The 72,089-nt window shown below is 35.4% G+C and overlaps 1 protein-coding gene across 1 annotated transcript; it reads right to left on the bottom strand.

Moving 5' to 3' along the window:
• Nucleotides 1-13,204: 13,204 nt before the first annotated feature.
• On the bottom strand, nucleotides 13,205-51,176 carry LOC149545448 (uncharacterized). The gene is made up of 5 exons (XM_089790656.1): nucleotides 50,404-51,176; nucleotides 16,831-17,905; nucleotides 16,386-16,706; nucleotides 14,063-16,285; nucleotides 13,205-13,981 (listed from the first exon to the last, which is right to left on the bottom strand). The coding sequence occupies exons 1-5, from the start codon at nucleotides 50,913-50,915 to the stop codon at nucleotides 13,472-13,474; spliced, it is 4,641 nt and encodes a 1,546-aa protein (XP_089646782.1). The 5' UTR covers nucleotides 50,916-51,176; the 3' UTR covers nucleotides 13,205-13,471.
• Between the last annotated feature and the right edge of the window lie 20,913 nt (nucleotides 51,177-72,089).

The raw sequence follows: 72,089 nt of genomic DNA, 5'->3' as shown, positions 1-72,089 counted from the left end.
AGGTAAAACACGATTGGAAGAAAAATACTTTATCACTTGAAAGCAAAGGCCGGAAGTATGTCATTGATCTACACACTCAGATGGTTGGAGAAGAAGCTCTATCGTCGAATTTCGAAGGAGAAGATGATGAGAGGAGGCAGAATATAGAACCCGATCAGGAGGGAGTCCTACGATTGGAAGGAGATGATGATCTGGATTCAGTAAATGGTCTTTACCACTGGCAGATAGAGGATTATGAGCTCTTTCCAAGTTGTAATATGCTAAGGATCGACGAAGGTAAGAAAGAAGGAAATTAATGTCTGAAGGAACATAGAGAAGTCGAAGGAGGAAATGAATATCTGCAGGAACACAGAGAAGCCGAAGGAGGAAATGAATATCTGCAGGAACACAGAGAAGTCGAAGGAAGAAATGAATGTTCGAAGCAACATAGAGAAGCCGAAGAAAGAAACGCGGGTATGACTGAAGCTGAAGAATAGAACATACAGTACGAACCCAAGAGAAGGAAAGATTCTATTGTACGACTGCGTCGGAAGAAAGTATTACGTCGAACCACAAATATAGCAGAAAGGTACCGGCAGCCAGGAAGACACACGATACCATCTGCACAGGCAACAAAGAGGAAGGGCTCAATAAAAGTTGTAGCAGTACAGAGTGAAAGTGTTATTGACGGACAGAAAGGGTAGTTGACGGAGTCCATGGTACGGGGCTTCGGGAACAAACTGGGCGATATGGAGATGACACAGAACAGGCGTAGCAGGTTTCCACTCGGACAGTGGGTGTTGTACGACGATCAGAATAAGATCAAACCAGGCAAGTTCAAAATTAAATGGGTCGGGCCATACCAGATGCGGGAAGTAAGCAATAACAGAGCAATAAAACAGTGGATGCTAGACCGAAAGGAAGTATTCGATGTAGTGAAGAGATCGAAGTTGAATGTCTGCAATGAAAGAAGTAACGCACCCCCGTGGATGAATAATTGAGAGAAGACTGTAAGTACTGTATATATGTAAATATTGTAGATAATTGTTCCAGAAGTGAGATTTTAAAAAAAATAAAAAATAAAATAAAGGAAGCACCGTACGGTTTTTGGGAAGCACCGTACGGTTTCGGGGAAGTACCGTACAGATTTTGGAAAGTACCATACGGCACCGTACAGTTCCATATTTGCAAGAGACAGCATCGTACGGATTTAACTTATTCACTGTACGGTTTTGGAGGAAGTGTATGGATTTTCCAGCTCGATGTACGGATTTTAAAATGATGATGCAGTGTACAAAATTTATTGGTTCGCCGTACGGATTTTTATAAGAAAGCAATGCACGGTTTTTAAGTTGCAGATACCGTACGATTTTTAGCAGCAAAGTTACTGTACGGATTTTAAAGCCAGTTCTTGTACGATTATTTTCACGGTTGCCGTACAGATTGTGGAGACAGCGTACGAATTTTTGTGATCGAGCAACGTACGGATTTCATGCTTGTTGTACGGTTTTTAAAGACAACGTACGAATTTTAAAGACAATGTACGGGTTCCATCATCAAGTTGGTGTACAGTTTTGCCGTGGCACGGATTTTTCTTGCATTGTACAGTTTTAAAAGTTACATTGAAATCACTGTACGAATTTTGACAGCCTCAGAAGGGTAACGTACGGAATTTGATAGCCTCAGAAGATTAACGTACGGTTTCTAGAGCCAAAATTTGTTTATTTTCATTGTACGAATTTTTTCAAGACGGTGGGATATTGTAGAACGGTTTTTTTTAAGCAGATTGGAATCTAGATTGTGTCAAGTTGGAAGCCGTACGGATTTCATCACAGAAGGATGACAGGAGGTTTTCTAAAAAAAAAAAAAAAACGACGACAGAATCAAGTTGTTCAGAATGAGTGACAGATGATGCCAAAGGGAAGGGGACGCATCTGTGGTTGCCAGAAAGAGTGCAGAATCAGCAGATAATGACAGAAATGGTGTGTTCCATGGATATCAGTCGTGGGAGTCTGACCAATTGAGAAGAATTGAAGTTGCTGCAGGCATGGACTTTCTGCGTATCAGAGGCAGTGGGAGCAGGTGTTGGCTGGATGCGTAGAGAGCTCGAGAGGAGTTGATCATCCAGTTGGAGGCAGTGCAGCGACACTTGGCTCAGTGTACCGAGGAGTTGGAAGCAGAGAAAGTAGCACAGGTGGCTATCAAGGTCAGCTTGAAGAATCAGTATTGTGTTAGCAAAGGCTATAGATGCAACGGGATGAATGTGAAAGTAATATGGCAGATCAATATTGTTGTATTAGTTGTTTGAGTTTTGTTTTGTAGTCGTCAAGAGACGACTTTTCTTTTTTGGGGGGAATGATGTCGTCGGTAGAAATTGTGTATCGGCCGATGGGTCCCTTCGGAAAGGAAATTGTGTATCGGCCGACGGGTCCCTTCGGGAAAGTTCTTGTTATGTAGCCGACAGTGAATAGTTTGTAGCGGACATGATGTATCTGGCCGACGGATACCTTCGAGAAGGTTCGTCGGAAAGTATTTATAACCCCTTCGAGAAGCATTGTAATCATATCTTATTATTATCATATCATATGAGAAAAGCATAATGTACTGTTGGCATATGCGAATAATAATAATAGTTCTACTATTACTGTTCGGTGTTCGTATCGAATTCTTGTGTGCGTTGCTTAAATTAATCCATATGGTAAACAGTACTCATTTGAGCAACAACATGAGACTTGCAATCTTATTCAAGCTCCTTACGAACAACCACACTAGAAACAACATTTGGAAGACCAAGTGTCACAACTTAGAATCCACCTTTTACAATGAGACAAATACAATCAAAGGAAGACCAAGAGTCACAACTTATAATTCCACAAAGATGTCCCTCTTCAAATTTGAACTAGGGTCTCCACAATGAGAATTCATTGCTTCAACCAACTAAGATAAACCCCTTGGACATTATTTATTAATTTTTAATGATAACCATATACATTATACATAAAATTACTTGTTGCCACATCATCTATGATGATTTGCACCACATTCTCTACTTCCACCTCTAAGGCAACATTCTCCAAAATTAATGTCAATGTTTGTGTATTTTTCACATTGTTGGAGGCATCAACCAATTTTCAAAACACTGCATTATCCTTGCAAGCAAGCAAAAACTTAATAATGGTTTAGTTTTTAGCATATGTCCACCCAACAAAGAGAATGGTGCAGCCATATTTACTCCACTCTCTTATTTAGTCCACCACTTGTCTTGCCATGTCAGTTGCATTTACGAACAACCTACAAAATCAAAGTGAAATCAAGTTTTACTAAACAATTTTGATTTAATAAACAAGAAAAAACAATCAATTTAAAATTGAACTCAAGTGGACTTTGAGTATTTACTAACTTCCCACTCAAATCCTTGCAAGAAGGGACTTTGTACCTTTTTTCCTGAAACTGTCATTGTAGTCACTAGATTTAGCTAATATGGACTCTAAACCACCTATGATGGGACATTGTTGAAATACCAAAAATCAACACATGCAGTATTAGTTTTATATGTGCCTCCTTATTCCATCTAGTAACCTCTAATGGTGGTTGTGCTACAAGGGTCTTCCTGGACACAAAATAATTGCATATCCCTAATGTCAATGGTGGTGAATAACCAAACACTCTACTAGAGGAAGCAGGGGTAGTAAAAGAGGAGATACTCTGTTTATAGATGCATAGGCCATGAAGAGAGCCCACACTTCTCTCAAGTGTTGCTTCTTCTTCATTGTCAATAGGAGCACCTTGAGTTTCACATATGGTTGTCCTCGCAACTAATCTTCCCCTCTCCCTTTGCAATTTTTTGTCTTCCCCAACAGCAAATAGGGCATTGAGAAATCTTTATTATCTCTTCTATATTTTTGTTGAATGGATTTGTATCATGCTTCCTAATGTCTAAAAGGTAGCATTTGAGGCAGTTTATGCACCTTGAAATTACTCTCACATCTTATCCAAATCACCTTCTAAGACTTACCTAGTGCTTCATAGGCATACCTCCATGCCTTATCTCTAGTATTTTTAGGTCGGATGCCTATACATTCAGCAAGGCATGGTGTTAGTGACCACACTTCTTCTAAATTTGCCATGAATTTGACATGTTGATTTAATGGTTAACTATTGCCCTAGACGTAGAATTTAGAAACAAAAAATAAATATTTTGATTAAACAATTAAACAAATTTAGAAGCTATCTAAATTAGTTTTGATATTTTTAGACATGATTTGAAGTTTTTTTTTTTTTTAACTAAATGAACTACTAGGGTGTGATATTTTTAGAAAAATTAGATATTCTTAAAAAAATAGTGATAGATATAACGTGTGTCAAAAATATTGTTGAATCTTGGTCTAATGATTCAAAATCATTTTTAACTACATAGATATGATTTTGTGTTCATTTGGATACAATTGAAAAATAATACAATATTTTTTGAAACATAGAAACAAACTCAACAAACCTACTTGGGAATTCAAATTTTCAAGAAAAATCGGTTGAAATTTGCCTTAAACCCCACTAGAATTCGCCTTAATACTTTGCAATCAGATAGCCAAGGCTTGGAAGCCTCTTCTCCTCCTCTACTCAAAGACTAAATCACTGTTGCAAATGTAAAACTATCATAAACAATTTTTTTCTACATTTTAACACTAGGAGAAAGACACGGGAAAGTTTTAAATAAAATTAAAAAACTCAACGACCTATGTGTGCAATTTTTTCTTGGAAAACTCAATGATCAAAAAATCTGGCGATTAATTGACAAGTATTCCATCTATGCCTGTAGCACAGCTAGCTACAAGAGGAAGATCGCTTAGAGGAAAATTGTCATGCGTTCAACTCCCAAGGTGTTTGTCAATTTCATTCAACATTAAGAAAAATGGAATGCAACTGCCATGATATTCATGGATGCAAATTTGGGGAGCATACACAACCCATGTTCCAAAAATATCACCTATCATTTAACAATTGTAAATTTGTAAGACACAACCACTATCTAAAACATTAGAAACCATTAAAAAAATTCTTCTATTCATTTTAAATTGGTTTCAAGTAGAATTTGAAAATGAAAAAATAATAACCCACCAATGAAAATATGCACCACCCATCAAAAAGTATGAAAACACATTTTAATAGAGAAATTATTAGAATAATATCTTTATTATTTCTATTTTAATTGTCAATATTGTAACTTATGTAAATATTAGATATTTTCTATTTTATGATTGTTTTGTTTTAGAAACATCATCTTTTTTACCTGCATAAGTGATCATTTGACCATTCATTTAATTCATTCATTACTTTACCAACATGGTTTCAAAGCAATATTTTAAAAAATCCAAAAAATTGTAAATTGTTTTTTATTTGATTTTTCTGTAATTTTTTTGAAATATTTTGGTGCCTGAGTTTTTAGAAATTCATTTTGCCAAGTCTATTTGTGTGTTGTGATTTTATATTGGATGCATCTTTCTAAAGATCTTATTGAGAGTTTGTCTTTGCTCCCAATGCAATTTTCCTCTTTTGCTTTTATTGTATGGCACGATTTTATTGTGTTCAACGAATTTATTTTTAATTTGCATGAATTTTTCTCTACAAATCTCACATATTTAAAAATGCATGGGTTTCTTTTGCAAACAATGACACTTCTTTTATAAGTGATAATTCTTCTCAGTTGCTTGGCTTTCGTGAATATCGTCTCGGTGGTTTTTGTTGCGAATGATAATTTCTTTGCATACCTTCTTTAGATTTGTTTTTTATCCAAAAGCATGAATTAATAACTATTTTGTGAGCCATTTTTGGCTAGGGTCTTCACACTTACTTTTCAACTTGTTTTGGTTTTCTTCTATGATCTTCTTTCATTTCCACCATTTTCTTCATGTTTATAGACCTTTTCTTTAGCCAACTAGGGTTTTTTTTAAATCCTTTGATATTTTGGTCAGATTAATATTTAACCTACATATTCATTATGGATTCTAAATGAAGATTTTTGGGTATTTCTTAGAATGTTTGGGATAAGCACCTCGAGATTTGTGTAAGTCATACTTTATCTTTCTTTAGTTTTATACCTAAATCTACCTCTATTCAAGCATTAGGATTTGCGCCTTGAGTTTTGTAATCTTTTTAATCACCTCTTCAAAATTTACCATTTCACGTGTCTTAGAAAACTTATAGATGGTGTCTTTGACCAACATAATGTTGGAAGGCAATTAACAATTTAACAACAAAAATTACAACACATGGAAGTAGTGGATGATGATTATCTTCGAGTATCATTGACTTGGTGAGGTTGTTTTGGGTAAAGAGTCTCATCCTACTAACCCTAGACCGGAGTAAGATAAGTTTGATAAGCGTAACTAACAAGTGATCATGCTTATCAAGCTTTCAAGTATTGACAGTTAGCTACCCCAAGAACCATCCAACAAGACAGCTATAGAGATCTTGACTATTTTGACAGATCATGTGATATCAAATAAGAGCCATGCATTTTTCTTGAAGAACCAATTACTTTCTATCATGATGGATGAGTGTTCACCTTTAAAGGAGCACCTTACAGAGATTAAAGACATTCGAGATCAAGTAAAGACAATCGAACGAAAAATGAAGAGGATATGACAGTCATAGCCCTAAAGATTCTACTGCAATCCTATAAGCACTTCCTAGAAATGCTCAAGATTATTGCAACTAATGTTGACTTAAAGTTTCCAGGCTTGTGCACTAAAATTTCTCAATAGGATTGTAGGAAACAATAATATGGTAGCAGTGCCACTTCATCCTCCTCAAAACAAGTTTTCACAACCCAATCCTTTCACAAGATTAAAGACAAAGCTCAACGAGCTCAACAAGAAAAGCTTTGGTCAGCCTTAGAATTGCTCAAAGAAGATAATCCAATGTAAGCCTTTGTAGCCAAATCCTTTAACAAGGATATAGGCAAAGCTCAATCAACTCAGAAAAAGAGCTCCACTCAACATAGGATAGCTCGAAGAAGAAGAAAATTTAGTATAACTACTATCTCAAATTTGGTGAGTTGACAAAGGATTCTTGGAATCAAATAGCTTCTGAAAAATGAAAGCAGGGAGGCTCTCAGCCTAAGGCCAATGCCGCATAGCACGAAGAGAAAAATATTATGCATTTTATGCTTTCATGGGAAAATGTCCTATAGATAATGTGAAGTATTTTGGTTGATACATAAGCTTTGGTGCTTCTCGACATTTTACTCATTGACGTGATCAGTTTACATGCTTCTCACCTTTCGCCGATTCAGTAATGTTTGGAGGAGAAGATTACACAATTGTTGACGAAGACAACTTGTAATTATAGTCTAGTGGGAGGAATCTCATATTGCTTAATGCATACTTTGTTCCTGGTATGGAACTGATTCTTCTCTTTGTAAGTGAGATTATGTGAAATTCTCCTCAACTTGATGTGGTATTCAGTCCACGCAACTGTTTGATTGTTGATCATGTAACTCACACTATTGTGGTTGTTGGCATTCAGGATTATGGTTTGTATAGACTTTGGTTTCAAGTGATTCTCTTGCGCTTGCGTTTGCATCTAAATCATCTTTCCCATCAACAGTCTTTGGCATCAATAGTACAAACCCCTGGACATTCACTATCTTGCTTAGCCTATTTGGGAGGATCTAGTCCTTGACTTACTTGAGTTTCAAACTTAGAATCATTGAGTTTGTGGACTTGTCGAGATGGGAAGTAGCATAGACGCCATTTAAGAATGGTGACTCATGGCAGACCTCAAAGGTATTGTAGCTGGTTCACATTGACATATGTGACCTCATGAATACATCTTTTTGTTATTGGTGCCAAGTATTTCTTTCTTTTTGTTGAAGACTTTAGTTGTAAAATGTGGGTCAACTTTCTTAAACAAAAATCAGATGTGTTTAATGTATTTCAGAATTTAAAGCATTGGCAGAAAAAGAATTTTGGAGCCCTATAGTCACTCGTAGGTTAGATAATGGAAGGGTGAGGGGGAATTTTGTTCTATGGATTTCTCAACCTTGTCTGATACACATGATACCAAATACCAATCAAGAACACCTTACACTACATAGTAGAATGATGTTGTTGAACATCAAAACCTCACTATAACTCAAATGGTAGGTCAATGTTGGAACACAAGAGTGTTCCTAAGAAAATTTGGGTAGAAGCATTATTTACTACAGTATATCTCCTTAATCAATCTCCCACATAGGTTGTTAAAGGGAAGAGTCCTAAGAAATCTTGGATTGGTCATAAATCTTAGATTAGTTATCTGAAAGTTTTTGGCTCTTTAGCATATGCTTGGATTCCAATAACCAACACTCCATGTTGGATTCCAAAAGTCAAAAAGTTATTTTTACAAGGTACAATGACAACCACAAGACTTATGGGCTAATTGATGTATATATTGATCATCTTATCTTTAGTCATGATGTTTTTGACAAAGAATTAAGACCTTTCAGCATTCCTCATCTATACAAAATTTTGAAGATTAGCCTTTAAAGGCTATTGATTTGGGCGTTTATCTTCCATTTGGTTCACCTGATGAGAGGGATGATGCAAATTATGAATATGATCATTGACTACTTGATTTTTCTTTGGCTGATGTTCCTCATGTTAAATGTGTTCTAGTTATTCATCTTGCATGTGATGTTGGCTCTTCCACTCTTCTGCCTAAATGGTGGGCTAAAACCATTAGTGATATTTGTTCTTATGGACTCATGAAGAGTAGATCTTCTAGAAACAAGAGCAAGAAGGAAAAAATAGTCAACTTTGCTCTCATGGCCAACATTTATAGTATTTTTTAGCCTCAAACATATACTAGGGCTAAAGGGATTCAAGAGTGGGAAAAGGCTACGGAGGTTTAACCTCATATTCTTTTGAAGAATAACACTTGGATTTCTTTTGAGCTTCCTCCCAGGAAGAAGTCCATTAGTTTCAAACAGGTCTAAAAAGTCAAGTAAAAAGCTGATGGAACCCTTTTAAAGTACAAATCTCACCTCATTGCTAGAGAGTGCTCACCAAAAAAAGACGTTGCCTATGAGGAGACTTTTTCTCTTACAACTAAAATGAGTACTATGTGGTTTGTTCTCACCTCAATAGCTCAATCTAGTTGGAAAGTCCATTAGATGGATGTTAAGAGTGTCTTGCTCAATGATGAGTTGCAGGAAGAAGTCTACATGACACAACCTCTCGATTTCAAGCTTACACAAAAGAACATCAGGCATGCAGACTAGTGAAAACAATCCATGGCCTGAAACAAGCTCCTTGGGCTTGGTACATCAAAATTGAGAAGTACCTTATAGACAATTACTTTCAGAGGAGCCCATCAAATTCTAATTTGTATGTCAAAAAACTGGTGATGATATTCTTGTTGTTTATGTTGAGTTGATTATCACTAGCAATTCAACACTTTTGATCGATTAGATCAAACAAAGTTTATGTTAATCCATGGGCATGATAGAGTTGGGACTTATGCATTGTCGTTTAAGCGTATAAGTTTGGAAAACTACAAGAATATCTTCTTATCTTAATATAAGTATGCTCACAATCTAGTGGAGAAGTTTCAGATGCAAGATGGTAAACTTGCATCCACACCTATGGAGAAAGGGTTCAAGCTGACAACTAAGTTAGATTCACATGTGGTGAATGTATTGTTGGCCCATCTCCTCTTGATTTGCCGCCCCTGAATGGCTTCCCGCTCCCAAATTGTTTCAAACTTCCATGCGCGCACTGTAGAGTCTCTTGCTTCTACCTCTGTGTTTGTCAATGCAGACTTCCCTCTATTGCCTTTGGGGCCTATTACGATGGTTGATGTTGTTTGGGGGGGTAGGGTTTCCCTCGCACCCTCTCCTGGCAACGTCTATTCTCCCTCTGTCCATGTTGTTGTTGTGGGAGCCTATTTTGCACCTGATGGCGCTCGTTCATTCGCTGATGTGGCCACTTTTGAGGTCGGGTTGCACGATCCTCCTGCGGGTCTCCATTTCAGGCCTTCTCGTTCCCACGAGGCCTCTCCGGTGAGTGTATCCAACCCTACTAGGGTTGTTTTAGACCAAAATATTGATAATGAAATCTTTTCTAGGGCAAAGGAGTTCTCTGCCCTTGCTACTATCTTTCATTTTTGAGGTTTTTGGCCCTCTCTTCCTGTTCTTCATGCATGGATCTCCGAGCAATGGGAACCTCTATTAGACAATGGCCTTCAGATCTTCCCGGTTGCTAAGGGATTCTTCATTGTCAAGTTTGCATCTGCTGAGAACCAAAAGTCTATTCTGTCTGGTTCTTTCTCTTAGCAAGGTCGTTTCCCTCTCTTGGCCAAACCGTGGCATATGGACTTTGACCCATGGACAGAGTCCTTCAACAAGGTTCCTATCTGGGTTAGGCTTCTCAATCTTCCTATGCATCTCTAGCTTGACTCTGTCTTGGAATCTGTGGGGAAGGCTATTGGAAATTTTCTATTTGTGGACTCGGATACTTCTGATATTCATCAGTCGACATGTGCTCGCATTCTTGTTGAGCTGGATGTCTCAAAGGGCCTCCATGAACATATCTGCCTAGCCTCTCCGTGAGGCTTCTGGACTCTAAGACTGGATAACAAAGGTATCCCCTTTCGCTGCAAGAAGTATCATTTAGCTGCTCGTTGCTTTTCTATGAAGAACAAGTTGAGGCACCCTCCTTCCTAGTGGCAAGGGGTCTCCTCCAAGCACTATACGGTGCACAAGTCCGATCCTGAAGATGGCTCTTCCCCTAACTCTATTTCTGAGGATGGCTCTTCCCCTGTGGCTGTTTCTCCGACTACTAATTCTTCGGGGACTTTGGATGTTGTGGATGTCCGACCTTCGAGTCTGGATCCTGTCCTTTCTCCTATCCCTGACATGGTTGCTTCCCCTAGTCCTGGTGGGGGCCTGTCTTCTTCGATTTCTCCCAAGGAGATTGATCTATTGGGTGCTTCTACTTCCCCTGGCCTCCTCTCTACTTCTTCTAGGGATTGGCTTGTTGAGGCAGCATGAGTGGAGGAGGTATGGATCGTAGTAAAAAGAAAGAAATCTAAGCCTTCCTTTCTTCCACTAGATATGATTCTTAGGTCAGGCAAGGGAGTCTCTAAATCAAAGGGCAAATCATGAAATCTCTTGTTGTGTCTGGTTTTAGGTGTTGGAGCCCATGGTTGGATTCTTTGGCTCCTTTTTGTTGGTGATAGGTATTGTCACCTTGGTTAACTTCTTTCCTGGAGGGTAACCAGTTCCTTCTTTGGTTTTGTGCTTATTGAATATCCTAAGATTTGTACAGGGTTTCAAGGTCCCTTCAAAACCTATTTTCCTTAATTAAAAACATTCAAGCAATTGGTGGGTCAATTCATCTACCTTGCTACTACTATGCCTAGTCCAATCTTTGTTGTAAGCTACATTTCACGCTTCATGACAGCTCCCAAGGTTTGATCATTGGGTAGTAACGAAGCATGTGTTGCGTTATGTGAAGCGCACTTTTGATTTTAGTGTTTAAGTTTGATAAACTACAAAAGTACCTTCTTATCTTAATCTATGTATGTTCACAATTTTTTTGACAAGTTTTGGATGCAAGACTATAAACTTGCATCCACACCTTTGGAGAAAGGATTAACACTGACAACCAAATTAGGTTCACCTATGGTGAATGAATAAACATTCAAACAACTGGTTGGTTGTCTCATCTATCGTGCTACTAATTGGCCAGGTCCCATCTTTGCAATGAGCTACATCTCACACTTCATGATAGCCCCCAAGATTGATCATTAGGTAGTAACGAAGCATGTGATGCATTATGTGAAGCGCACGATCCTAGACTTACTAGATTTACATACTCAAACAGGGGAAATTCCATTGATTATAGAAAATCCATATACTTTGGTATATTTTCATTTTGGGATCTAGCGCAATCACACAGACTAGCAAGAAGGTGAAGGAGGTGGCTCTTTCCTTGACAAAATCAGAGTATAGAGGAACAATTAAGGCAGCTTGTATGACAATTTAATGTTTAAGAATGCTTCCAAACATGCAAATCTCTCAAGCAGATCCTACTCCCTTTTATTGTGACAATCAACGGGTGCTCAAACTGGCCAACAATCTGGTCTTCCATGAGAGAATCAAACATGTTAACCTTCATTGTCATTTCATTCAATGGATGGCTGAAGACAGATCCATTTAGTTGTTGTTTGTTCCCATTGCATAATAGGCAACAGATATTCTCACCAAGTCTTTGGACCTAGACAAGTTTGTAAAATTTAGCAGGCGACTTGGTGTAGTTGCTAGATTGACCATTAAAGGGGATTATTAGAATAACATACATTATTTCTTATTTAGTGCTGGTCTAATATTGTAACTAATGTAATTATTAAATACTTCCTATTTTAAGGTTGTTTCTTTATAGAAACATCATTTTGTAACTCTAAATAATCATTTGATCATTCATTTATTGTTTTACCAACAGAAATAACTACAGAGAATGTGAATTATTTTTTCTTGGTTGATAAATTGTCAAGAAACAGACTTAAGTGCAATTGGTGAGACTGAAAACTTCAAAGTCTCCACCTTATCAGACTGGGACCAAAAAGTCACCAACAAGTCAAATCTCAATCGAAAAGTTAAGAACTAATTAAAACCCTAGTGAAACAAGGAATTGGTGAACTCAAGATTTTGCTGTAACGTCAGTATGTTTAAAAGCAGGAAAACAATGACTGAATGAAAAAAGAAAAATCAAAGTGGCTTCTAGTTCTCAATTACCTCATTGCATTCTTTATTTTATTCCCTTAAAGTTTGCCCAATAATATGAATGATGATTTGTCAGTCTTCCATTCATACTATAAATTTTATCTGATGAGTGCAGCCATGTGTTATTTAAAAAAATTAATTTGTTTTCAGAAGCTTTTTTTACTTGTATTATGGAGGAACACGAGTAAAAATGCAGGAAGAAATCATGATTATTATATGATGTTCTCAAATGCCTTAAATCCTAAACAATCTTTAATGATGCATATAACTATTCCTCTAGGTGTTGTCTTCAAACTATTATCTGCCACAATTGGTCCACTTTTCTCTATACTTGTGACTACATTTATAGAGAGCTTGGCAGTGATCTACAACAATATTCATAAAAACATTTTTTTGCAGTCCGATATTTTATCTAGTAAATGTATTCAGTGACTACAGAAATTGCATTTATAGCAAAAGGGAAAAAGAAAACAAATATTTTATTGCAACTATCAAATTAATGCCAGATTTCATCTCAAGATAGTGACGAAGGAATTCAGAGGACATTTGAGAAGACACTTTATATGATGAGTCATCTCCAGTAATTGCACCAATCTATTCACAACAAAATGAAATTAGATCTAAAAATATTAGGGTTTTGGAGCTCCTAGAACATCACTAACATTCCCCTCACTTTACAAAGTGAACTCAACTTGTGGGAACTCCATTTTCTTAAGCTTTATTCTCCATTCACTTCACATCCTCAAAATATAGCAGTAATTTGTGAAAAGCCTCCTCAACACTCTGTTTCTCACCCATCACTAACATTCCCCTCACTTTGTCATCAATCAAGCTCATTTCAGCTCGAACACCCCGACACTCTTTGCTCAGTTGGTAATCCTCTGCTATAAGCCAGTTGGAAGGATGAGTGAAAACACCTAAGAAAACCCACATCCCCTCTTTCAATTGGCCGAAGTCCATTTTCATGTGAGAGCGATCATTTATACAATGTCTATTTTTACTCTCTAAGGTTAGAGAGGTATTTACTGAAGTAGAATTTATGGCAAAACAAACCATCACTGCCATGCTAGAAGAACGCCTTTGCCTGCATCTTAACTTCAATGTACTTCTGTATTTATTGCTTCCAATCTCCTCAACACATGAATCAACCAAAGTGAGACCAGGAAAGGCAAAGGAATTCACAACTGATTCCATACCTTGCTCTGTCCTAGCACATATGATACATTCGTATGGCCACTTCTGCAAACAATAAAAAATTTAAGATCAGCCAAGTAAGACATAAGAGAATAATAAGTCAATGAATCTAAAAAATCTCATTACCTTCATAGTTTGAAGGCAAGGCCCAAGTGCTGATATGTTGCATGCTGCTGAGAGCTCTAGCCTCTGCAGTCTCTCCATATGCTCCAAATTTTTAATGACTAGCACGTTGCAGCAAGTGAGTGCTCTCAACCTCTCCAATGATCTGCAATTTTCCAAGCCTTCAATTTGCTTAAGCTGAACAGCAGTTTCTATGATTTCAAATTCTTTTAGCAAGAATAGATCTGCAAAACTCGGAAGCTCCTCTAACTTATCCCCACAGTTCTGTATAGACAGTGTCTCAAGGTTTACCATGTCACAAATGACACATATGCGCTTCAGCATTTTACATTTGCTCAATGTTATGGCCTTGACTGAAACTGGCAAGGTTTCAATTTCTACTAACTGGTTATTACTGCAAAGGTTCACAGTTTCCAGGCTGGGGCAACATTGCTGAGAGATTGAAATCCTCGACAAAAGAGTGTAACTTAAATGTATTGATTTGAGGTTGCAGAATGAGGAAGAAAAAGACCCTGACAGGAAAGACAATTCTGTGATCTGGCAGCTCTCGATAACAAGAATTTGAAGCTTGCCCAGCCGCTCACTTGTTTTTGGAAAAGACCCAATGCTCAGTTCTCCTGATTGATCAAGACTTCCCACAGGCTCAGGTAAAGATCCCAACTTCTTACACAAGGAAATACAAAGACTACTTAGGGAGGGCAAATGCCATATGGACTTGGGTAAAGATTCCAATTTCTCACATAAATCAATTTTTAAATCAGTTAAGGAGGACAAATGACTCAGAGACTCAGGTAAATATTTTAATCTTTTGCAGAACAAAATTTGAAGATGAATCAAAGATGACAAATCTCCAATAGATTCAGGTAACATTTCTAAATTTTCACATTTGGAAATGTAAAGACTAGTTAAGGAAGGCAAATGACCTATAGACTCAGGTAAAAATCTTAATTTTTTCAACATCGCAATCTTCAGATTAGTTAAACAGACCAAACCTCCAATAGACTCAGGTAGGGTTTCCAATTCCTCACATTTCAAAATGTCAAGGTTGATTACGAGGGACAACTTACCCATAGATTCAGGTAAAACTCTTAACTTTTTGCACTCATTAATTTGGAGATTAGTCAAAGAAGACAAATTTCCAATAGATTCAGGTAAAGCTTCTAACTCATTGAATTGAGAAATTTTAAGACTAGTCAATGAAGGCAGAGATCCTATTGATTCAGGTAAATATTTTACTTTATTACACTCTGAAATCTGAATATTAGTCAAATGGGACAAATCTCCAATAGATTTAGCTAAAGTTTCTAACTTCCCACAATTACAAATACAAAGACTAGTCAAAGAAGATAACTGGCCTATAGACTTTGGTAAAAAATTTAAATTTTTAGAATAATAGATCTCAAATTTAGTTAAAGAAGACAAATTTCCAATAGACTCCGGTAAATTTTCTAATTCCTCACATTGATAAATGATAAGACTAATCAAAGAGGACAACAAACCCAGAGACTTGGGTAAGAACTTTAACTTCTTACAGAAAAATATTTTAATCTGAGTTAAAGAAGCTAAATTTCCAATTGACTCAGGTAAAGCTTCCATCTCCCCACACTCTAAAATGCTAAGATTAGATAAGGAGGACAAATTCCCAATAGAAGGTGGCAAGCTTGTCAGCAACTCACTTCCTATTTTCAGCACTTCCAATTTTCTCAGCTGTCCAATGTTACTTGGTATCTCCCTCAACCTGGTTCCTTCCACATACAGATGTCTGAGTGACATCTGATTTGTGATATGCAAAGGTAACTCCTGTAATTTTGTACATTGTGAAAAGATCACAGTATCCAGCATTGTCATATTTTCCAGAATGAAATTGTTCTCTGACGTTAAGGTGAGCTGCTTGCAACCATAGAAATTGATATACTGTAGATGTATGAGCTGCTTAAAAGATTCAGGCAACATCCTTAGCTCCCTGCAATAACTCAAATCAAGATGTTGCAGGTTTCTTAAGAGACCAAAGTTGCCGGGTAGCAATGTTAGTTTAACGCATCCCCTTAGCTGAATGTGCTCCAGTGATTGCAGAAGACAAAACCCTTCAGGAAGATGGTTGATAGAGTCATATATGTTCCCGGTTAAGGATATCTTTTTCAAATGTTTTAGACATCTTATTGACCTTGGAAATCTCTGAAAACTTGAAGTATCTACAAGACTCAGCTCTCTTAATTCCAAAGGAAGCTGCAGCCCCGTTACATTTCAATTCAGAATATTATACAAACACTTGAAACCTATGATTCTATAAATAATAAATATTGATAATACAAAGGAAAATACTTACATCAGCATTGTCACTCCACAGTTCTTCTATGTGTTCAGCATCTGAAAGCTCTAAAACTCTTAAATTTTTCAATGAAAGCCATGATGGAAGAACTCTCTGTCTAAACATGATCCACCGCAGCCAGACAAGGCCTGATGATACTGTTGCTAATTCTTCTGTAAAATAGTTCTCCTTAACAACAAGGATAGAAGGTGCAAGGTGCCTAGACCTTCCAGTACAGTCCCTTACAAGCTCCATGCACTCTTCAAAAGGTGTACCATAATGGGATTCTTCGTAGAAATCATTGGTTGCCGCTTTAATTCCCCGAATCAACACTCTTCCCTGAATTGGAAAACAAAAGCAAAAAATCCTTATAAAATTGGCCAACTAAGCTTGTATAGCTTTGAATGAACAAAGTTTACATAAGAGGTAATAGGCAGCATATAAAAGGAAATATTAAGCTCACCGTGTCCTGTTTCTGAATGTTGGTGATTTGCTGTGTTGACCAAACACGAAAGGGTGATCTCCCCTTTGCAATGTCTTTTCCAAGATCCCTAAGTTGATCATGCATTTTGATCCGGTTACTCTTATCGACTTCAACCAGGCACTTATTCTCAAGCGCTTCCCAACTATGTTTCCCGTTCCATCTAGATCCATCCCACACTGCAATCGCCACACTTTTTTCTTCTATGAAAAAACAAGCTACATCCAAGAATATCTCCTGTTCCTCCTCATCTAATGCATCAAAGCTTATTTTGAGGCTCTCCTTAATGTCATTGGGCAATATTCTTGAAGCCTTGTTTAATTGAGAATCCCAGTAGTCCTTAGGCTTTCCATAAAGCAGTCCTCCAAATACCTTGAGTGACAAGGGTAATCTATTGCAAATTTTTACGAACTGTTCCACAAGACTTTGAAATTCATATGGCGGAGAAGATTGTAGAAATGCATGCCAGCATAAAAGCTCTCTAGCATGTTTAACATTTAATCCTTTCATCTGATAAATGGAGGAGACCCCCCATGATTTAAGGACACCTAATTCTCGACTTGTGACAATAATTAAACTACCTGGCTCAAAGTTGTCAATTCCAGGCAACAGAGCATCTAACTGTTCTGCATGATCCACATCATCCAAAATAATAAGAACCTGAAAAGATCTCAAACGATTTCTAAGGATTGCCTTCCCTTCTTGTACATTATCAAATTGTAATGCACTGAAACCAATGTCTTGCATAAGCTTTTTTTGCTTGTTATGTAAATCGCTATTGTATGCTGCATCTCGAACATCAAAAATAAAACTGCATTTATCTATGGAGGGACTTTTCCTATTATATATTTCTGTTGCAAGTGTTGTTTTCCCAGAGCCTCCCATGCCAACAATCCCCACAATCTGTATTTTTCGAGAAAAATCAAGTGCACTTCTTTCAAAGTCGTGTATTGCCACATCAAGACCCACTGGATGTTTCGCGACCTCCAATTGCACTGACTTTTTCATGTGCTTCATTGCAGAATTTACAATGCTTTTCAACAACCTACTTTCATCACTGACAAAAGAAAACCATTTCATTAAAAACAAATTTAAACTAATATAAATATTTTAACAGATCTTAGCTATGGACAGTATAATCAATTGTTCATAAAAGAGAAGATAAATGGAGGATAAATAAATGAATATTGACATGCCTTAGGTATTTGGAGATAACTTTATATTGCATAAAAAACCAAAAGTAAAGAGACAACACAACGGCATAGAAGTCTGATAGAAATGGAACTAATCTTACAAATCAATATCACTTTTAAAAATATTTTATTCCAAATGATAGAACTGTGATCATTATATATAATATTTATGTAGGCAAGCATGTATATCTTTACCATAAAATGTCATAATCAATTAAAGCCTAGAGGCAACACACATTGTTATTTTGAGCAATATTCAAATAAATTATGTATAGATATTATTAAATGTGCTTCAATAATCATAAAAATATAATCTTTGAGGAATTTAGACTAATTAAGTAATTTCATGTCAATTGGAGGTTTAGTATACAATGAAGGGGTGTTATTGATGATTATTTTGTATGTATTTTATGATCATTTAATTTATCTGTAACTAATAACTCAGAACTTTTAAAAAATAACTACAGATGATGTAAAATAGGAAGTGACAATTTACTACAATAGAGCCCTTATTTGAGGTGTGTTGATGTCAATTATTCAATTATTGAATCAATGAGTAAAGCTAATTAGGCTAATTTTAGAATCTCTACCTTTTATTTTCAAAACTATATTTTGTCTTGAGTGTAAAGGAATTCAGAGTTTATCTTATGCAAAGTTCGATTGATTCCCTTAGCCTTAACATATCCATAGAAACATACATTCCCACACATGCATCATCCTCGTTGCTTAAACATGCTAGCATCTTGGTACATCTTCCCTTTATTACACCTATTTATCCATTCATCATAACAAACCACATAAATCTAACCACTTTCATGTCTTGTTTCATTTCCATGAATGCAATATTTTAACCCCACCCATTGATTTGACTTGGACACTTTCAAAATCAAATTTCAAATTGGTCAGACCCTTGAATTCCACTATGTTATAATATTGTAAAGCATCCTCACTTATCCCAAGAAGTGGGTTTTTGTACAATAAAGTTTTTCAAGGCTGAATGAGCGTACATATCCTTTAGCAACATAACATTAATGACTTTTAAGGCATTTTGCAACAGCACTATCTTCATAGCAGAGTAGAGATAAAAGATGTATATAAACTAGGCAAGCTATTGGATCAAGGTACACACTAAGCAAGATTTTTTCTATACATGGAGGAGAGATCTCACAACATAAAATAATCCTAAAGCGACACAAACTCAACCGAATAATAGAGCTCATTTGTAACATATAGAATCTAAGGCAATACATTTAAAATAGATGTAATATATCTAGGTAAATCCTAATTTAAACTTCAATGCCATTTCAAAACAATTCCTTTTTTCTTGTAGAGTTAAACCTAATTCCTTTTGAATTTAGTTTTCCTGCTACTTCATCAAATCCATAAACACATTAGACTACTTTTCTTACTCATTAGTCTAGGTTATTTGGTCTTGAGATGTATCTTATTAGATTAGCATAAAGTAAAGCTTTGCAAAAGTTCATTTTCCTTTTATATTTTAAATACAACTCAAGCATGATCTAATATTCCTTCCTACACTTCACCATCATCATTACGCTTCTTAGCTCCATTGTCTAGTTTACAACCTATTCTCTAATCTAGTCTTCATATTTTATTTAATGAATAGGCATTTCCATTAACTAATTGTAAAAGTGCATTATTCACACAAAAAAAGGACACAAGATCACTGCTTGAGAGTCACTCGAGCAGAGCTCGATTATTTATTATTATAAGGAGTATGGTAGAGCGTGGAAGCAAAAGGAAAGACAACCAGCCACTAAGTGGCTAACGTATCAGAGGATTTGTCATCTTTTAGAACCCATACATCAACGGTGTTGAGAATGTCCTCCAGAATGAACCATCCCTCCCCAACAAGAATATTTTCTTCTCTTAGTCTCCTTCATGGCCAGAGAAAGGACCAAAGATCGTAGAAGCCATTAGAAGATCACTGCTTGAGTGTCACTCGAGCAGAGCTCGATTATTTATTATTATAAGGAGTATGGTAGAGCATGGAAGCAAAAGGAAAGACAACCAGCCACTAAGTGGCTAACGTAGTGGTTGATGGAGGCGTCGGAGGATTTGTCATCTTTTAGACCCCATACATCAACAATGTTGAGAACAGCCTCCAGAGTGAACCATCCCTCCTCAACAAGAATATTTTCTTCTCTTAGTCTCCTTCTTGGCCAAAGAAAGGACCAAAGATCGCAAAAGCCATTCAAAAGAGCTCGGCCAAAAGGAATCTTTATTGGTGTCTGGCCAGCCAGCTCCACTACCAGTGGAAGGACCAGTGCCTTGATGGTTTTGACTAGAAACAAAGCCACTGCATAGTAGAGAAGTGGAACATTAATGTTATAAATTTCTTTTGTTTGCAGATTGGTGGCCATGAGCCTAGCAACACAATTTGCAGGCGACATAGAGAGAGGTTGCGTTTGCACCACCTGTAACAAGGCAAAGACGAATAACCAAAATTAGAGAGGTTTCTTCAATGATGCATAAACTCCTACAAGTGGGCCACTCCAAGCATGATTTTGTTGGTTTGCACTTGAGTCAAAAGCACTACATTGTCACAAATATTTGCTTTGACATATATGGATACATGAATATCACGAGTTGTGAGCAAAAATAACAACATTTCTATCTTTTGACAAAGTGAAGAAGATTTTCACCTTGAAAGCATGTCAAACTTGTGTGAAGGGAAGCCCCCCTAGCAAATTCACATGCCAAGAAAAAGGCTCAGACAGAAAAGGCCAGAAGAAATCACATGTCCATGCCCACAGCTGCTAGGCTCTTCTACAATGCCAAACTAAGTGCATGAAAAATCTTATGTTGCCCACAAAATGGGTAGTGGGGTATGGCACACCAATATGCTACAAGCGAGCGCGGAGCAGCAAGCCTTGGAAAATAATACACCAACCAAAAGGAGACTTAGGATCAATAACGGTGGTACAAATAGTGTGAAATCTGCAATGCCATGCAGATTGAGAGGATTGCAAATGCCACGTGAGCCTCACTGTAGTACCATGGGAAAATGCAAAACAAGCCAATGATAGCCCAATGTGAGCTTGTACTTGCATAAGGAGGTGTTAAGAAACCAACACCGAATCTTCCACCATGGTCAAACCAAGTGGATGCCTAGCTTTTGAAGAATATTTAGAGGCAGTTGCAAAACAATGAGGTCAAAAGTCTGATGATTTAGTTGGTTGAGTCAAAACTAGGCCTTCAAATCTCCAAAGGACATAGTTCCATAGTAGCTCTACAAAAAAGATCATGTGCCAACTCCAAGTATACGTGCTAACGAGAGGCCTTGAACGTAGATGAGAAGTGACCAGCATAGAATACGTTGATTAAAAGAAAGGTCGTCTCTGAAACCAACCACACCTAGCAAAGCCAAGGCTTAACATCTTCCGAGGGTCACCAAATGCTTTGATCGACAAAAGTATCTTGAATATGCACAACATCCTTCATTAAAAAGAAGGGTGTGAAAGTCAATCCCCTTCCAAGCTGGCTTGTGTATTGAATAACCTTAAAAAATGTAATGCTTGGGAAAAAAATTCTAGGCCTCACTGCTGAAGGTACCACAAATCAGCCATTCAGCACACAAATCAAGACCTTGTCTTTCAAAGACCTCTATAGTGAGAGAGGATGCAACTCATTGGATCAACAAAAAACTTATGTGTTAAAAATCAAAATGTGCTTCTTGTTGCAATTCTCTCTTTTCTGTAGCTGTTTGTGTTTATTTGGTTGTGTTTCAAAAACTACTCGTTGAAAAACAAATTTCATCATTTACTTGAAATTCATTTCAAGAACTTGCATCTATTATACTTCGGATGCTAGGGTTTTAGTTGAGTTATTTCATCAAAAGTTCAAAGACTCAAGTTTACATGATTATTCAGAAAAGGGCATAATAATATATTATTGCCTTGATCAAATTCGAGCATTTTTAAGAACTCCTTTCTTTCCTCTTTAGCTCTTTAATTTTGAATATTAATCTTCAACATTCATCTAGGTTATCCCAATATAGATTCTTATACCCTGTAATGGAAACAGTATAATGCTTAAAGGCACCCATCACTAAACGTGGTTATGCAATATTCAAGGAATCAGGGGTGAAAGAAATCCACTAGTTCCAACAAAAAATAATTTACAGATCAATATTTTTCCTAGAAGAATAATAAAAAAAGCCAAAGATTAAAGCAGTGGGTCCTTGTATTCCTAGCAAGCTCGTCTCTAATGCTGTTGTGTTTAATAAGATTAAGTGGAAAGAAGGACCTTCCTTTAGGGACATTTCGAGGATATTATTCTTAAAGCTTTGGACAAGAACTGTTGTCTTGATTGGCCGAACTCTTCTCATTTTTTATTCTATGTGGCTTTAACCTAGTGAGCCTAAAAAGATTTGCTTTAGGTGGGCTCTTGTTAAAAAAACTTAGTGGCTTTAACCTAGTGAGCCTAAAAAGATTTGCTTTAGGTGGGCTCTTGTTAAAAAAACTTAGTGGCTTTAACCTAGTGAGCCTAAAAAAACTTTAACCTAGTGAGCCTAAAAAAACTTTAACCTAGTGAGCCTAAAAAGATTTGCTTTAGGTGGACTCTTGTTAAAAAAACTTACTGTTGGTAGCACCTTGAGTCAGCTTGGCATCTTAACCCTTGGATTCTCTATCTGTCATGTTCCCGAAACCATTGAGCACATTTTTTTTAAGTAAATTTGTTTTGTTGATTTGGTCCTCTTTCTTTGGTAGAACTGTTTCTTGGAATAAGCCCTTTGATTTTTCCTGGACTGAAATTCTTGCTGGCTTTGTGGATGTTTTTTATGCTAGACTCAACAGATTTTGGTCTGTCTTCTCTAATTAACTCCTTTGGTGAATTTGGAAGATAAGAAATGAAGAGGTTTTCCAAGGATCCAAAAGAGACCAACTGGGTTTTACATATAACTCACATACCACTCTACTATGTCACAGGTTTCTTCTGTCTTGGAGATTCCTAGAATTAGATTTGTGATACTACTTTAGGAGGGAGCAATGTTGGTGTATAAAGCAGACATCAAATCAGCACACTATTTTTATACATGCAGTGAGATGCTGAATGAAAAAGAAAGGGAGGCTCTGAAACAGTTTGTGGTCAAGAAGAACATTAACATTAAAGAACACAAAGAGATCCATAAAACTCATGTTCCTGATGCTCCAAATTGGGAAGCCTTTGCTGAGATACCTCCACTTGAAGTTAATACAGATGATGCTGAATGTAGTAACAATGTTATTGGTGCTTGGGATTAGTCCATTTCTGTTCTGCTCAAAAGTTCTGTTTTATGTTATTGAAACTAGAGCTTTTTGTATATAGGATATTCATACGTAATCCTTATAGTGACAATGTCATAGATGGATTTTTGGTTGCTGATAACTGTTAATCAGCTTTTGATACATGGCATGGCAGTGCTGTAGGAGGGACTTTGAATTTTGCTTCCATCCTGTAGTAACTTTTCCGATAATTAACATAAAAAAAAGAAGCCAAAGATTGATGTTACGGAAGGAGCTCTAGAAAGTATCACCGTAAACATTTAACCTCTTAGTTTAAAAACAAAAAAGGTAAACAACAATCAACAATTTCTCTGCAAATCTGATTGGAAGATTTCTATATAAGCTCTACTTTGAATCTTCCATAGTACTCCAAACTATGAATTGGCTCTAGAATAACAGCCAAGAAAAGCACACCAGAACAACTTATTACTTTTGATACCTACATTTGAAATAGAATATATCAGCAGCCATTCTGATGTCCAATTTGTTCATTTGGGTTTGACGAGAGTGTGTGATATCTTTGGTCCCTGACAACATTTAAACCTGAACCCTGCATATTTCATCTGTGACAAAGATAAAGTTGTTTCAAGCTGGTTTATTAGTTAATATCTCTTCTCATGGCTAAATAGGGGCCCCATTTGTGATATGGCTCTGAGGATTTATCTGTGTAATTTTGAGTCAGTTAAATCTTTATAGCAATATCACAGTTTGACTTACTGTGGAAAATATCTCCCCCTTATCAGTGGCCCAATTAGTTAGAAATATCCTAATCTTTCAGATTGTACTACAGATAAGGTACATATGTGTTTGGTCCTTTAAAGAATGCTAATATCTTTTATAACGCATACAAATCACCCTAAAATCCAGGAACCCATATGCAAAAAGGCTTCATGGTACTATACAACTGCAAAACAGACTAGTTGAATCCCGAAAAATTCTACTAGATAATTTAAGATAAGATAATAATATTAATGTCCAACAAAAAATCAGAAAGGTTTATGGGACTGAGCATACAAACAAAAGAGCCGACCACACTAGAAACACCAAAACGTTGTCACAAAAGAAACCAAAACAAGACAGAAGACCAAGAAACACAAGGTAAGGACTATGAGTCCTTCCTTGGTACAAAGTAGTCAGAAACATAAGGATATAATTGTCACAGGATATTGCTCCCAAGAAAAAAACAAATAGATGATATTCTATAAAGGTCTTCATCCCTTTGAACTTCTAATGTTTTTCATACTTTACATATCCCTTCCAGCCATCAAATTTTTAAAAAAAGGAGGCCTCTTTAAAATAAATGCATTGAAATTATATAGAAATATAATTCTCATTGTCTAGAAATTCTTTTATAACTTATATAAATGTGCAGTTTTCAAATAGCAATTTATGTTGGGTTTTCTAAACCGTATCATTAAAAAACAAAGAGATTTGTGGCATGTACATACGTACACAAGTATAGGCAGGTGGTGAATGGCACTATTGTACTAAGGTATTGAGCATGAATTAATATTCCTTGGCAATAAGTTTATCTTTCACCTCGAGCAGCTATACTTCTATAATCTTCTCATCAGCCTTATCTTATTTTGTTTGTGGGTGGCCACATGAATATCATTTTAATTGCCACATTGGACCGATGGCCATGTATCTTGTCACTCTTGCCACCCTTGCAAATCTTGGTTGTAACTGAGCCTGCAACCAAGAAGGCTAAGTCTTTTGTGTGGTAGCTCTTAAGCACATATAATATTTTCTCATCTTGGCAAAGAATACCATGGATAACAGAGTCACTACCTCCTTTTGATCTCTTTTTTGTCCTCATTATTCCTGCAACTAGATACACATTCTACAAGCGTTGCATTCAAATGCATCCTTATTTCAGTGCATCGTCAATCAATTGCAGCTATAGCCTTTCTAGTTAAGGCATTCCGTGCATTATCAAGTGCTTCTCATATGATGCAAGCCGACCAACAATCAGGTCATGTTATTACCTTTGTTTTTCATCTGAATATATGTTTCAAATAAATCGTGAGATATAACACAAGCCGTTGGGAAGTTCTCATAATGCTATTGTGTTGAATATGAATGAATCGACATCCACTTCTTGTGTACACACTGTATGAATGTACCGAACTGTAACATTTCTCATCTAAGGAAAGCTTCTTCCTGAAACATAACCAGCGAGTGTTCAACTTATACAGGGGTATATGAAATATACTCCCTGCAATAAGAGATCTGCATCATGTAGATTAAGATTTGCAAATATTCAAACTTCAATACCAAAATGTAATGGCTGATTTGCTGAGGTATTTTAAAAGGAAACTATGTTTATGTTGCTGGTGCTAAAATGGTAGAAATAGTGGCCAAGTATATGGATGCTTAAACATTTCAGATATCTTTTGTTATGCCAACACCAGAATGGCAAATGGGTTGGCTACACATATGATGCTTTTAAAATTCAAAATTTCTTTATAATGCCAAAGAAAGTTAGACAGACTTATTGGTTGTGATTACAATTATTCAGACATTCACCTGATGAATCATCCAAGAAGACCAGCATGGTCAAGATGAAGGGTGTGAGAAAGAAATCATTGTTTATGGTTACTCCAACATGATAAAAAGAAAGAACCATTAGTAACTAAAACAACCAATATGTTTTGAATAAAAACCAGTGTCAACTCATGATAGTCCCTAGTGTAGCCTTGTTGTCAAGTCAAGTGATGGTTGATTGGGTACATAGCGACCTTAAAAATCCTTGGCCTAGGTAGGTTAGTGGCATACTTCTTGTTGTGATCACTAGAGGTCAGAGTGCTAATAGCTAGTAGAAAGGTGGAGGTATCCTAAGCCTAGCTCGTTGTATAGTCGATGCTCTAACACCAGGATGCTTAGTGGTTGGACAGTGGTGCTCCAAGCCTAATCCCCAGGGTAGGGAGGGCCTTTCTGTTGGAAACAATTCTTCAAATGGTATGTTGCCATTGATGGTACACAAATGTTAGTATTAACCGAGCAATGGAGGACTTGCAGTATTAACCAAGAATATTCAGTATTGACCGAGCAGTTGGGTAATGAAGAACATTCACTATTAACCAAGCAGTCGATTAATGAAGGATATCCTGCTTGCAATGTTAACCGAGTGATTGGGCATCAAAGGACTTCCAGTGTTAACCGAGCGTTCAATCCCAGTATTGACCAAGTGGCAGCAAAATACACTTGTCAAATAATTAACTAGATTGAGGCCGACTATTTGGATGTTTAATGATGATTTGAAAGGGTATTCAAGCTGACTAATCAAAGCTTATGATATATAAGAAAGGTCAATTAGTGATGATAGTGTGCAAGTGATCAGTTCTTGGGGAATAAGATGGGTATGTGAGCAAAGGCAGAGCAAGAAAGTGTGAAAGATAAACTACAAATAATATTCTAATTAGCAAGGATCCAGAGGTCAAGCTAGAACAAAGAACTAAATCTGCAAAGGAAGTTGCTTCTAAAATCAGGTCAAATTGTTGTTACCTTCTAATCATTATAGCAATGAAGACATCTTTTAACAAAGTTGACTTAACAGTCATTTTGTAAATCCTTTAACAAGGTGGCATTTCAAGATTGAAGTGTTTGAAGACCTCTAACCAGGCCACTCCTATCAGGACGATCTAAATCCTCTAACAAGGTCATACTTAACAGTGTGTATTGTAACCAAAGGTGGCAATTGCCGCCATAGAGGGAATGCAGATGGATACTGACCCACAGGCCAAGCACGATGCCAATGCTAAGGATGAAGATGGACAAGACTATGGCTCGGATGAGGAGAGGACCATGGCTTACATTAGGGCCATGGTGATTGTTTTGGAGAGAGGTCGAATTATTGGACAACATGCTTTGACCCATAGAATGGAGTTGCAGTTGATTCGAGCCTATATCCAGAGGGGCTGTCCGAAGCATTTCCGCTCTTGCTTTGAGGCCAGAGGATGGCTAATCATGGAAACGTCAGAGATGATGGTTGATTGGACTACAGAACCTGAGTTGGAACCGTGTGACACTGCTATGGAAAAGTTGGCATGAGGTAGTAAAGACGTATAAAGGCGTCTACTATGCCCATCAGCGTGCAGAGGTAGGTAGAGAAGTAGAGAGGGTTATTGTTGCGAGGTCTGGGGCAATCAAGGCAAAGGCTCGAGAGGAGCTAACTGCTGAATTGGCTAGTCAGCAAACAACATGGGCGGTAGAGTGAGCAACACTCTTGCAAGACAAGGAAAAGGCTGAAAAAAGATTGCAAGCGGCCTAGACTCAAGCTATGGATGCAACACTTCTACTGAAGGAGGTTGTGGAGGTCAATGCACGAACACAAAAGGACTTACATATATGCACCAATTAGGTTTACAAGTTGCGCCACTTGTTAAACACTTCAGGAACACAACCTCCTCCCTAGTCTATGTTTGTTTCTATATTTGTATGTTGTCTCCTAATTTTGTCAGTTTTGAGTAGCCAGAAGACGACTTCTCTTTTTCTTTTTCTTTTTTTTTTTGGGGGGGGGGGGGGATGATGTTGTTCGGCAAACTAGGTAGTTGGACAGTTCTGGGTATGGGCACGGTTGTGTCATTTCATTGGCACCATGTCAAATATTATAAATATGGCATACACTTATGTAATTGACATCATGTTGGTATTGAATATTATTACTTGTACGGAAGCATTTGATGAATGAATAATAATTTTACTTTGTTAAGTTATATGTTTATTTCTTGTTCAACTACGAGTTTTGTTACATCTCAAATTTTGACCTAATTTGAAATATAGTTATTGAGGTTCACATGAAGTCAGTTGACAATTAAATTTGTTATAATCCTATGAACTAGTAAGATGGTTAGTCGTTATAATTTCAAGTGAAGATAACAAGCTAGTTGATCATTTATCACGAATTCATAGAATTGAGAAGAAGGTCAACCGTTATGATAATTTATGATTTAAATAATTTATAATTTAATTACGGAGAATTTCCTTGCAAGAAACAAGTCGAAGGGGGGGAATTAGGCAGGAGCATCACCATCACTGGGTGAATGGGTTGAGGACCTAGCCACTTGAAACAAGCTACATATGTGGGACTTGCATGAGCTATTTAAATAGACAAATTGAGAAAATAATTGGGTTAAAATATTAAATGTAACTCAAAGGATTTAACATGATCTTTCACTTTATTATTATAAAGATATATCTATATACGTACATATATAGATATAAAAAAAAGAAATAGCGCCATTTTATTATAATAATTTAATAAAGCGATGTCACCCTATTAATATAATAAATTATAATAATATTCAAATATAATTCGAATTTTAATAATAATCGAATTATAACTTTCCAACTCTTCTTCCATCCTTTTTATTTCTTTTTCTTTTTTAAACTGATTGAACACTTGGCGCTTTCCATTTGACAAATATTCTTACATTAGGGAAGCCAAGAGTCTTCTTTAAACCTTTTTATATTATTGAGATGAGAGGGAAGCGGGGATATATATTATTTTTCGACTTCTTCAATTCACAGGAGATATATCTTTATGCATACCCAACTTCCTTTAATAGTCAAGGAAATATTCTCTCAACCGACAAAAGCCAAGAAGGCAACCATGTTTCAACAGTAACCTTGCCTTATGAATTCGGCTTTTGAAGCCTTTGCATATATACGTCTGCAATGCCTCTCCCATATCTTGAAAAACCAAAAAAAAACTCTCTGTATTTACTACCATATATCATTTTCTCAAAGAAGAAATTTATGTTTGAGCATTGTTCAGTTTCATTCATAAATTTACATTTTAAGTGGCTGCGTAATACACAATTTGTTTCATGCTCGTATTTTCATGGCAGCAAGGAAGCTCTGTTAAGAGGTGCGATGGGATGCAATGTCCGAAAGAATTGAGCTTAGACCTTGATAACCGCTTCCAACAATAGAATGGAATTAGTGAATATGCCTTACATATGACAGATTGCTCATCTTCCTGAGGCAGTCTATAGCACTTTGCGTTCCAAGTTTGACAGATTTTGCACATATTGTAGAGGGATTAATATCTAACAGCATTGATGCTGGTTTGACAAGGGTATTCGTTCTAGAAGAATCATAGACTTCATCAAATTTAGTACAAGCCAAAGATACTTGTTGGGTAACATTTGAATATTAACAAGCTCTTACATAACATGGTATATGTTGACCCAGCCTTTTCAAATGTTCACAATATGTTTGTATGTTTATCGCTTACGTTTGATATTTTGTTGATATTACAGATTTGATCCTCTTTTAATTTTGCTTGTCATGGCAAGTGAATGCCAAGAAAAACTTATTATGGATCCATAATCATTATGCCAATGAATATTAGATTTAAACAATCAATTCTGAAATCTTAAAAGAACATAATCATGTAATCACAAATTGTGAAATGCTGGATGCATGTAATCTTCTTATATAATTGACAGAACCAGTTCCTTGAGAATTCCGAACACCTGGGACTCACCTAGCTGTGTAGCCAAGGAAAAAGGTGAAGAGGTGAGAGTAAGGAATCTGAAATAACCTAGAACAGAATTAGATATGACATAACGATGTTTATCATTTCTAGTTTAAATTATTTAATAGCTCATGCATGATCCTGTTTGTTGTATCTTCTTATTGTCAAGTCAAATGGAGTGTTTAAATACCAGGACGCTCAGTAGATGGTAAGATGATTCTTGCCAATTCCGGGTAGGGATGGTCTTTCTCATTAGAGATTGTGTGGGGATATTGTTATGGTCCAAGGTTGGGTGGTTAAGCCCCTGACAATGTTTCACCTCTCCCTAAGTTGTCAAACATACATTAGACAAAGATAAACTATACATTCAATTATTTGTCAGAAACAGGTATTATCACTTTTATGATGTATATGCAAGAAGGTAAGATTAATTGAGTTAATTCATTGTTACAGTTATTTTACACCTGGATGCGAGAGATAGATTTATGAATTGTTTTTCACTTATATGAATATCGAATATGAGCATATTTTCTAATCTTGAGTTATTGCCACAGTTAAGTAATCGGAAGGAAAGGAATGATACAGAGGTATCTGAAGCACTAATTGATTCAGTGGAAACTGGAACCCTAAATGATACGGTGGTATCAGAAGCCCTAATTGAATTAGTGCTATGGGAAGCCCTAAGTGATGCAATGGTATCAAAAGTCCTAAATGATCCAATGGTAATTGATGCCCTAATTGATACAATGGTTTGTGATGCCCTAATTTCATAGTGGTTTTTAATAGTAATCATCATTTGATTTTGATATAGCGGCATTGGATGGTAGTTGTTATATGATTTTGTTATAGTGGTATTTGTGGACTAATCTGGGTGATTGTAGAAGCCTTCTTACAATCATTTATCGCTTCAAATTCCCTGGCATATGGATTTAAATTTCTATAGTAAATTCCTTGATGGTGTTTTAAGTTCTAGTTAAGAAAATTTTGTCTAACTGATTTTAACAGTAAATCCCATTCACATGGAAAATGACTGATATAACTATCTTCCTATGAAATTGAAGTAATAGTTGTATTTCTTTGAGTATGTTAATTGTTAATAGACAAACAGGCAAGGCTCCAATTTGGAAACACACAATTCTACCAATTCTGGTATGAATAGGCTTAGGTGTATTAAAGAAAAAGATGAAGGACTTATCTTCATCAATTATCTGCCAAGAAGATGATGTATAAATGTCCAAGAACCTTCTACAGTGCTTTGTCAAACTCTAGCAAGACACATTACAGCAATGTCATCAACAAACTATTTATAAGAGAAAGAAAATTCTCTCTCTCAAACTCTATCCCTGATAAATCTACCCAAGCCTTCAAACATCAAAATAAATATATAACGTGGGAGAGGATCCCCTTGCCAAACACCTTGTAAAGTCCCAAAAAGATCAGAAGGTTCAATATTAATGAGAACAGAAAAAATAATAAGAGGTAACACAACTCATAACCCATTCAATCCACAGTATACTGAACCCAAATGCTTTTAAAATCTTTACACCTTAGCCATGTCAAGCTTGACAAACATAACTCTTTCTTTAGACAAATACATAGAGTGAATGGCTTCAATAACAACTATAGTCCCATCCAAAAATTTCCTATGAACAACAAAGCCCCCTTGCTCATCAAAAATTAAATATTTGAGCCAAGGCTTGTCTTTCTACAATTAACTTGGTAATGAGTTGTAGACAACGTTATAAAGTGTTATTAGTCTAAAAGGATTTAAAGAATCACCTCCACCACTTTTTGGAAAAAAGGCCAGGAATATAATTTTCATAGCTTTCAACATTTGTTGTTTTATCTGACACTACACAAGCACTTCCAAGAGATCCATCTTGACAATGTTCCAAAATTCTTGACAAAAGCCTGCAGGAAAGCCATCAAGTTCAAGAGCTTTTTCTTTCTTCACTTGGAAGACAATCCCCTATAACTCCTCTACAATAGTATGTTTCATGATAAATTTATTTCATTAGTGACCAAGGAAGGACTATAGTCTAAGGTTACATCCCCCTCTGCTCAAGCCATAGGATTATCCTCAATAAACAAACTCGAATACAATTGCACAATCTCCTTAGAAATCAAAATAACTAGATAATTTATGTCCTTCAAGAATTTAAGTGAGGTAATGAAGTTACCTTGTCTCCAATTTTTAACCACATTATGGAAAAAAGAAGCGATCCTATTGTTGCCCCACTTTTCACCCTGTATCCATTCTTGCAAAATTGGAGATTTTTGTGTTTTAGTTTGGTCTAGGTATGTTTGGGTCCAGATTTTCCCCTTAGGTGAAAAGAATTTCCATTGGATTTTCCATCTTTCCTTTGTCCCACATTTTATGGCCAGGTGGGTTTTCCTTGATGTCGTGAGTCTATGGGTAACTTAGTACCTAATTCGATGGAGACTCTTGCAATTCGTAAAGCTATTCACAAAGCTGAACTTGTTCATGGCTTATCATGCTTTTCCTGTGAAAGAATGAAGTTTGCGAGAAATTGAGCGTCGCCTTCTCCTCGGCGGGTTTCCAACCCATGAAGGCAATTCCCCGCAAAGATTAATAAATGAGGCTTACGCATTGAGGTAAGAAAATAATGAGTTGCTTTATGGAAAATTCACACGTTCATTATAGTTTTTTGCCTTGGGAAACATCTGAGATTCATCATGATGATTAGAATCATCCTTAGCAGAAAACCCAAATACGAATTCTCCTCGGCGAGCTTTCGACCCATAAAGTCCGTTTTTCGCCAAGAGCAATTGTGAAGGAAAAAGGCAAAGAAGTGGGCCCCCCTTCAACTTTCGTAGTCCTTTTGAGATTTTTCAAACCCAGAGGAAATGTTAACTCAAAAGGTTAAGTGTAAAATAAAGCTTGGGCGAAAAAATGAAAATCGCCTTCTCAACAAGTTTTCAACCCATGAGGGCGATTTTCCGCATTCATAAAGAAATCAACTTTATAAGCAGATTGGGCTTGCGAATTACATATAAAGCATCTTAAGATGTTAATGGAAATAACCTAACCATTGTTGGAAGGGTATACTGAGCAAAATCCCACTAGGCAGATATTTCCTTACAGAGTACTCTGTTCTTAATTCTCCAAAACTAAATGGAAAACAAAAAGGTAAATATGAAAGGAAGGAAAGTTACCGTTGGGCCAATGGAAACAGTGAAAAGACACCGCAATGTCTGTTAGAGACTCCCACATTTACTGATTCAACGGATTTATCCTTTAATTCGTTCGTGTGGCGTGGATCCTAAAGGTTAACGGATGAATTAGGATTCCTATATAGAGGGAAACATAACAATTTTTCAAACTACCGCTCTTTCTTGAACTATTATGTTGTTAAATTGCACAACATTTTCAAATTCCCTATGCTTGCGAATTCAATCCTCTATGCCTCATCCAAATTTGAAGTTTCAATTTACCTCTTTTTCAAACAGAATGGCAACCAGATTTGCAAGATTTAATGAGCTAAATGGGATTAAGTCCACATTGTAGAACTTTACAGATACCTCACTCCGCTTTTATGATATGCAAGATTTCCAAAGGAGGTTGAGGTCGGAGCCAATTCATCCTATAACTGAGAAGCTCCGAGGAAGTGGACTAGTGGAGGCAACTGGTTTTTCGGTGGCAGTCCAAGCTCCAGAATTGATTTACGAATGCATAAATCACTACAATCCAGATACTAGACAAATTCTGTTACTTGATCATACAATTCTAATCTCCATTGATAGGTAAATTGTGGTGAATTACCTCTAAGTCCCAAAACAAGAGGAGTTTTCGGAATTGACAATAGGAGGAGCAGTCTCTGAGTTCTCCTTGAAGAAGATGGTGTGTAGGAAAGAAATCATGCGATCCTAGCACCAAGAATAAGGTTCCCAAAACTCTATTTGGTACTGATCTCAAGCTTGAGATTGTAGACATTCTGGTTCTCTTGCACAAATTGAAAAGTGAAGTAGAGGCTCTCAATTTTGTTGAGCAGTATTTCTTTCTAGTACAAATTATTTGTTCAGATACACAGTATATTGATTGGGCCCATGAGGTAAGTGAGCATCTGTCCAAAGCTCTTAGCGTTGCGAAGTTTTACAACACCTTTTATATGTCTTCCTTTCTGATTTATATGCTGGCATCTCTACAATTGTGGCCGAGCCTTCCAAGAATAGGAAACTTTCCTGATGATGTGAATTTATATGCTAGCATCTCTGCAGTTGTGGCCGAGCCTTCCAAGAATAGAAAACCTTCCTGATGATGTGAAATGTTATAAATTCTATCCATGTTTGCAATTGCAGAACAGTTATGCGGAATATGTCAAGGTTAATGACACGTTTGCAATGAGAATTTGTAGGGAACTCCAAGGATGCCCGGAGAGGAGGTTCAGCCCGGAGGCAATGGCGGCCATTAGTCAGTTCGTGAACTATTCTATCCAGTTCTCATCCTTCTCATATTTGCGTCTTGCAACTTTTGATGGATTCCCCTTGAAGCTGCCCAGGTACCCAAATGACATGATCGTGCTGATAGAGATTGTGAGGCAAGCGGTGCAGGTGAATGTACTAAGCGGAAGCTTGAAGAAGAAAGGGTATGAATTCCCTATGAGAGTTGGAGCTTACAGTTGTGAGTCTCGCTCTAATGCAAAGAATATGCTCAAGGTGTTCGAGATGAAATACAAATTGGAGGCGTATGAGCTGGTGAGACCTATGTTTGACCTGAATGGATATGCGAGGGATGTGTTACAGATTGGAAGTGTGATCAAACACATTACCACTATTGAAAACTATTGGGTGGACTGTAAAGATGAACTTGAAAGCAAAGATCGTGCTTTCGCCAGGCTCACAGTGGAGCAAATTAAAACATATGGTATCAACTTCAATGTAGAAGGATTGGAGGACGATGGACAAAATATGTATAGTAATACATATTTAACTAAGTTAAGGGGCATTCCTATCAGTTCAGAGCCTTATGAAGATGCTGAGGAGGACTTAGATGTTATGATGGCCATAATCATCAAGAGAACGGGGAAGTGGGTTGAATGGACGACCAAGAGGAGTCAGAGTAAAGGTACAGCCACTCAAGCCTCTCCAGCAGCTGCAACGCCTTCTTCCTCCCATAGTGCTACACCAGGTGTAACAATAGCTACCACTCAAGGACCAGCTCAACCTTTGGGAGGAGGTGATCAACCTCCAGACAAGAGCATTCCCATAGCTAAGACTTGTCATGGTGGCTCCCTCCCAGTGATTGGAAAACAAGCTAGTGCTGAAGAAAAGAAGACAGCAGAGCCAAAGGATAGTACTACCACTGCAGTTCCATTCCCCAATGTCACACCAATTCCATCCCCTCATGTTTCTTCGGTTCCTTCTCCCCATGTTACTCCAGTTTCCTCTCCTCATCATAGCCCTGTTCCACCAGTAAGTGCTACACTTCTGCAACCAAGTGGCTCCCCAATATAGATAGTAGATTTGGGAAATGGAAAGAGCAGTAGTAGTGAGTCTACTGAGTCCGATGAAGCAGCAAAGAAGACTCTAGAGGTAGATAAAGGCTAGAGCTCTTCAAAGCTCATTTCTCAAGATCCGAAGAATCCCTTCTCTTCAACTGCAGTGACAATCACTCCAATTAAGACGAAGATGTTTAGTATAGAATCACTTGGGATGGCATCCAAAGTGATAAGCATTGACTCTTGGTTGGAAGATACTCTAGAAAGAGAGAGGAAAAGGAAAGATGAAAGTGCCTCTGCCAAAGACACTGTATCCCTTGCCGTTCGTTCTGGATCTGCATTAGCCAAGGTTAAGAAGTAGAAAACCTTGTCTGTACTTGGGCAAGATCCAGAAACAGGGCACCTAACAATGGAGATAGCCAAGCCCAACAAAGGAGGAAGGATTGAAGATATGACTGCTGAAGATTTTACTCTGCATTCAGTGGACCTTGGAGAGGCCAGGCATGACACCAAAGTTGGCTTGTGGAAGTCAACCAACGAGGTGATTGCGGGACAATAAGAAACTCTGAAGTTGTCAAAGACCGGAATGAAGGCTGAGATAGAAGAATTTAATAGGTTCATCAGGCAGTTAGTTACTCCATTGGCAGCCATCTCTAGAGTATCAGTAACCAAAAATCCTACTACTGCTGAAGTTCATGCCCTCATCTCTCAACTTTAGGAAGATAGGCATTTTGGCCAAATTGGTAAGGAATGGATTGAGAAGCTCAAATCAGAAGGGGCTGCTATTATAGAACAAATTGGTAATGTTATCCTAAGGTTGGAAACATAGAAGGATAACATCTTATCAAATAGAAATACTCTGGCCGGAGAAAGGACGAAGTGCAATGATTGTGTCTCCCTTCTGAAGATGATCATCCAAATGAAGGCAAAAGAAGCTGTTGAAGAAAACATCTTGCCGAAGGGAGACAAACATATGTCCGAGTGGCTTCAGAGCATGTAGTTCAAGACAGAAATGATCTTGTCAACAGCGAAAGGGCTTTAAGAAACAAAGGATAAAGTGAAGAAGACTCAAGACAGAGGATTCAAACTCATGAAGGGGCTACATACGGATTCATAGACTGGTGGCCAAGGAAAAGCACTCATTGGGATAAATGTCATGAAGGAGAACTTCTCCAAATTCTTGGATAGTCTGTCTGGTGTATCTTCCAGTAGTCAAAACAGAATTGATGAACTCCAGACACTCAACGGATGCATACACATGGCCACGGAGGAGCTACCAAATCAATTGAAAGCTATGAAGGAGTTGGCCAGAGAACATTCCAAATGGCTCTTGAGATACACCAACATACACGTGCCTAAGCATGAGGAACTCATCCAACTCATAGTTGGCGCTAAGGCCTATAGAGCGAAAGCAGAAAAAGGGAAGAAGTCAAAGTGATTTATATTTTGCCCCCCTTTTTTTGTTTTCTTATGTAATTATTGTAATATGACAAATTGGTGCCTTGTCATTTGTCATTTTTGAGAAGATGAACCGATTGGACTTCCATTGTAATGGTCATCTCAAAATCGTATATGTATGAGATTGAAAGATTAATAAAAGGTTGGCAAATTTTTGGTGTGAAATACTTGATGTTGCAGAGACAATTGAATGGTATTTTGATATCAATTATTTCTTGTTCCATTTCTATTAGTTATAGTTTTATGCTTTCTCTTTTTGTCTGGATTGAGGCAAGGAAAGAACAGAGTTTCGCTTCTTTGCTTTCAAGCAGCAAATGGATGTGATAGGTAGTGTCACTGCATGTTTAAAGAGAGATCTTTCAAGCGTTTTTCCCTTTAAGCTAGCCGTAGTTCAAATTAAAATTAACTAAGTTCACTATTGTTAAACATATTATTAAGCTTTATGAGTTCATTAGATGTGTGGGTTCATAAACTTAATCAATTCTTCAAAAATCCTTTTTGCCTGAGTTGGATTCTCTTTAGGTCTGGCTTGGTTTACCTCTTCTGTTCTTGGTTAAGAACATACCCCCGTTTTAGAAACAAAACACGATTCATTGCAAATCTACCAAAGGGAGCCGTACCTATCAATTCAAAGAAAAGCCAATCTACTCATGAACAGCTTTTCAACTGTTGTAATCAAATATTGTTCCTAATTTGGGCATTCAAGAGTCATAATCAAAGAAGAACAAATTTGTTTACCAACACCTATCTCCAACATGTAACCAATCAATGCATGACTTTTGTTTCCAAAAATATTCTTCTCAAAGTTCTCATTCCTCTAGTTCCTTGACTACTTCTTCCTCAATTAGAAGTACTCCTCAGTTAACACAGTCTTTGATCTTGCGAGTGATATCATCCAGGTGAGATTGAGTAGTTGCCTTAGCATGGAAGACATTACCAAAACAATATATATTCCATCTCTTCAACATATACTTTAAAAAATGGAGCCTCTTCAAAAAGAATATTGTTCTCCCAAAGGTTGGCTTGCCCCTAATCCACCAATTAGCAATATGCTCATGAAGGGAAGAATCAATGATTAAAGCCTTTTCAATCAAGAATTTCTAAGCTGGTTTTCCAACTATCTCCCACCCAAAAACAAGGCACAAGAAATCTATCAAGCCTCCCCAAAATAACATCTTCTTCCCACCTTTTGTTATTCCAAGTAAAAATAATATTAAATGGCTTAATATCAACTAAATTTAATAAATCTATATTATTAGGCAAGAGGCCAGAACACTGCTCCAATTTACTAACACCACCCTTTTTTCATTCACAATAACAATAGCATTAAACCTAACTCCCTGCAAGAACCCATGGAGGATAGGGCGCCAAGGACCTTACCAATCTAGTATGTTGCAATAGTTTAACATTCCTAAGAATATCACTAGGATAAGAAAGATTCGAGAAAAGGTTGACTTCTCCTAAGTCTAAACTTATAACAACCATTCACAAAGAATGACTACTCGATACCCATCACTTAAGAACAACTTTGAATGGGTCCCAAAGACACACCACACCACCAAAACTACCTTGAGCCCCAACACATTAACAATGCCCCCTCCCCCAAACCATGAAGTAAAATTCAACATATCTTCCACTGACAACATAGACTCCTAGAAAAAACAATATACAGAGAATCGAATCGAATGAGCTCTTGAATAGCCTTTTCTCTAGGGATGTCATTCAAACCCCTTACATTCCATGAGTGAACAATCATTTCTGAGATGGTGAAAAGTGAGAATCAATGATCTTCACCACCCTAGACTCAACTAAAGTCTCACCCATCATTTTGACTTTCTCCAAATATTTCTTCCTTCCCACTTTAGGAGGTTGTTTCCAAAAACCCGTGTTAAGCAGTTTTTGTTGAATCCCTAATGTAAGGCAAGAACCTTTACTCTTCCTAGCCTCTTGGGATTCCTTTTTTGCACCAACCAAAGAGTTGTTTAGATCTAAACTATTCTTTATCATATTGCTTATAACTGGCTCTCAAGCACCTGAAGAAATCAATGTGATATATGTATCCAAAAGGTGGAATGCGCTCCTACCCACCAACTTGTTCTATAGTCATAGATAAGATCTTGACCTATAGGAAGTCCAGCAAGAGCTTCATCAAACTAATCTAGCTCTTTTAGAACCCCAAAGTTGTTAAAAATCTCATATATTTGTCTATCTTTAAAGTTCTCTTTTGTCCTCTTTTCTTACTTCGAGCCTTAACTGGAACAAACACCTCATTATTCGCCACTGGAGGAGGTTTCCCTTTATCTTACCTAGGTGCAGGGTGAGTCAACCCATTGTCAGAAGGTTCAAATGGATTGGACTTAGGGCACATCTACTGCAAACGCCCATACCCATGACAAATTTGATAATGAAAGGGCAATGTTTCATAGCCAATCAATTGTATCCAAAAGGAGGAACCCAAATGGATCTTCATAGAATCTGGTAAAGGTCTACTTAAATCCATCTCAATACAAAGATGAACACAAGTGATTGCCTTTTTATCCATTGTGTGAGTTGAAAGGGCCAGTTGGTTTGCTAAGTAGTAGGGATGTCATGCCTCCAAAAATCAAGAGAGAACAATGTGAATCTAACCCAAACTGGAACTCTAAAAGGAAACTCTGGAATTTTGGATTGCATGTCCGTCAAGCACATGACTCCAAGAAGGGCAATGAAACCCAAGTCCCATGAACTTGCAAATCAAGGCATGACTAAACAAGAAATTAACATGATTAGTAAAAATAACCTCCATCTTGCCTTTTGGATTGCATGTTCTTTAGCACCTCTATTGTTCCTCCCAACAACCAAATTAACATCCAAATTAAGATAAGTAAAACCTTCCATTGTGAATTTGTTCAACAAAGAACCCATGCCCAATGAGCCACTATGCAAGACCTACCAACAAGACATCAATCTCAAACTGATCGTCGCCCCAAATGTAAATCAACTGCAAAATAAACTCCTCCCAAGACCACAACAATCGCCCAAAACCTAGCACATGAAATCCCATAGAATAGTTACCACTCCAGGCCAGTGAACACCCCTTGAATAGACCCACACACAAACTCTTGTACACATCTTTGCATCCAAAACGCATAGAGCCACCAAAAACAATAATACATGACTAGGGCATGAGCCCTAGCCTTAGAGAAATCTCTCACACCATCATTGCTCCATTTCCCAAAGTTCTTGCATCCAAAATCCTGTAGACCATCTTAGTGCTCTGAATTTTATAATTGTGTTTCTTATAAATTTACTAGTGAATATTTTATAAATATTGCTTTATATATAAGATTGTTTATCGATAAAGAAATAGGTTTAATATAAAAAATCCAATGTAAACTCTCTACAAGTTTCAAATAAAAGACCTTGGTGCTTTAAGACACATTTTCGAGATGTAGATTAAATAAAATTGACAAAAATAAAATATTATGACTTGGTCGAATTTATCTACTATGTAGTGTCCTACATCTACATAGCAATAGAGGACATGAATAGAATAACTTACCAAAATGAAATTAAAAGTTTGATAAATGGTATGGTCTATTCTGGACCAGACATTGTCCATGTATAATCTTGATAAAGTTTATTGAAATGAAATTAAGCATCTTCAAATATTTTCAAGATAGCCAAAATATTCTTCTCATCATAGTAATTTGAAGAATTCTCTTGATTTTATTATTTTAATTCCAACTTGACAAGTGATGTTGATATTTGAAGATCTATCAGTGCTTGCGTTTACTCTATTTGGTTGTGTAATTAGTTGAATAAGTAAACAATAGAATGTGGCTTCTTTGTTCACTACTAAGCTTTACTACATGGAAACAATTCATCCCTATAGAAAATCTATTTGACTTAAGAGATTATGTTTGGATATTGGAATAAATTATGATGCAACAATATTATATTACAATAGCCAAAGTGTTATTTTTGGATATATATCATGGGAAGCATATTAATCTCTACAATATCAATTTGTAAGAGACATGGTTAAAAATGGTATAGGGTAAAGATAACTAAGCTAGATACTTTGATGAATGTTTTAAACTTATTAACTGAACCTATGATTACAAAGTATTTCAACTAGTTCTTGGGTCTATCGCCTCTTTGTCCCTAATAGTTGTAGACAATTGAGCTTAACCAATTCTCCCGAAAGATTCGTCTATTTAGGAAATCGCTAACATCTCAACTAAGGATCTCATTAGAGTCTGTTAGACCTTGTCAAATATTTTGAGGGGATATGTTAGTCACATTCCAAAACTCTCCCCCTCAATATAACCCAAGGGGATCTAAATCTGTGACCCCATATTGATACCACTTGTAGAGAGGGCCATTTTTCCCCAAATATACATCTGTGATGCATATGTTTAGGAAATTGCTACTACCCTAAATAAGTATCTAATAGAAGGCTATTAGACTATGTTAAAGGGATATGTTGAACAAATTCCTACAATAGCTGATTACATGCTAGCATAGTGCCGCTATCTTACAAGGCATTCGTTAATTGAAAAATGTTAGGAATTAATACAATGTCCCTTGCCAAATAAATTTTCATTTTTAAAACCTTCTTAATAATTTTTTATTTGAAACCTGAAAATCAAAACAAAAATACAAACTAACTAATAAACATTAACCTTGAAACACACCAAACTTCTCTGAACTTATTTGGAACTTATGTAAATGTTTACATTATAAAAATATACTATTTTGATCATCATAAACTGCTGTAACAAACAAATTTCTTCTACTACAACAAACAAGAATGCCCAGAACGTGAAATCACCTACAATTAAATAAGAGATCAAACTCAAACAACCCTTGCATGAAAAAATACATACAATAATTTAATTTCTATTAACTTTACTCTAAAAAATTTCTCAATAGTCCATACAAGATTCAAAACTAAAACTAAAAATATCTTCCACTAATAACCTATAATATAATATATATCTAAAGTACCTAGGGGAAATCTTTGCATGTTAAGGGCTTGTTTGGCCACGGGCATAGTAGTTGAGAATAGACATTTATTATTCTTGCATTGTTATTCTACACTCTGTTTGGTTTTGCAAAAATAAAATTAGAATTTGAGTTGAACTAGTTATCTTCAATTTAGGGCTAGTAATCACCATCCTCCATTTAACTGGTTGTCTTTAGTTTAGGGCCAATAATCAACAGCCTCTATGAGGCTTCTCATCACAATGACCACCTCCTTTTTCCCCAATATTGAATAATTACATCAAATATTATCACAACGATACAATACAACTTATGACGAATATGCCATGGAAGTCTCTACATGTGCACCCATCTAGGTACTCCTAGGTGTAACATTACATAATTATCTAAATTAATACAATATAAATAATATTATGCAATATGTGCAACACACATAATCTCAACAATCTCCCACTTGTTGTATACATTGCATAAGGTCAATTTGTAGCCACACATATGAATAAGGGAACAATCCCTCCTAGCACATCCACCATCATGTATCAAAAAATATACCAAGTGCTCCGTGTTGGTACTCACAACAAAACCACAGTATCCAACATCTTAGACATGAATGATCTTACCTCTTATTATGTCACCACAACCAGACATACATAGAATCCATCCAAAGAGAAAGCCACCCAAACTGTCACATAAGAATCATAAAATCTTGTAATAACTGAAATTTCAAACACAAACACCTAATCCAAAGGTAATTTCATGTATCCATAGCTATCAAAATCCATAGCTGAAATAACATCCACAAGAACTAACCCATCCAACTATCCATATCTCTAAGGGTATACCAAGCGAATTTCATAACATCAAGATATCCAATCTATAGCCTTCAATCACAAGCCTCAAGAGAAATACATGTTACATACACACCAAAAAGCTCCCACTACAAAATATTATGTCAAACCTATAACCAACTCACTCACAACATCTCATAGAAGTCAATCCATGTAGTATCAAATACATCCTCAATATATAAACTAGTAACCTAGAAGAACAACTCCTATTACAAGTCTTCAATACTATCCCAAATTCTCCACAACTAATAAAGAAAAGAGATAAAGAACAACCATGTCATCTCTCATATGACATACATGAACAAAAACCAATGATCACAATCTCTAACCAATCCCAAATCGAATTTAAGTGAAACTGAGCATCCAAGAAGATAACCAAGACCAAAGAGAAACTATGCAAATCATAAACTGTATCATTTCCTTCTACACACACCTCTAGATGTAAATCATGTTAAGGAAGATCTCTTTCATAAAAACCCCAACCAAGAAGCCACAACAAAACTCAAACCATACCATATAACTAATCTTGGATGTAAGCCTCTCACAAGAAAATCAAACTCATAAACCATTCCTAATCATTCCTAATCCAAGGAATATGTCAAATATAAAACCATCTCCCAAACTCAACCATCATGTAACAACATGTGCACAAGGAGATAACAATTCTAAACCATCTCTCAAATGAACCCTGCAAAACTATCTATCATAGCTCAAGATCCTTATCAATGAAATACAAGCATAGACATAATACACCTGAGAGAAAAAATGGACTATACCTCTCAAGTAGTAAATTGTCGAGTGGACCAAAAGTGAGAATGAGAATGCTCATCAAGTTATTCAGGTCTCCAACCAAGACTAATATACAAACAATCTCCTCTCAAGTCTATATCAGTTGAATGCCCCTCACACTTCCTGTTGAAACCATCAACTGTCCCAACAAATACATCTTCAATCACAAGAGGAATCAGCATCACCAATATCTCTAAGTATCCATGAGCGCCTATAACTGATCAATTTGTACCAACTCTAAATTCAATATAACAATATCATGAAGTATCTAGCAAATGTCAATGTACTCAATACTAGTAAACTAAACCAAGATCAATGTCAAAGTTTCCCCATCACCTCATGAACATAAACATGGAAATTTGATCCAACCATCTCACCCAAAGAGAGATAATATGATCCATATGGACATACCATAACACATCAAAAATCTAAATGTGTCTCAAGAGTATACCATGATATAATAATGAAATCATCTTAACACTAAGGAAAACATGTCAAATGAAAGCATAAACCACACCTCTTCTAAGAACCCCATGAGTCTTCAAGACGCAACAATCTCCACACACCATGAAGATAACCACCACCAACAAGTGCACTATATGAATGCCAATGATATTTTTGCAGCAACAGGATCTAAGCCATCATCCAACATCTACAAACACTCAATAAATATATCAATGCCAATAACTCTCACTCAACCGTGGAACCAAGTCACCCATGGCATCGTAACATCAATCTCCTACATGAAGACCTTCCATGTCTATGCGCACAACCAAAGTGTCAATACCAAATGAAACCAAGATCTCTAAACCAAGAAGATACAAACCAAACCAGGAACAAATCTTGTATAGCCACATTATCATCATCACAAGCTCCACTGAACCGTGTATCAAAGCTATCAATGACATCATGATTTAAAATTATCCTCTAGCCATGAGAATCAACCAAGGCATCAAACCACTAAAGAACTCAAAATGCACATCATGAGCTTCTTACAAGAAGCCAAATAATCATGATCCTCAACCAAAAAGATATACCACCATAATGAAATCAGGAATCCAAACCAATAAACATCAACAAAGTATCTCTATATTCAATCATGTTAGGCCAGAATCCATGACACCAATGATCATATCCATGAACCGAGCATCTGACTCTCAAAGTGTCTAACCTATCAACATAAAATAGTCAATCACAATCCTCCACCATGATTGTACTTGGTAACAACATTTCATCCCCTCTACATGAAGACATCATCAAATCATACATGACTAATAGAAAACACAACCCAAATAAAAACCACCAATATGAATGTGCATCAACAATGAAAGATTAATGGGCAAAGACAACTCATATCCACGCCATAAATGCAACTTGTAAGTATAGACCGCTTCCAACGTCGCACAACTTGTAGACCCCACAAGTCATCATACATATTCTAATCAAACACTAATAACTATATCATCAAGAGATCAATCTGAAATATGAGTTGAGTATACGATGACATCAAACTCTAAATCTTTGAAATATATCATGTCATAAAACTCAAAATGTTACCATAGACACTATAAATAATAAATTGTTTAGATCAATATATCACCAAATAAACCATGTTAAACATGCACCAAATCTAAAACAATGAGTAGATCTCCCCAATAGTTTTTTGTTGACTATTTGGAGTCTAAAGTCCAACTCCGTATACCCAAGTTATGCCAAAAAATGTGCTAAAATATAAAGAACATCTAGCTTTATGTCTTATAAAATTTTACAAAATCTCAAAACTAAATAAAGAATCAAACCTATATCATTGTCTAACCCTCTGAATAAACTTTCCAATGACTATAAAGTCTGAAATCCAATAGCCTGAGTGAAAGTTATGGTTGTTTTAGCAAGACAACCCATCTTCTCATACAAACCATTTTTTTAAATTTTGATGACGACAATTATGATGAGATTAAATCTGATGATCACCATGACCTGAAACTTAAAAAACTTCACATTTTTTGTCAACATGGTCAATCTAGGGCAAATTATATATCAAAATTTATGAAAAAGCCAACCTGAATCCAATGGTGAGGTCTATTTTTGCCCACGGAGTAATTTATGTCAACTCCCCCTTAAAACTCTCATTTAAATGAAATATCCAAAAAACTCTTTTGACCAACAATTTCACATGCCCAGTGTAAAAGCACAAACCTGTGTCACCTTTTTACAAAGGAAAAGGCTAACAAAAGTGTAGTTATTCACATTCAATGACATATAATTGGTATTATTATTTAAAATTTTAAAATGAAGTAAACTAATGAAATATGTACAAATGGATGAATTTTAGGATTATAATTTTTATTAATTATTTGGAATAAGAATTATATATTTTCCTATTTTTTAAAATAAATTTTAGTTGCTAAAAAACGCTGAAAATTAGGAGTCTAGTTCCCACCCCGTACTATATGAAAATAAACTTATTTCCCTTTAATCTTAGATTATGTTATTGATAATATATGTAGCTAGAACAATCAAAAATAAAAATGGGCTTTAGACCTATATTATATCTTTTATAATGATTCAAAGTTCAACTTATTCAAATTGATAGTTTTCATCTCCTACCACTTTTTTGAAAATAAATCCATTCCAACCAAAAGAAAAATTATAGATTTCGAAAGAGGACTCTTTCTTCTAGAACATCATATAATTTTTAATTTTTTTGATATTATTTAATATTTGTTCTTTCTCAAAATTGACATCTTCTCGAGTGTTAAGATATGTACTTGTAGAATTTTTTAATTACAATATACTATATCTAATTAAAACACTATGAACTCTATATGAGAATATTCCTGGACTTTGAGCTCTATAAAATTGTATTTACATGTTATTAAAAAAAATATCATAGTAAATAGTAAGAGTTATTGAAACGTTGATTTTCTAAAATAATTATATATTTTAGTAATTGGATAATAACTAGTATAAAACGTGCATTTAATAGACATTTCCAATTGGAAAAGTGTGAGACTATATATAACTTAACTAGAATAATTTTATCAAGATCATATGTTTGAAAAAAAAAAATTAGATAGGAATACTCAAATTCAATCGTTTTGATAAGTCAACCTAAAAGGTGACACAACTTTGTACTTTTACACCCCAATATATATTGACCACTCTTCACAACAACAAATTCAAAACCCTTAAATTTACAATAAACAACCTACAAAACTCACATATATTACCCTTTCTTTTATTTTTTCATGCATTCCCGTGGATTTCATCTAGATTTCATCTAGTCTTACAACAATAAAATCATAGTTTTGATACCACTTGTAAGGAAACTTGGAACCAAAAATATCGTCATTTCCACATAACTCATAATAAATATGAATCAAATAAATACTTAAAATCCACATGCAAGAGAATAGACAACATACCCACAAAGTGACACAAAATACACTCTGGGAAACCCTCATTGAGGGAAAAAAATACAACCTCCAAAAGCACCCATCATCATGTATTATTCAACAAAAAACCATTGCAATACAACCATGGAAGCGTTCAAAGTCATAACCACAACTGAGCAATCTATGCGAACAGGTATGAATCAACACATCTTTGTCATGCTTCCAACCTTCACAAATGCTCTTTTGGCAAACCTATCTTGTCTTGTCTTGCTCTGTCTTGCATCAAAAACTACCCCTATTGTTACTTTTGTAGAGACAAGCTCCCACAAAACCACCAAGTGGTATTACACACACCATGTGTTGAAACAGCGTGCTACCTCAATGACCCCATATTTAATATTTGGCATTTGATTTTCTTTCCTCAATATTAAATAATTACATCAAATATTATCACAATGTTATAATACAACTCATCACTAATATTCCATGGAAATCTTTACATGTTGCATGTTCATCTAGGTACTCTCAGGTGCAATATTATATAATAATAAAATAAAATAATACAATATAAATAATAATATGCAATGTGTGCAATACAAATACTCTCAACAACTACTGGATTACATGGCTTCCTAGAAACCACAAGGATTAATAAAACGAAACATAAAACTCAATTTTCTGTGTATGATATCATTAGATCTCTTAAATTTTATAGATAATATCATATACAAACTTGCACCTACCAAATAGCATGGAAAAACCTAAACATCGTATTTTCGACTCTTCTTGAAATGATAAAAGGGCAATATTCTTTTTAGTAATTGTGTCGACTTTATGTTTTAGATAATGTTCAATGTGCCCTTTGGGTTTGAATTGTGATGTTGTCAGTGCTCAATTGTTTTGTGAATGCAAGATCTAAAATTTCCATCCTCAATTGTCTTGTGAATGATTTGTGAGCAAAACTACAAACATTCTTCCATTTTAAAATTAAACCCTACAAATCACAATTAACAAATCTAAATTTCATTCAACTTTATATCGAAAAAATCAAAAGCCATAAATGTGAATATCAAAGGTATGGACACATAAAGATTGAAGAGAATATCTAGAAGAGAACTTTAGTCAAGTTCAACCAAAAATGTCCCCAATTATTTCAACATTTATATATTAAGCATTCAATCAAAACCTTTTTGGCCAAGTCGGTTTCTACCAAAACATTCAATTGAAAATGTATATGACCATAACTTGATGACATGATTTCAAATGAGGTTGCTTCGATTCTCACAATTCAATTGAAATCCTTCCAATCAAGTTATTTACCTGGCCTAAAGTATAAGAAAAGTTTGTAGTTTTGTATTCATATACACAAACATACACATACACACATTATTTCTACTTTACTTTTTCTATGAGCAAACCAAACCGAAAAATAATTATCAAATGGCAAAACACATCCATAAACCAAAACCAAGAATTGTACCAAACATAGCAATTTAATTATAATTTTAATAATTAGGATAACTTAATCAAGGTAAGATTTATTTTACTTTTAGAAATGCCATCTTAAAATATCCATGTTAATGGAGGAAACATGTATCCCAATATTGTTAGTGTTAGTCCACTTCAAATTACTTGATATATTTAATTAAACAAATTAGATTTGTCAAAATTAGTTTATCATGTATGTTATGTGTTATGGGCATTTGTTAAAAATGACATGGTATCTTAAAATTTAATTCAAACATGCACCTATCAAATAGCATAGAAAAACTTAAACAGTATATTGTGGGCTCTTGTTAAAATGATAAACAATGATATTCTTTTTAGAAATTATTTCCAATATGTGTTTTCAAATATGTCCAAAGTATCTTTTGGGTTCGGATTGTGATGTCCTTAATGTTCAATTTTTTCATAAATAGCAAAACTAAAACAATGATATTCTTTTTAGAAATTATTTCCAATATGTGCTTTCAAATATATCCAAAATATCTCTTAGATTTGGATTGTGATCTCCTTAATGTTCAATTTTATTACAAATACCAAAACTAAAATCTCCATATTCAATGTGTTGTGAAAGATTTATGAACAAAACTAAAAATATTCTTCCATTTTAAAAATAAACCTTAGTTAACAAAACTACATTTTAGCTAGCTTGAAAAAGTAAAATTTCAAAGATCTAAGAATTTGAATCAAAGATTTGAACACAGGAATATGTCAAAGAGAATATCTAGAAGATAACTTTGGTCGAATTGGCATGTCGAATGGTGTTGATATTTATATTTTAAGTATGCAACCAAAACCTTTTTGACCAAGTAGGTTTCTACAAAAACATGCTTGACAAAAGGCACCACTGCAAATGCACACATGACTTTGACCAAACCCACCTCAAGTAGGAATGGCTCAATCACAAACCTTCAAGCGATAACTATTTAGTTAGCCTAAAGTGTCATATAGGATTGTACTTTTACAAAATTGTTCGTACAATCTTCACATTAGTGAATAAAATGCACTTCAATTTATTTAGTTAGTCTAATTTCAAAAATTACCAAGATATTAAACTAAATAAATTATATTTGTCAAAATTAGTTCTGTCATATAAGTTATTCCCTAAAATCTAGATCTATCTCTAAGAATTTAATATATAGATTCTTTTATATAAAGACATTTTATATCTATTTTTTAAAGTATCTACACAAGCTTATGAAGAGGTAAAATGTATTAAAAATTATCTAATTAAAAATATATAAAATTGAAACAATTGGAATAGATAAATTAAAAATTTGACAATAAATACTAATTCAATTCTAGTGTATCAAATTTTAGCACTACAAATCAAACCTTGTTATTACAATATGCTAAATAATAACTATTATAAATATTTTTTTAAATCCCATTAAATTTAATACATCAAACATTTTTAAATGTGTACAAAACTTATAAATCTTTTCATCGAATATGACAACACTATTTTAAAAATTAATTAATTAATTTCTAAATAATATTTATTAACAATGTAATAAAGAAAACATATATAGAATTAAATTAAATTTTATAAACAAATTCTCACACAAAGAATGAAATTCTTGAATAAGCAATATTTTAAATAATTACTAATAAGGGAAAATATGTGAGTATTTATAGTTAACTTTGCATATCTATAAATCTAAATCATGTATCAAAGTTTTCAATTTGAGAACCAAAAAAATCACAAATTATTCAAGAATATCCAAATAATAGTGAATTTGCACCCTTGTTCTGGTGACTATTAAATAATAGGTCTTTCTAATAGACTATTAATTTACAAGATGTACTGTAGTGTAGAAGAATTTAAAATGGACTTCTTCCCAAAAACATAAAATTTCATCGAAAAAAGACTTTTGTGAATTGTATTCTTAGTATATTTTATTAATAGAAAAAGACTATTGATCAAAAAAAACACATAAAATTTATGTATAAAGTCAAATTAAATTTTATTATAATCAAAACCCTATATGAAAGGAAAATCTTAGATGAGTATTTTATAATAGTTTCAGAATGGACGTATTTTCCACACACAACCTTCCACAACAAAAACCACGCTGCAACTAGAAAAGAAGTGGGTGCATAATATTTCATATGATTTGACAAAGGGTGGAGAATAATTAGTACTTACTCATTATCCTTGAGGATTTGGCCAGAATGAAATGAAACGTTATGGAGTGCAGCTTTCCAATCCTGGAGCTTCTCTGGACTATATCTCTTCTTCCTCTCGAACTCAGCAAATGCATCAGCATATGATCTTTTCAGGTAGCGGGCATCAGCGGGATCAACATTGTAGAACACGGGAATGACGGTACTGCCTGTTTTGAGCATAAACGACAACTCGGCCAAACACCAGGGCGATTGTGCATAGTTGGGTGAAAGTATGGCAATGTGAAGGAGAGAAGTACGCATGGCCTCTTGTATTTCAGTCGGTATGACATCACCCAATTCAAGCGCCTCTTTATCCAGAAAAACTTCAAATCCCATGGCATGGAGGGTGTCGTAAATAGAAGAGGCCAGCGTGTGTTTGGTATCAGTACCGCGATGATTAATGAATACTTCAAAGGGCACCTTCTTTGTAGCAGATTTAGATGGGGGTGCAATTTCCTCAAAAGCATAACTTAGCTGCTTTTCTTTTGCCATTGGAATAAAATGGATCAGGAAGTAAAACAAACAAGATTGAAAACCATGGGAAGCCGCGGGCTAGGGTTTTGGCAGATATCTCGTCGGACCAAACAAAGGGGTGAAATAATACGTAGGAACATCAAAGGCTGGGAAATTAAGAGCGGTGAAGGCCTTGGTACGAAAAAGCGTAAAATAAAGACCAATGAATTTTTTGTGCGAGAGCCATTTCGAACTCTACTTTTGTGTGAATGACAGCTGACAAGTGAGAATGGCCGGTGTAATAGTTTTTCTGCCCCTTCAATTGAGATAAATAGACTTATATTGCCGAACTCACCCCACCGTACCGAAAAATTCTTGCGGAATCTGCAATTTTTTCTTCGTTGTGCCGTTTGGGTCCCCTCATTTACCTTTACCTTCTTCGCATTTGGTCAAAAATGTCATATTTTTCTTCCTCTGATAGGATAACCGTGGAATACACTGCGATAACGCTTCGATATTTGGGAAATGTCCGCTGGAGAAGACGTCAGTCGTAATTATTTATGACATCTTACTTGTAACTGTGCTCACTTGTAAGGAATGTCATTAATGGTATACGGAATAAGCATTTGAAAAAAAGGAAAAGGAAAGGTGGTTTTATAGTCCACGACACTATGCCATAGTTTTTGGGTTTACATATGGTGACAGTGATATGAGACTACCTCGTACTTTTTTTCGAGAGGCGCTTGGCGCTACAAACAAGGCGTACATACCCTACCCCCCAGTGGGATTTGAACTTGTGACCTCTCTTTCAAGAGTACAAGTTGAATGTGAAGGAGGTGCAATAGGTGAGAGGACCCATTACTTGAATACTCTAACTTTGCGTTTATCAAAATCTTGTCTAAAATTTTCAAATTGCTCCAAGCTTTTTACAACAGGCTATTTGGCAGACTCTAACTTTGCGTTTATCAAAATCTTGTCTAAAATTTTCAAATTGCTCCAAGCTTTTTACAATAGGCTATTTGGCAGGTTGTTTACTTATCACTAAAGTTTCAAGTCCATGTCACCCATAAAATATCCTTATTAATAAGGACTCAAAGCCAATGGTAGATTTGAATTTGACTTTAACTTCTTATCTGCTGTGGTAGATATTATTTTAGTAGGAGTACATATGTGAATGATAAATATTAGTGTCAAGAAATTGGTATGTTTGATTTGTTAATTTTAGGATGTTATAGGTATTTAGTTGTTTGAATTGATTAGAGGTTATTTTTTATCATAAAAATTCAAAAAAGACACATTAAGGGTCTGTTTGGTTCATGAAATTTAAAAAATCGAGATTTCTACAAACTTTGGTTTAGCCAAATCAAGGTTTTGCAAATCTTCATTTCAATTTTTGAGATTTTACTTAAACTGTTTGTTTCATTCGAAAGATGCGTGTGAAGACACATTTTCATTCGTAAGCTTCGAGTTGAAGGCAAATTTCAAAAAGTAGTCCAATCTATTGTTTTTACACTCCTTAAAAAACATAACCAAGTTTTGATTTTCAGTTCCTACTTGCTATTAGGAAGTTGGAAAACTTGACTTTGAGGCAAAATTGGAAGCCCAGTATGCTAATTCCATTTTGCCAATTTTGAAACAAACGCAAAAATTTTCAAATACGAATTTTGAAAAAGCCAATTCCTATCATCTTCCAGGAATCAAACAGACCCTAAAGGAAGACAAGCCAACCTCTTGTAAAGGGAAGTAAAATATGCCAACTTGTAAGTTGTAACCCATCGATCAATATTTCCAGAAAGAAACACTAAAAGTTTCAAACAATGGATTAAATTGCTTGTGCCAATTCAACAATTCAATCAAGGAATTCTAATGACAAAGTTCTACGATTTCTTATCAACAATAGCATGGCTTTCGGCTTCTAGCACATCCACATTTAAGCATGATTACTTTGGTTTTTCTATGATAGAATAGATTCACAACAACAACCACAAGCGAATATATGAATTCCATTTACAGATCGTAAAAGAAAATACAACGATTCACACACGATAAATATTTCAAACACCACTAATATGCTAAACTCTTTCAGAAAGACTAAAGGCTAGAAACACTAGAGATAAAGGAAACATATCTTCAGAAATAGATCAAAGCATGCTACCCAAAATGCATACTAAAGAATAGAAAAGGGCAAATAAGAAGATATAACCCTTTTCAATTCAACCTAATAAGAAGAATATAGTCACGAAAAGATATAACCCTACCTCAAATCAACCTTTAAAAAAAAATAACCAATCAATGAAAGAACATAAATGCTCTAGAGAAGGCCCAAATATTTGACATGGCAAACAAAGGATACAAAGTGCTACAAACACCCCTTTTTCGTTCACACCAATATTCAAAGTACTTGTTTGTGTTTAACAAATGGCTCCATATGCAACTTTCTCACCTAGAGATATGCCTTGCCTGTCAAGGAAATTCCTATTAGAATCAACCTTGCCAATCAAGGGAAAAATTTAGGATTCTCGTGTTGGATAATGTTGTCCTTGATGTCACACAAATGTCATATCAGTCATTAGTCTCAAGTTAACCGAGCTCAGACAGTCTGCAATGCAATCTACAGTTCCAACTGAGCTCACTCAGTCATCGAAGAAAATGTGGAAGACAGTGTTAACCGAGCTAACTCGGTCAACAAAGGAAAGGTGAAAGATAGTGTTCACCAAGCTCACTCAGTCAACGAAGGAAATGTGGAAGTCAGTGTTAACCGAGCTTCACTCGGTCTCCAAAGGGCAGTTTCCACCGAGCTCACTCGATCATCAAAGGAATCATTGACAAGTCAGTGTTAACTAAGCTTCACTCGATCTCCAAAGCGTAGTTTCCACCGAGCTCACTCGGTTATCTCAGGAAACTCAGTACTTACCGAGTTCTCTCGACGATTGAAGGATTGTCACAAAATTCGTTGTATTAACTGAGCTCAGTCGGTTAACACAGGAATTATTTTCTAAACAAAGTTTACCGTGCAGAGTCGGCCAGTATAGGGATTTGCAAATTAATTACTTCTAGCCGACTGTTGTAATTGTTTGTTTAGTCAGTGATTCGAGCCGACTAAAATAATCTGAAAGGTATATATGGTCATTCAAGTTATGAATTAATGTGTGTGTGTGTGTGTGTGTGTGTGTGTGTGTGTGTGTGTGTGTGTGTGTGTGTGATTGTGAAAAAGAAGTTATGAATGTGAATTATAGTATGAAATGAAAAGGCGAATGTTGAGCAAAGTCTGATGAAAGATCAGATGTGTTGAAAGAGTTGTAAAGTTGTATTTGATCAGTAAGGATCCAGTCAAGCATAACAGAGATCTGTAATCAGCAAAGATAAGTTGTACATTATATTAGGTCACTTCATTGTTGCTTTCTAACCATTGTAACAGTGAATTCAAAATCTTTTAACAGAGTTCGTTTAACAGCCATTCAATAAATCCTCTAACAAGGTGACGGTTCAATTGAATTGTTCTAAAGACCTCTAGCAAGGCCACTCCTAACAGGGTGATCAAATCCTTTAACAGGGTCACACCTAACAGTGTGTTTTTGTAACCTTTAACAGGGTTGGCTCCTAACATGGCTCACTTCAGAAGAGTGAAAAATAGTATCTAGTTACATTGGTGGTTTTTCCCATATTGGGTTTCCACGTTAAAATTGGCGTCTCTTGTGTTCTTAATTGCTAAATTACTTTGTGCATGATAACATATCAGTTCTTAATATTTATCATTTGCTGCATGATCAAGTTTCAGCATTTTATATTAATCAGATCAAGGGTATATCCAGACATCTTAGGGACTGTGGAAAGTTTTGTAGTAACTGATTCACCCCCTCCCCCTCTCAGTTACTCTATTCTCATTTCCAACAATTATCAGAGATTTTGGTACTTGCAAGAAAAGATTTCAAGGATCAAAGCCAAAGATCAAGATGTCTTACAAAAGAGAAATTCCAAAACTCAATAGAGATAACTTCTCCGCATAGCAAGGATTGATGAGACTTCATCTGGCTAATGTTGGTGATACTAGACTAAAATACATTGAAGAAAAATATGAAGAACCTTCTGGCACATTGTCTGTCAATGACATTGTTGAAAAGAAGACTCACAACAATATGATGATAGACATAGCATCCGCTCTCAGTTATGAAGAATTTGATGACATTAAGGACTGCAAAACTGCCTTTGAGATGTGGAACAAGCTAAAAGAGATCTATGGAGGAGATGATAATGTGAGAAGAGCAAAAGCAGAAAGTTTAAGAGGACAATTTGATCAAATGAGGATGAGAGAGGATGAAAATATTGCAAAGTATGTTGAAAGAGTTAAAGCATGTGTGAGTGCAATCAGAGCATTTGGAGGTGATATCAAAGGAGAAACAGTTATAAGCAAAGTTCTCAAAACCTTGCTTCCCATTTATGCAATCAGAGTTTCTGCAATTCAGGAAAGAAGGTGTGAAGCAAATCATCAGATAAATCTTGAGGCCATAGTTGGAAGACTAACTGCATTTGAACTAGATAACTTTGACAACTGTGTTCCAGCCTCCAAGAACATTGAATCAGCATTTCAAGCCAAGCTCTCACTCAAGGAGGAAAAAAAAAAGAGAAGGAATCTCAGTCAAAAAGTGAAAATAAATCAAGCCAAAGTTCAGACAGTGACCTCAAAGTGATTGAAGCTCTACTAGCAAGGAAATATTCTAGAGGCAGTGGAAAATACAAAGGTAAAGTTCCTCTAATCTGTTTTTCTTGTGAAGAAATTGGTCACATTGCAACAAGGTGTCCTAACAAGCAAAACAATGATGAAAAGAAAGATTACAAATGGAATGGCAAGAAAGACTTCAAATCATCCAAGAACAAAGGTAAGAAATCATGCTTCATGGCTGAAAATTTTAAAAATTCTGATAATAGTGAGGATGAAATTGTTTATATTGCCGTTAAAGATGATTCTGACAGTGATGAGGAAGATAAAATGGCACTTGTTTCTCATATAAGTAAGAATGATACATGGATTATAGATAGTGGTTGCTCACATCATATGACTGGTGATAAAACTAAGTTTGATCAGTTTGAAGACTATGATGGTGGCAATGTAAGGTTTGGTAAGAATGAACCTCGTTTCATAAAAGGAAGAGGAAGAATCTGTCTAACCAAAGAACTTGTATGTAATAATGCCTATTGGGTTGAAGGTCTTAAACATAATTTGCTAAGTGTGGCACAATTACTCAATACTAGATTCAAGGTGGAATTCATGCATGGAAAGGCAAGACTGTTGAATGAGCAAGGAAAGCTGATAGGATCTGGCACCCAAACTAAAGGTAACTTATTTTATCTAGAACTTGGTGAATGCTCATGTTTTATTGCTCAAATTGAAGAAAGTTGGTTATGGCATAAAAGGTTGTGTCATGTCAATTTTGATAATCTGGTAAAAATAAGCAAATTCAAGAAAGTGAGAGGCATTCCTAACATTAAGAAACCTGAGGTTGGTCTATGCAAGAATTTTCAGATTGGTAAAATGGGAAAGACTAGTTTTAAAAGTAAGAACTATCAGTCTGAAGATATATTAGAAATTGTGCATACTAATTTATGTGGACCCATTGGAATAGAAAGCTATACTGGAGAAAAAAATTTTATTCTTTTTGTTGATGACTACTCAAGAATGATGACTGTCATGTATCTAAGGAATAAATCAGAAGCATTTGAGAAATTCAAATGGTATTTGGCAAGAGTAGAAAAAAAAACAGGAAAAAGACTAAAATGCTTAAGGTCAGATAGAGGTGGTGAATTCATCTCACATGAATTCAACAACTTCTGCATTGAAAAAGGTATTAAAAGATAGGTCTCAGCATCAGGAACTCCTGAACAAAATGGAATAGCTGAAAGAAGAAACAGATCCATCACGGATTGTGCAAGAACCCTAATGATAGAAAAGAACATTGCTATCAAATACTGGAAGGAAGCCATCAGCACTGCAGTTCATACTTTAAACCGAGTACAGTTGAAGAAGGACTCATTCAAAACTCTCTATGAATTATGGTATGGCTACAAACCCAATGTAAGTTATCTGAAAGTATTTGGAAGCAAATGTTATATTTTGAAAGAATCTAGAAAAAGAAAATTTGATGTAAAAGGTGATGAAAGAATATTTTTAGGATATTCTTGCAAAAGCAAAGCATATAGATGTTTAAATCTATCCACTCACAAAGTCATAGAAAGTGCACATGTGAAAGTTGATGAGTTTGCAAACAAATCTGAAGAAGAAAACAAAAAGGTACTTGAAGATTACAGAAGATTTGTTTACATTGAACCAGATACTATACCAAGCATACCGTTCACTCAAGAATCCTCAACTCCCGAGTCATTAGTAACCGAGTTGCAAAAAGTTCAAACCGAGCCATAGCAACATTCAGACATTATCGAGCAAGTGTCTATCGAGTCTGAAGCGCCCGAGCCAATTCTTACCGAGCCAGAACAACCTGAACATGAAATTGAAGCATAAGGATATATCAATGAAACTTATTCAAGAGGCAAAGAACTTGTATTAGCTAAATATGTCAGAAGACATCATGCACCAGATCAAATCATTGGAGACAAATCTGAAGAAACCTTGACAAGAAGCAAGCTGAAAAATACTTGTTTACTTGCTGATTTTGAACCTAGAAGCATTAAAGATGTATTGGCAAATGATAGTTGGATTGAGGCAATGAACGAGGAAATAGAACAGATAGAGAAGAACAAGACATGGACTCTTGTACCCAGGCCTAAAAATAAGAATGTAATTGGAACCAAGTGGGTATTCAGAAACAAGTTAACTGAAGATGGTAAGGTATCCAGAAACAAAGCCAGATTGGTATGCAAAGGATACTCTCAAGAAGAAGGCATAGATTATGGAGAAACCTTTGCTCCTGTTGCAAGATTGGAAGGAGTCAGAACCTTACTTGCATATGCTGCTCACAAAGGATTCAAAGTTTATCAGATGGATGTCAAGTCAGCATTCCTCAATAGAATACTGGATGAAGAGGTTTACATTGAACAACCTGAAGGTTTTGTTGATCCAGATAAAAAGAACATGGTCTGCAAATTACACAAGGCACTGTATGGTCTGAAACAAGCCCCTAGAGCATGGTATGAAAGATTGCATAACTATCTTATTCAGATTGGTTTTCAAAGAACTAATGATAATAGTAGCTTGTATATAAAGGAAGGACCAAATAATAAGATTGTCTTGGCAGAAATATTTGTAGATGATACTGTTTTCACAGGGCATGATGATCTTTGCAAAGAATTTTTAGAACAAATGAACAAGGAATTTGAAATGTCTATGTTTGGTGAAATAAAATTATTTGTTGGTCTTCAAATTCAACAAAATAAGAATGGCATCTACATCACTCAATCAAAATACATCAAGGAGATATTGAAAAAGTTTGGTATGGAGGACTGTAAACCTATTGGAACTCCTATGTGTACTGGATTGAAACTTACCAAAGATGATGAATCCAAAGAGGTAGATCAAACATTATATAGATCTATGATTGGAAAGTTGCAATACGTAGTTCATACCAGGCCAGATATTGCCCTTGCAGTTGGTTTGTTGCAAGATTTTCAGCAAAGCCAAGAGAAACTCGCCTGATGGCAATCAAAAGAATAATGAGATATTTGAAAGAAACTGAAGATTATGGCTTATGGTACAAATTTGGAGGTAATTTGGATTTGAAAGTGTTTACTGATGCTGATTGGGCAGGAAACCTTGATGACAAAAAAAGCACTAGTGGAGGAGCATTCTTTCTTGGAAAAAGATTGGTTTCTTGGACATGCAAAAAGCAAAATTGTACATCCCAATCTACAGCAAAGGTAGAGTATGTTGCTGCAGCAGTAAACTGTTCAAATATTTTTTGGTTTAAGTAGTTATTGCAAGGAATGATGATGGAAATCAAAGAACCAGTTGTCATGTTCTGTGACAATACTAGTGCAATCAACATATCTAAGAATCCAGTGATGCATTCCAAGACCAAGCATATTGCAATAAAATATCATTTTGTCAGAGAATTGGTGCAAGACAAAGAGATCAGATTGGAATATGTCCATACAAAGGAACAAATTGCTGACATATTCACAAAGCCTTTACCTAAGGATGCATTTTTGTATCTCAGAAGTAAGTTAGGGGTCATTCCCCTATCTGAAGTCCACTAAAAATAAGTTCTAGTGATGCATCAACGCATACAAGATTGAAGATCTATCTGTTTAATCAGAAATCATTGCATATGAATCAGTACTAAAGGTACATTACAATTCACTTAACTTTTGTTGTCTTTGGCATGTGTTGTCAAAGAGGGAGAGATTTACTATCATATCCTTCTGAAATTTGTGAGATTTGAAAAGTTTGCCATGAAGTCCCTTAACAGAGGGAGATTATTGAAGGAGGGAGAAGTCTGTTATCTTGTTATGCTTGACTGGATCCTTACTGTTGATTAAATCCTTTAACAGGGTCACACCTAACAGTGTATTTTTGTAACCTTTAACAGGGTTGGCTCCTAACAGGGCTCACTTCAGAAGAGTGAAAAATAGTATCTAGTTACATTGGTGGTTTTTTCCATATTGGGTTTCCACATTAAAACTGGTGTCTCTTGTGTTCTTAATTGTTGAATTGCTTTGTGCATGATAACATATCAGTTCTTAATATTTATCATTTGTTGCATTATCAAGTTTCAACATTTTATATTAATCAGATCAAGGGTATATTCAGACATCTTAGGGACTGTGAAAAGTTTTGTAGTAACTAATTCACCCCCTCCTCCTCTCAGTTACTCTATTCTCATTTCCAACATCTTGATGATGAGGAAGGTTTGATGTTGATGGGACAACAAAACATCTAGGGAAAATAAGCCAGTTATCACCCATGTTTGTATTACCACCATGTCTACTATTATCTTTCCCCTCAATTACCGCTAATAGAAAGCCCCAAAAATAATGGCACATGTACTAATAGCCAATCACACATGTGCTTTAATAGCCAATCATTTTTTAATTGTCTTGGTTGTTGATTAATCCATTTGTGTAAAAAGTACTAGTTTTTGGGTGAGCGGCTATTAGGGGTCTTAGTGGTGGGTCTCAAGCAAACATTTTAAAATGACACTTTTAGACCAAGTAGCACTTTATGAGCTCTACTTAAAGCTCCATAAAAGCATGGAAGTTGAAAGGTTAGCTTTAATCCCTTCACTTACTTACTGAGGTTCACTAAAAAAATTGACAAATTTTAACATACAAATTAAGAACTGTGGGTGTGTGAAGTTAGCTTGGGCGGCTACAGAATCATTTGCCCTATTGGGACTACAAAGACTTAGAATCGACACACATTTCATTGACATCACCTTTTTTTTGTCTTTATGTTTTTGTTTGTTTGTGTCTGTTCGGGATAAAAGTGTTATGGTATCGGATTTATCTACCTAATTATTTTTTCGGACAATTTTCTTGGGTAAGACATCTTACTTTCAAATCAATGTTCTTACTTATAAATGCATGTACTTGTAAGGAATGATATTCACATTCTATATATACTAGCATTCACACCTAAAAGATGTGCAAAGGTTACGTTGATACTAAGATATATCTTATTTAATATACTATGAAGTTGAAACGAGGGAACACAAAGTGTATTCCCCTTCTCTTTATGCTCCTATTTTTTCTTCTTTCTTTGTCTCCTTCTTCTCTTTCAACTCCTCATTATTCTCCTTTTCCTTGCTATTTCTTTTTGCTTCTTATTTTTTGTCTTCTTCTTCATCCTCTCCTTAAATATATATCTTTCTCCTCCTCCTCCCCCTATTTAGTTATTTTCATTTTACTTCTTCTTCTCCTTCATCGTTTTCTCCTTCCCTATCTTCTCTTTCTTTGTCGTGTTTTCCTCCTCTTTCTTCTTCTCCTTATTCTCTTTCCCATTTTTCTTGTCCTTCTCCTCCGTCTCCTTGCCTCCTCCTACTCCTTCTCCTTGCTTTTTTTTGCTCCTTGTTTTATGTCTCCTTCTTGGCCTTGTCTTCCTAGTCATCCTCCCTCTCATTTTTCTTCTCCTTCTACTTCTTATTCTTTGTCTTCTTCCACTTCCTCTTCCACTCCTCCTTTTTGATCTTTTCATTTTCCTCCTCCTTGTATTTTAATGTCTTCTCGTCATTTTTCCTTTTCTTCTTCATCTTCACATCCCTTGTTTTCTTCTCCTTTTCCCTTTTCTTCTTTTATTTCTTCTTCTTATTCTTCTCATTTTGGTCTTATTTTAACTCTCTCTTCTTATCCTCCTCTAGTTTTACTAATTATTTAAATATTTTTTGAATTTTTCATTCATGACATTTATTTATTTAGTTTTGTTCTTGTTGAAGTTGATGAAAGATCAACCCCACAACTTCCAAGAGTCACTTGTACACAAACACTTATCATAGAAAGAGAGAAGCAAAAGATATGGAGGCTACAATTCACATATCCATAAAGGAGACATTCTTGATGTGCAAAAAAGAGATCTTGCAAATTGTATTGAACGAATAATAATTACAAAGAGAGATCAATCCTTATAAAAGGAAATCAAAACCCTAAAAGTTAACTAACCTAGGTTGCATGATAATAATTAATAAAAGAATTTTAGCAAAAATGACAAAAGCATCGAAAAAAGTAGGGCGCTGGTAAATTTCAGCGAAATAAAGAAAAATCAAACAAGTGCCCTTATGAATATTTATAGACACGGATTTCCTCCAAAAATCTCATCGAATCAACTTTAAGATAATAAAAGGGAGCTATCTACTACTCAAAAATTGTTTTGATGTACTTTTAGCAACCTAGGAAGAACAACAAAGTTACAAAACATCTAAAAGGATTGTAGATTTGAAACCCTAATCAGGCTCCATGCAAATCAGAGTGCAAATATTATCAAAAACCAGAAGAGCAATGAAGAAGATGGTTGGAAGCTAGTTAAAAATAGAAAAACAAAAAGCATGGTTATGAAAAATCGATCTCAAAACCTAACACCAATAAAGACACCTTGGATCAACAACTGAAGAACCAAGAAACCTTTTTCAAGAAACCAAATATATCAACAGCCAAGGTAATCAAGAAAAGTATATCCCTACTTTTAATAAGCTGAGCACTTATTTGTCATCTCGGCCTATAAAGATCTCAGAACCTAACAATATAACTATAGGAACAACTAAACTCTATCTGATCCAATCTAAAGCCCTAACAGAGAAGGAAATACCTCTTCTGTTCGTACTAAAAAACCCTATAGATAGTTCAACTGAGAATTTAACAAAGGCACCCCAATCATCTGTTTACATTCCCCCACATAAGAAAAAGTAGCTTGAAGCAAACAAGCGGTTTGAATTTGCAAACCCTCCTCAAAGAAAAACAAACAATGTCGAAAACATTGAAACTACTATCATTAGCAATGAACACAATGAAGTAAAATGGCAGGAATGCTCTGATCTAAGAATCTATGCAATATGGAATGACCGAGCAAAATACAGAGCTAATGTAGAACGAAACTTAACAAATATCTACAGAGCAAAGGTAAGTAACATAACTCCTCATGATAATCATTATTGGTATTTGCAATGTTAGGATCGTAAAATTAGGAACGAACTAATAGAAATATCGAATTGTTTTTACAAAGGGCATCCCATTAAATTTATTGCATGGCAACCCAATTTTAATGAAAATAGTAATTAGAAGATACAGACAATTAAATGGTTGGAATGTGCAAATACTCCATCAGAACTAAATGACATTAACATAATAAAAAGAATAGGGCAATCTTTAAGAGATCTAATAGCATTCGAAGTGAATAATTATAAAACAAGTAAGATAAGATTCTTAGTTTCAATAGAAACAAAACAAAGTGAATCAATAAGTAAAAAAATCATAACGAACAAATTAATATATAAATTCAACTTTACTAAATATAAAGGATAAATAAATGAAATTATTGGAGCAAACTTTAAAAATATAAACATAAAAAATAATTTGAAGGAAGCATTAAGGATCGTTACAAAAAGGGAGAAAAAGGCAAAAGAAAACAAGAAAGAAAGAAAATCAGAAGATAAAGAAAACACAAACAATCAAGATCTCAAGGAAAAAGCGGTAGAGCAAGAAGATCAAAGGGAAATTACAAGAAATGCAGAAGATTCAGAGTATAGAAGGAAGACAAACATGGATTATCTAATTTCAATGGATAAATATAAAAACTGTAAAGATTGCAAAATAGACAAGGAAACACTAGAAGAAATAGAGCTTAATTTGAAAAAGTTGAATATGCGTTCCCATGAGGTATTACTCCTACATAATGATCTAGAAGATCAATTTATCATAGCAGATAGTAACCACACAGAACATAAAGGCAAGGTCGTAATGGAGTATGAACCAGAGATGAATATAGAAAGAGAAAGCTACACAAAGATAATATTATTAGAAGAAGAGATGGATACATATCAGAATGTAGTGGAAAGCAATAGAGAGACATCAATAGAGAACAATATAAAAATGGGATAGGAGAAAATATTAATCTGTTAGGTTATGGTGATTGCTTAGGAAAGTATTGTACATACTTCATAGGCCCTATTTTATCGGGATATTGGGCCAACATGTAATTATTAATTATAACCCTAAAGTGGTAAAAATACTTGTATAAAAGGGCTTGGGGTTAGAGATTGTTTGATAGTTGTGATGCGAAATTGGTTCTTGCGGCGGTATTGAGTTGTAAGGGATTATAGATTGTAATTAGGTTATAATCACTGGATCGTAATAATATCAAACTTGCTATTTGGTGGACATAGCCCAGGGATTGGGTGAACCACATTAAATTTTGGTGTCTTGTGTTCTTTTCTGTGCGATCTATTATTTTTTGTTATTGGTTATATTTGCATGTAATTGTTATTTCTATTCATGGTTTAATCCTAACATAATCAAGAATAGAATCCTATAGAAAAAGGAGGAGTATCTGATAGCTCCTTTTTTCACTAAGCAAAATTTTCAAATTCTATTGTGAAAATACTTAAATGTTGTGTTTGCTAGGTTGTATATTTCTTGTTTTCATCTACAGAGGAAACCCTAGCATGTTTTTCCCTAATCTAGTTCTCTCATTTGTTATCCCAAGTGTGAAATTTAGTGCCCTAGGATTTTGATTTTATCTCACATTGCAAGGAATCTTCATAAAATCATAGTCTAAGCCCTAACCCTAGGTTTTGAAACTAAGTGGGTCTTTGTTTTCTCTTTTACATAGTTTTCTATGATGTTATGATAAGAAGGTTAGTGCAGCATCGGGAACAATGAAAAGTTGGTGTTACGATGTTACGAAGTGGTAGACATCTTTAGATCATGAGGCAATAAAAATGGAGCTTCGATGTTGCGATATGGTGTAAGATTAGTAAGGCGTAGGATGAGGAGAGAGAAAGGTAAGATCTTACATTGTCGTATGGTCAAAGACCTTCAAAAGCTCATCTCTGATGTTATGCCAAAGGCCTTTGTCGTAGGATTGTAATGTTGGGAGATCATAAACTAAAACAAGAGGCATATGACGTTAAGATAGTGTGGGGCCAACTGGAGGCAGGGTCAGTGGCCTTTTGACCAAACAATTGTAGGACAAATATGATACTGCGTGGCAACCTTTCAGGGGCTAGTCGCGAGATTGGGAGAGCTAGCATAAAGAGTCATGATGTTTCAATTGTTTCAAGATTAGGAGGCCCAAAAGGAAGATGTAAGATGCTATGCTAGTGAGAAAGTTGTATGGTTGGGAGGTAAATTTATGGCTCGTAATATTATGAAATCTGCCTTTGTCGGGAGATCGTAGGACCAAATTATTAATACCACGATCATACGAGGATGTCGTGAGGTTGGAAAAGGTGAAGTTGAGAGCTACAATGTTATAATTTGATTGTAAAATCGCAGACTCATAAATTTCAAAACTTTTAAAGATATTTGTGGGGCCTGTTCAGACAGTCGGCTAATGAGAATCTGACAAGTGGCAAGGAGAAATGGATAAAGGAATAAAAAATTAAAGTTCAAAGATATTCAACGCATTCAAAAGTTCAAATGTTGAAGTTGCAAATAAATTTAATGTTTTATATAGTTTATACTATATGGACATTTAAATTTTGAATTTTGAATTTTGTTCATGGCCCAGGACCTGAACATTTTGAATCAATCTTAGAGGCATTGTTTTCATTTGAAATATATAGTATAATATAATGTCGGAATCGGCAAGAGATGCACTATCCATTTCTGTAATTAGTTTTTTACACAGGTATTCACTAGAAGCAGCTACAAGACATTTTGTAATATTAGGGCATGATTAGTGCAAATGGTGATTTGATGTTTTCATAATGGAATGAGATCAGATTTGGTAAGATTTGATTTCATTGATCACTTTAAAGATGAGTTGAATGTGTTAAGGTAGGCAGTTGGAAACATTGAAGTTTTTGTCCATAGGGGTAGTTGGGATTCACGACTAAGGGTAGATGAAGACATGACTAAATCATCTTGAAGCTCATGTACTTCATGATGCATATCAGATTTTCCTTCAGGGGAGAGTTTCTTGCATTATTCCAAAGAAGATATTTCAATAGCAATTAATGATTTTTGATTGCCAACAGATGAAGAAGATCAGTTTCAACAATATCAGGATGAAGACAGTTTCAGTAGGACAGATGTTAGTTTTAGATTCCAGATCCTAAAATATCTTCTCTTCTATAAATCTTTCTTCTCTGCTCTTAGTAAGAGTCCGAGAATTTTGTATAGCTTTACTTTGTTAAAAGGTGCAGTCGGTCCATTTTATGTATAGTTTTCTGAATTTACTTTCAAGCTTTGTAATTCTCTGATATTTTCATATCAATGATAGAATCAACAAGATATTTTGAGTTTCATTAAATTTCTATTAGTTATTATATCAGTCTCTTCAAAGGATAATACAAAAGGGCATTTACACTACATCTTTGTTACCAATCTCTGTCTCCATTTTATGAGTTTGTTTACTTGGAGATTAGTTAAATAAGGTTCAATTGATTGAATGCAATCTAGATAGGTTGTATATTGATTGTATTGTTGCTTTTAATTCAATGAGTTAAGGAAGTGCTTCAATGAATTAGTAAGCTTTATGAGTTTATAAAAGGGATGTTTCATAAGAATGAGAATTGGTGATTACAGTTGATAAAATTCATTTACAAGTTATTTGAATTAGATCCCCTGCTAATAGTTGACTCTGTGTAGCAATGGATAAGGCACTGGTCATATAAATCAAAGACAAACTGAAATAGATTCTGCTACATATATCAAATTTATACTCAAATCTAAATTAATCAAATATTGTATCAAGTGTAATATAAGGGTGGTCATCATCTATCTGTGGGAATTTATGAGTTGTTGTTAGTTGTTGTAGCTCATCTTTGTTTCACGTATACCAAAGAAATTAGACCATATATATTGTTTGTAGGGATTAAGGGTATGAGTCAAAAAGTTAATTGAATCCCTAAGGTACTCCCACCTTGGTTTTGCGGAGCTAGAAGTGTAGGAAGCATTGTGCTTTGTGCAGTTGGCCTAGAGACATAGTTTATTATACTAATCATGAGCATTGGCTACCTTTGTTGGTAATAATAATCACTATTAAATCAAGAGCCAACAAAATTGGCAACTCTGCTGGGGAGTGCTTAGTGTTATCATAAACTAGCATTATTTTATGATTTGTTGTCCTCTCATGGTAGAGTTTGAGAAAGGTTTTTCACGTGAAGTTTTTTATGGTTTTGTGGTTTTTTGCATTTTGGTTAATTTTTTTTATTAAAGTGATTGTGATCTATCCAGTAATCATTCCCATTCCGATAAGGTGGGTGACAACTTAAAAGGTTTTAACCAGTGTCAAGTTTAAGGAAATTTTCAAATTATGGAAAATATGAAAAACACATAGGCAAATATGAAGAAAACCCTAGGAATTAAATTTAAAATTGATCTTCCTCCTAAGGGAAGATAGAATTGGGTTGTAAAGAGAGCTTAGATGCAAAGAGGAAACTATTCCCAAGAGCAAGTAATAGGTGGAGAGAATGTTCACCTTTCTGCTAATGAAATGGAATCCTCTTGCAGAGGTTCTAGATTTCTTCCAAAATTATCTAACGATGATTTCTTTATCACTCCTGAAGTAGTATATCAGGAGAAGATTGTGCAACCACATGTACCTACCTTGGATGCTAGAAATAGTAATGATCTTTTTCAAAAAATAGGAACCTTGTCATGTCAGACCATTCTCGTGAAAGAGTAAGACCAAGACACTTAGAGCCTGAGAGTTTTAATGATGAGAAAACTTATAGTTCTAAGTTTACTATTCCTGATCTTGATGAGATTGAGGTCTTTAGGATGCAGCTTGTTGAGCAAGAGGCCATAGATAAGAAAGTGCAAAAGGAAAGGGAAGAAAGGATTATGAAAGCTTTTGAAGAAAAGCAAACAATACTCAGGAAAATTGCTGCCCTGAAAAAGAAAAATGAGATAATAGCCAATGCTTGGCAGCCTAAAATTATAGGTCAAGTTGAAAAACTTAGAATACAAGAGCAAAGGTTGTTAGAAAGTCAAGATGTAAACCAAGAGGGTCTTGTAGTACAACAGATTAAAAGCTATAAGACTCTAGAAGCTGAAAACAACAAAGCAAGAAATGTAGAGCATGTTGTTGATGCTAAGGATAAGGGAAAGCAAAAGGAAGTTGGCATTAAGATTAAGGAACCAACAAAGATCATTTAGATCCATGATACTATGTCAACTTTTGATATTGAGTTGGAGACGAAGAGGAAGGAGAAGGTTGCTTTAGCTAAGAGATTAGAAATTGCAGACAATGAGGCAACCATAGGTGAGATGAGTACTAAGATTAAATTCCTAGAAAATGCTAGGAAGCAATTTGTAGTTATGCTTGAAGATAATGTAAAAGATAGATCAAATAATGCAAATCAGAATACTGCTAGTCGTTTGCTTCTTTCTTCTCTTCTTCTTCATAGAAAATAAATCTTAATCAATATATTGTTGATGCTAGTACCAGTAATACTTTAAATAATAGTAAAAGAAATGTTGCCAATAACCCTAAGATTGACCTATAAAGGAGACCTATTCAGTTAGAGGGTTATAGGCATATATGTTTTGATGGAATCCCTAGATTCCCTAACTCCATTCCACAATAAATGAGGAAAAGGTTGCCTAAGTTTGTTGGGAATAATGCTATTACTTCTGAGGATCATTTAAGGAGTTTTCTTCATATCATGAGCGACTATGAGGTTGAAGTCAAAGATTTTATCATGAAGTTATTTGTTCAGTCATTAACTGAGGATGCTAGAGAATGGTTCAAGAGGCTTCTTGAATTATCCATTGCAGACTGGAAAGATATAGAGTATTGTTTCAAGGAGCAATATGGTGACAAACATAACCGGAGCTATATCTTAAGTAAGTTCAATAACATTAAGAGGTTACCTAATGAGTCTATCACTAACTTCAATACTAGATTTTAGAAGAGGATGTACAAGTTGATGCAAGCCATGTGAGTTGATGACAAGATATGTATGATTACGTACTTAAATACTTTTGATGGTAAAATTGCATATCAACTTAGGGATAAGGAACCTAGGACCTTAAGAGATGCTTTCAGAATTGTTGTAAATATAGAAAATAATTTGACAATCTCAGGAAAGCTAGAAATCAAAAAAGATGATCCTAGATTGTTTGGGAACAAGGGAAATAGAAACGAAGAACACAAGCCTGTAGGTGGTAGAAAGAAAGAGTCTTGTGAGATGAGTCAAATTTTAAATGCCATAAAAGGTTTAAATCCTTCTCAAGCTAGGATTGATAGAAATCCCATTGAAAATAAGACCCCTTATCAATCAAATTTCAGTAGACAAAATAGGATGCAACATTTCAGTTATAATACTGCTTGTAAAGATGGTCAGCCTAGTGTTTCCCCTACCAAGAATATCAACAATAAGGTCACCCCTGATACCTTATCTAGAAATTCTATAAATGTGGTAGATGATCCTGAGTTCATTGTTGAACCTACATGGTGTATTGTTTGTCAATTGCCCCATGCTCCTAAATATTGTGTGGTAGCTTTGTCATTTCTAGAAATCAGACTAAGGTAGAAGAGTAGAAGGAGCATGAAGAAAATAATGATGATGTAGGATGCAATATTGTTGAGTCACATTATGATTATTCTGACTGTGAGGATTATGACAAAGTTGTTAATGAGCAAAGGAAGTTTTAGAATGATATGCAACAATAAGTATTTTCTAATGAGAGTGATGTTGAGAATAATGTATGTAACATGGCAACTGCCAAAGAAGAGGTGATATTAAGGAAGCCTTACAAAGAAGAGGTTGATTAGATTACTACTAGTATGGTAGCTCAGGTTCAGACTAGACATATGGCTCAAAAGGCTGATGGTGGTAAGGTTGCTAGTATGTTTATTAAAAGGGTTGATCCTAAGAATGCTGAAGTTATGAAGGCTCGAGAGATTCCTATTCTGAAGGTCAAATTTACTAGCAAGAAATGGAAACCAAAGAAGATGGACAATCCTAAGGTTCCTGAGTTTCAAAATAACACTCCTAAGAAGTTAGAGGAGAAGGTGTCAAAGGCGCTCACTGCAAATGACAAGAATCATCAAGGTGCTATAAGTATTTCTGATAAACATAAAGAAAAAAAAAGTATGATTATTGATGTCCCCTCCGATTCTTCTATAGATATGCTTGTTGTTTTATCACAGATAACTATCAAGGTCCCTTTGTTTGAATTATTAACAATCCATGAACACCAAAATAAAGCCATAGCTTGGGTAGGAGGTGTTGATGAAAAAGTAAAATATGATTGTAGTGAGAGTCATACTCCTAAGGAAAGTAGTAAAGAAAAGGTAAAAGACAAAGAAACTAAAGTCATTGTGTCTCAAATCCCCCAAATGTTTTTGGATTGTTCTGTAAATCAGTGTTAGGAAGTGTTGAACCATTTTTCTTGAGTATCCTTGTGAATGGAAAAACATTAAAATACTACATGATTGATTCTAGTGCTTCCAATATTGTTATGCCATTTGAAATAATGAAGGGATTGGACTTAAAGGTTGATACTACTAAGGGATGATGTTGTGCTATGGGCAAAAGAGAAGTGAGAGTCATAGGTACTATTAATTCTCTGCCATACATGTTGATAACTTATCCTAACAAACAAATCACTATGAGTGTGTTGGTTGTTGATATTCCACCTCAATATGGCATGTTGTTATCTAAAAAATGGAGTGTCGCCATGGGTGGGAGTTTACAATGTGACTTTTCATTTACCACTTTCCAAATTGATGGGAATTTAGTGATAGTAAATAGAGAACCTAAGAGTGTATACATGATTGAAGAAGAGATAGAGGATGACATGAAAAACTTTGTTGATACAAATGTTAATGCATTCTGAGCTGAGGTTCTGATTTTGAAGAAAGATAAGCATAAATCAAAAATAGAAGTAGAAGCTGATACGAAGATAGACAAAGGAGATTTATGGACTCTATTTTTTGATGGTGCCTGCTGCAAAGATGGATCAAGTGTAGGTATTTTATTGATTTCTCCTGCAGGGGCAACATACAAATTCTCTTTTACATTGATTTTCCCTTGTACTAATAATATATCGGAGTATGATAGGACTCAAATTAGCCCATAAGCATGGGATAAAATACTTACATGTTATAGGGGATTTTGAGTTGGTTGTGTCCCAGGTGAGAAGCATTTATGTGTCAAAAAAAAGAAGATTGAAACAATACAAAAATGTTGTGTGGGATATGATTGAATATTTTGGATCATTTGGGATAGTTTGGAAAGATAGGACTAATAATAAGATGGCAAATTTGCTAGAAAATATAGCAATAAAGCTTGATGATATTACATTTGCTGGTATATCTAAAGTTGAAATCTAGACTAGGCCCTTTGTTTGTGACAATGTCCAGAATTGGCAAGTTGATGAAGATGATAGAGACATTTTGATATTTTTAAATTGTGAGAATATGTTGTCAAGTTAGGGAGTTGATTGTGCAACCTATGTAGAAAACATAGATGAAAGAGACGCTATCTTTGGATAGGAAGTTGTACAATTGAAAACAAACAAAATACCAACGGGATTAGTTGTCTTAGAAACTATTTTTGATAATAAATATAGGTCCAAAATGGATACTAAGGAATATAATGCTAAAGATCTAGAGGAGATAAATTTAGGAACTAAAGAGACACCTAAGAAGGTGTATCTTGGCAAGAAATTATCTCCTAAAATAAGACATGGTTTGATTGGCATGTTAAGAAAATACAAACATGTGTTTGCATGGTCATATGATGACCTTAAGGCTTATAGAGAAGACTTATTTCAGCATGAAATCCGACTAAAACTAGATGCTAAGCCTTTTAAACAGAAACAGAGGCCAATTAATCCAACTCTTGCCCCCAAAATGAAAGAGGAATTAATGAAGTTAAGAGATGCAGGGATCATAAAACCTATTAGATATTCATCTTGGGTGTCCAACTTAGTCCATGTTAGGAAGAAGAATGGAGATATAAGGTTGTGTGTTGACTTTAGAAATCTCAAAATATCTTCATTAAAGGATAATTATTGTTTTCCAAATATGGAGGCTATGCTGCAAAAGATCACTAGTTTTGAGCTTATGTCCATGATGGATGGATTTTCAAGATACAATCAAGTAGTGGTTAAAGAATCAAAACAATTAAAAATTGCTTTTACTACTCCATGGGGTACTTATGTCTATGTCAGGATGCCTTTTGGGCTTACTAATGCTGGGCTACTTTTCAACGTGCAATGGATGTGGCTTTTGCTAATATTATTGATAAATTCTTGGCTATGTGATGTGAAAATTGCTTCTTGTAGTGGTATTGAGTTGTAAGGGATTACAAATTGTAATTGGGTTGTAATCACTAGATCATAATAATATTGGACTTGCTATTTGGTGGATGTAGCCCAGGGATTGGGTGAACCATGTTAAATATTGGTGTCTTGTGTTCTTCTTTGTGTCATTCAATGTTTTTTGATATTGGTTATATTTGTATGTAATTGCTATTTCTGTCTGTGGTTTAATCCTAACAAGTTCTTGTAGTGGTATTAAGATGAAAGGGATTACAGATTGTAATCAGGTTGTAATCATTGGATTGTAATAATTTTGGACTTGTTGTTTGGTGGACGTAG

The sequence above is a fragment of the Cupressus sempervirens genome, chromosome 7 (genome assembly GCF_028749045.1).
Source record: "Cupressus sempervirens isolate cs-2001-9-10 chromosome 7, ASM2874904v1, whole genome shotgun sequence".
Lineage (NCBI taxonomy): Eukaryota > Viridiplantae > Streptophyta > Pinopsida > Cupressales > Cupressaceae > Cupressus > Cupressus sempervirens.
The sequence above is the reverse complement of the archived record's forward strand: the minus strand, read 5'-3'. Positions and strand labels throughout refer to the sequence as shown.

Bases quoted from the DNA above. Each gene is read 5' to 3' on its own strand.
- LOC149545448 (XM_089790656.1), bottom strand. From the start codon at position 50,915: ATGGCAAAAGAAAAGCAGCTAAGTTATGCTTTTGAGGAAATTGCACCC. The intron at 17,906-50,403 runs GTAAGTACTAAT...TTCTTTTGTCAG, and splicing joins CAAATCCTCAAGGATAATGA to TGATGAAAGTAGGTTGTTGA. The intron at 16,286-16,385 runs GTAAGTATTTTC...ACGGGGCTGCAG, and splicing joins TGTGGAGTGACAATGCTGAT to CTTCCTTTGGAATTAAGAGA.